At 37.2% G+C, this 72,089-nt stretch overlaps 1 protein-coding gene and 1 non-coding gene across 2 annotated transcripts; both read left to right on the forward strand.

Annotated features, from left to right (window-relative positions):
• Positions 1–25,973: 25,973 nt before the first annotated feature.
• On the forward strand, positions 25,974–26,080 carry LOC136225172 (small nucleolar RNA R71). The gene has a single exon (XR_010686902.1). It is a non-coding gene; the product is annotated as a small nucleolar RNA R71 (small nucleolar RNA).
• A 7,203-nt stretch (positions 26,081–33,283) lies between these two features.
• Positions 33,284–38,087, forward strand: LOC136223306 (centromere protein C). The gene is made up of 11 exons (XM_066011240.1): positions 33,284–33,467; positions 34,100–34,305; positions 34,401–34,483; positions 34,581–34,683; positions 34,813–35,045; positions 35,143–35,927; positions 36,012–36,111; positions 36,325–36,449; positions 37,321–37,429; positions 37,521–37,628; positions 37,703–38,087. The coding sequence occupies exons 1-11, from the start codon at positions 33,330–33,332 to the stop codon at positions 37,828–37,830; spliced, it is 2,118 nt and encodes a 705-aa protein (XP_065867312.1). The 5' UTR covers positions 33,284–33,329; the 3' UTR covers positions 37,831–38,087.
• Positions 38,088–72,089: the final 34,002 nt, after the last annotated feature.

Consider the following 72,089-nt stretch of genomic DNA (forward strand, 5'->3'; position numbering starts at 1 on the left):
TCCAATTGTGCATTGTTATTTTCCTGTGCTACTATTTACTTTGGGGGGCTGAAATTGTTGAGAGTTTGGAGAGTTAGTGTCTATAGTGCACATCTAAGGTCTGTTTGGCAAGGGTAGTTTGCTTAGGATGGAGAAAGATTTTTTTAATCTGTAAGTTACTGAGGAAGAAGATGATGGGATAATGATCATGAGTATTCTTATAGGAACACTGAGTGGGGAAAAGGGACTAAGGATGGTGGGCACATTCATAGCTGATAGGCTGGTTAATTTCATGACAATAAAGTTGAAAATGGACGGGTTGTGGATTCTAGAGAGAGGAGTCACAATAATGGATATAGAATCTAATCTCTACTCCTTTGAGTTTTATCACAAGGTGGACAAAATTAGAATTATAGTGGGGGTGTGGTCTTTTGACAACTACATACTTATTATGAAGGAGTGGCCGAAGTTTGAAAAACTGGAGATGATATATTTAAATGCAATGGAGATATGGGTCCAGGTTTATGACATCCTGTTTGGGACAATGAATGTGGGGGTAGAGAAACAATTGGGTGATTTTATTGGGGAATTTTTGGAGTATGACTTGAAGAGTACGCTAGGTGGCTCAAACTATGTGATGAGGATTAGGGTAAAAGTGGATGTCTGAAAGCCTTTGAAGGGGTTTAAGAAGATATGCAGATCGATCACTACCACGATCTATGTGAAGTTTAAGTACGAGCGACTAGGTATTTTTTATTACCTTTGTGGGGTACTGGGGCATGCTGAACGAACTATGAGAGACAATTTGAAGAGGACAATACAGAGTTGTCGAGAGAATGGGGAGTGTGGTTGTAGGCCCCTATGAGAAGGGGGGAGATAGTAGTGGAGCTAGGTGGTTGAGTGTAACATAGCTTTAGAATGGTGGAGATCTATAAAAAGGACAAGAATTAGAACTGAAATGACATGGGATATTTTCAAGAAGGAGTTCACTAATAAATACATGCCAAGGATATATAAAGATAGGAAACAAACAGAGTTTTTGACCCTTATGCAGGAGGATATGTCTGTGGCTGAATACGAGCTTAGGTTTAACACCTTAGCCAAATATGCACCTGCAAATGTGGCTACAGAAGAAGCAAAATGTCGTAGGTTCGAACATGGTCTACACCCAGATGTTAGAATGGGGATTCATGCACATGAAACTAGCTTTAGGTTGTTACTAGAATCTGCACTCAGAGCTGAGGAAATTGTGAAAGATAGAAAACAACTTTTTGTAACCAAAAGGGCTAGATTTGAGACAGAGGGCCAGTCTAGCAGGCCATGAAAGATATGTGGATTCTCAGTTTCTTCTAGAGGCTATTCTCAACAATTTAGAGGTTGTAGTAGTATCCATTGTGGTGGGACTAGATCACGAGGTGGATTTGGAGATGTTTTGAGTAGTGCTCCTTCTGTGGGTAGTAACAGATTTTCAGGTGGTCGATTTAGCACTGGGTATAGAGGAGGAGCGAGGACAACATCTTTTCCAGCTTGTCAGACATGTGACGGGTACATCAAGGTGAGTGTTGGGGACCTTCCCTGGTTTTGGCAGATGTGGCTGATCTCACACAGGAGAGTGTTATGGCTCATTTAAGAAGGGTACATGTTTTGAGTGTGGAGAAACAGGCCATTATCGTAATGATTGTCCCTTATTAGTTGATAGAGGAGATAGAGTTTAACCTCAGTCTAATATAACAGGTGGTGCAGCTGGAGTGGATAGAGGCAGAGGCAGAGGTTGAGGAGGAGGTAGAGGGGGTAGACACGATGCTCCTATGGGTGGACAGATACAAAATTTACCAAGAAATAGAGCCTTCAATATGACGAGGGGTGAAGCTCAAATAGCACCAGAGGTTATATCCGGTACAATTTCTATCCTTGATACCTTAGCTTTTGTTTTGATTGACCCTGGATCCACTCATTCATACATAACACCTGAGTTTATATTGAAAATAAATGGGAAGGTAGAACCATTAGGATATGATGTGGGAGTTATCCTACCAGTTGGGAATAATGTTATTGTAAATCAAGTTCTGAGAGATTGTCCTATAAAAGTGAGGGGAAGTGAGTTCCCTATAGATTTAGTAGTTATGAGGTTTAGAAATTTGATATTATTTTGGGGATGGATTGGCTGTGTAAATATGAAGCTAAAGTTGATTGTTGTTCAAAGGAAGTTGTGTTACATTTTAATTCAGAATCAACTGTATTATTTGTTGGGGAGAGAAAGGTTGTGCCGTCTTGTTTAATATCTGCAATTCAAGCAATCAGATGGACTAGAAATGGGTGTGAGGCATATTTAGCTCATGTTGTGGACACTATGGAGGATGGAGGCAAATTGGAGAATATTCCAGTGGTGAGAGATTTTGCAGATGTATTCGTAGATGAACTACCAGGATTACCACCTCATAGGGAGATTGATTTTCATATTGAGACCATGCCAGGAGTATCTCCTATATCAATTGCTCCATATAGAATGGCTCCAATGGAATTACAAGAATTAAAGAAACAAATAGAAGAACTACTTGAGAAGGGGTTTATACGACCTAATACTTCACCGTGGGGAGCACTTATATTATTTGTGAAGAAGAAAGATGGTAGTATGCGACTGTGTATCGATTACAGACAATTTAGATTCATCGCATTGTCATTAGAAGCTTCATATGCATAATGTGATTACCGTGCGATTAGTAGACGATTAGTGTACCGTTAAGATGTAACGATTGATTAATTGAATTAGAACTTAAATGAATGAACAAACATATCCTTAATTGATTAAATTACATTTTTGGAGGGCTGAATTGGAGGTTTGTGAGCAAGCACGAGGTGGCACCCAAGATTGAGACAAAATACACCTCTTCACTTTAAAAAGATGTATATAACTCACTACTTATCCTTTGCTGCTCAAATTTCGACCATTATCTTCAGCAAACATTCCTTTTTCATACCCTAACACCCTCCAAAGAAAAATCTTCCAATTTCTTCCATTTTCAAGCCAAACAAGTCAAGTTAGGAAGCATACTAGGTGATAGACACAAGTTGAAGGTTAATATGTTGTTTTAGCTTGTTTTCTATGAGTTTGAGATTCTGAAATACCTAGGTATGATCATAGGATTTGTTGTGGATGAGATGTGATTGAGTTTGTTGAGTTTTGGTGTTGTTTAAAGTGGTTATAGGCTGTCCAAATGAAAGATATGTATCAAGTACCCTAAACAGAAATATAGGGTACTGCTTTCAGTCATTTGGAGCATGTTTTGCATCTTGATATTTTTCGAATTTGAAGATACATAAAGAATAAACTATGTTTCTATATATGTTATAAAACCCTCTGTAAAATATGGGACTTTAATTCCATATATAGATGAAGAAAACCTAGATGGAACATGACTGCCTCGAAATTGAATGTCATGTGAGGCAGCCATGTTGATGTAGCATTTTTAGGACCTTAGGGTCAGAATTTGGGAAAGTTTATTTATACAAAAGTGTTTCTAACTACTTGAAGTATATGTATGTAAAAGGATTTGGGAATCCATTGTATTTAGTGTAAGCTAGGTTGAGTGAATTATGGTAGATGCAAATCTGGGTAGTCTGTTTCTTAGCTGGAAATAGGACAGAATCAGTTTGCATGCCATATATTGTGTAGAAGTGATATTAATGTGAATTTAGAATATTTTATACCCATATATGTCTAGTTTCAGTAGGTTTAAGAAACAGGGCATTTGGATTCATATAGAGAAAGGTATGGCAGAATGTGTGCAAGTAGGTCATATGATGATCTAAGACAAAAGGATTAGATTGTATGAACTTTGTGGCGTTAGTGTCTTGTAAATCATATAGCATTCATTAGTTTATATTTTCATTAAGTTTATGTTATGGCTAATTGTATAAATGTTATATGACATTAGGAGGACAAGATGCAATTGAACGCACACCCGGTCGTGTAGAATAGATCGAACTGAGTGTGACGGTAAACATATTGCTTATATATGTGTATGAATGTATTATGACTTGTGACTTGTTGAGTGTGAGATGTGGTTGAATCTGATGTGAATGATGTGAATAATGTTTGAGTGTTTGTGATACGTTTTGATTGATAAGAAAGTGATATGATTGAGTATGAGTAAATACGGCATGTTGAGCCTCGTGCACATACTGGAACTGAATAATGGTTGGATAAGATATGAATATGAGCTTGCTTAGATGGATATGTGAAATGGTCCAAGTTGAGAGTGCTATCCGAATATTGTGAACCGGAAGCACATTTATTGAGATATATGAGTACGTGAGTTGAGTTTAACTCCTCTGTAGCACAGATGATTGTATTCCGAATTTAGTGAGCCGGAATACAAATTGGGCCCAAGGACCATTTTATATATATTGTCTAAGTACAACAAGGCCTTTCTAAAATAAGTATTACTATAGTAAGTGAAACAAGTGAATATCTTTCTATTGAAAATTCTAACTTGGTACTGATGATATATTTTGATCTGTGTTCTTTACATTACTTTTGTATATACATATATGCGTAATATGTTTATTGAGTAGGCAGCCCACCCCTTGCCAACAGATTTTACAGGTTAGGTGGAGTTCTTTTTGCTTAAGGTCGGTAGTGTCGGTCCATTCTCATCTAGGCATTTTGGAGTATTGTGATATACTTTTGTTTTGTAAATCCTCTATGTAGGATAATGACTTAAACGTGTATTGTAAATTGTAAATGCTTTCTCTTATGTATAATATGTAAAGTTTATATGATTGAGAATTGAAAGCATGTTTGTAACTGATGTTGTGTGAGATATCATGTGATCCTAGTGAGGGGGGTTACATTGAGGGAATCAGGTAGTCAAAGCACTGAACGTATGATGTCGAGGGGAGAAGATTTGGATTTGAGAGACATGGCCCTTTGGTAGAAATGAACTTTAATAAGAATACCCGGGCAGGGAGAGGGGCTACGGGGACAACACATCGAGTATAGTGGGAGAAGGGGTGGTGGGAAATTCGGGCAGGGGAAGTGGTGAGGGGAAGGAGAATAGGGGCAAAGGATTAGAAAGAGGCAAAGTCGACATGCATATGATAAGTGAAGAGAAGGTGGAGATGAGATTGATAAAGCATAGAAAGAGGAGAAGGGGGGAAAGGTCAAAGGATGACCAGGCATGGATAGGGTAGGAGACGGGAGGAGGAGCTTTTCTACTGCGAGGGAATCTCAAATTATTAACTGAGGAACTTATTTATGATAAGGATGCGAGTTTCTTAGATGAATTTGTAGCGGAAAGGCCTAAAGGTTAGGCCTGCCAGATGGAATGATTTGTTTAAGTTGGAACTACCGAGGTATGGGGAACTTTTGGACAATTCGGTACTTGGGGATATGGTGAGAGCATGCCATCCTGATATTATTATCCTTATTGAGACTTTGGTGGATAGAAGTAGAATGGTGAGTATTAGCAAAAAAATTAAAGTTTGAAGGGTGTTTTATAGTAGAATGTCGGGGCAGGAGTGGAGGGTTAGCAATGATGTGGAAAGAAGGGGTTCAACCGAGTGTTAATAAATTTTCTGATAATCATGTTGATGCACATATAACTAATATGGTTAATGAGGATTAGAGGTGTGTGGGTTTCTATGGGTATGCTGATAGGAACCTACAACAGGAATCGTGGAATTTGTTACGGACTGTGGCGAGGGAGTCCTCGTTACCATGGATAATTATGGGTAATTTCAACTGCATTTTGGCATAGGGAGAGAAGCAGGGAGGGGTGGAATATCTTGAATACCTTATTAAACGTTTTAACACTGTAGTCCATGATTATGTTTTGTCTGAACTTAGATAGTGGGTAGTCCATTCACATTTGAGAGAAGCAAAGGAATGGAGAGATGGGCGAGGGAGAAGTTGGATAGAGTTTTGGGGGATGTTGTGTGGTTGAGTCGGTTTCCTAGATACATGTTATGAAATATGGTGACAACATATTCTGATCATTACACACTAGTATTAGCACCGTCAGATGTGCCTATAAGGAGGGTGTCGAGAAGGTTTTGGTTCGAGCATGCATGGATAAAGGAACCAAAGTTTGAGGATATGGTTAGACAAAGCTGGGTAGCTAATAAAGCTAGAAATGTATAGAATCATCTAAATGCATGTGTGGAGGACATGCATGCCTAATAAAGAATATAAAGAGCGTTTCAGTGGGAGAATTGAACACTTCAAGAGATTACTTAATCGATACAGAGATAGAGTCGATATAGAGTCGACATCTCAGGTATTACTGATACAAAGGCAACTTGATAGGGTGCTTGAACATGAGGATAGTTACTGGAAGCAAAGAGCTAAGCAATTCTGGTTACAAGGAGGGGATTTAAATACAAAGTTTTTTCATTCTTGTGTAATCGCAAGACGTAAGCAGAACTTGATTTTGGCTCTTGATGATGATACAAGTCAATTACTTGAGGATCAGGTGGATATTGCAAACCATGTGAAAACCTACTTTCAAAGAGCATTCGTAGCACTATAGTTACTAATATTGAGACAATGGATGTACTTTCACCGGGGCTTGATGAACGGGATAACAAAATGTTGGTTGCGTCATTTAGTTTGAAAGAGTTTAGGGTTGCAGTCTTTCAAATGCACCCGGATAAATGCCCGGGTCCTAATGGATTAATGGATTAAGCCTGGGGTTCTATCAGTATTTTTGGAAGGTAATAGGCCGGGAGGTGTTTGAGGCATGTATGGGGTGGCTCGAAAGGAATGAATTTCCTGTAGGGTTGAATGATATAGTGGTGGTGTTGATACCAAAGATTGAAAATCACAGAGCGGTGGCTAATTTTAGGCCTATTTCTTTATGTATTGTGTTGTATAAGGTTACATCAAAAGTCTTGGCTAACAGGGTAAAAGTTATCCTTCTTAATTTTATTAGTGAGAATCAATCTGCTTTTGTCCCTAGAAGGTCAATTATTGATAGTGTGCATGTAGCCTTTGAATTTTTACATTATATAAAAGAAATACTAGAGGGAAGGAGGGAAGAGTTCCCTTAAAATTAACATCAACAAAGCTTATGATAGGATGGATTAAGAGTTCCTTGAGGCGGTCTTGCTGAGATTGGGTTTTGAGGATAAATGGGTACAATGGATAATGCTAAGTGTGACTTCGGTCTCATATTCTATCTCGGTTAATAGAGAGCTGGTGGGACCAATTATACTAGGTAGGGTTCTCAGGTAGAGGGATCCGTTGTCTCTATATTTTTTATTCTTTATACTGAAGTGCTATCACAACTTATTTATCAAGCGAAGAGGTCGGGCTTGATTCAGGGATGTTGGGTATGTAGGGGGACGCTGGTGGCACCTTACCTATTTTTTTGCGAATGATAGTTTCCTATTTTTCAGAGCATCTATGGAGGAATCAAGAGTGTCTTGGAGATACTAAAAGCCTATGAGGTGGCGTCAGGTCAGGGCATCAACGTACAAAAATCATGTATCTTCTTTAGCTCTAACCTTAAGCAAGATATTTGGGATAGAGTGTGTACATTACTAAATGGTTGGTCACATTTGAACATTTGTAGATATTTAGGATTGCCTTCTTTAATTGGGAGATAAAAAAAATTGGAGTTTTTACCTTCTTATTAGATAGGTTGAGGAAGAGATTTAGTTGTTGGGACTAAAAATTCCTATTTGGTGCAGATATTTTGATCAAAACGATTGCTCAAGCATTACCCACATTCTGCATGAGTACTTTCTTATTACCCAAGTCTATATGTGAGGAACTGTGAAAAATGATGAGCTAATTTTGGTGGGGATGGAAAGAGGATGGGAGAAATTATATTCATTAGCAGGTTTGGGGTAAACTATGTAGGCCAAAATCGCATGAGGGACTTAGGTATAGGGAGCTTGTGTTGTTTAATCTGGCATTATTAGGTAAGCAAAGATGGAAACTAATATCAATTCCACAGTCTTTAGCTAGTAGGGTCTTCAATAGGGATGGCAACGGGTAGGGTACCCGCGGGTAGTGCCAATCCCAAACCCTTACCCGTTTATTTTTTAATTACCCGTACCCTTCCCATCACCCTAACGGGTATAGGTTTTGCATCCCATACCCGTCCCATTTAATTCACGGGTACCCGCGGGTACCCTTACCTTTTAAGAATCAATAAATAAAACAAAAAAATTATAAATTTAACAAAGTATATATTTAATAAATCATCCATCTAAAAATTAAACAAATTGAACCTTAATCCATAAAAATAAAGTAGTTTAGTGGTATCACTTAATGGTCGAAAAATAAAAAGTTGGTGTTCAAATCTCACATTTTACATCTAAAATACAATAATATTTTTTAATATACACAAAAGTTATGACGGGTAACGGGTACCGGGTACCCTGGGGGGTCTTCCCATACCCGTCCCATTACCCTAACGGGTAATGGTTTTGATCCCATACCCGTTCCATACCCTTTTATACAGGGTACGGGTAGTCCCATTAGGGTCGGGTAGTACCGAGTACCCGCGGGTAGAGTACCCGTTGCCATCCCTAGTCTTCAAAGCCAAATATTTTCCTACCGGTACATTTTTATTTGGAAGGGATTGTGGAAGTTGATAAGAGTTTTGGATTTGGGGTTAAAGTGGAAAGTGGGAATGGAGAAACAGGTGTGGAGGGATCCTTGGGTTTAGAGCACTTGAAGAGCAACGTCGAGGTAGCCTGCCAATTGTCCCATGGGGTTGTATTTGGGACCTAACGATCCCACCAAGAATTAAGATGTTTATGTGGAAGCTATGTTCGAAGTGCCTCCATATAAGGTCCATATTACGAGAGAGGCATGTCTTAGTGCCAAATAATTGTGTGTATGTGAGGTTGATGTGGAATGTAGTTAGCATCTATTTTGTGCATGCCCATGCCCATGCGCGGTGCAAAGCTGGCAAGAAGTGGGACTGAGGGTCCCAGACGGGATTTTGAGGATGTGGTAGCCTGGTTCTCTGCTCAATGTGCTACAAGTAATCACGAGAGGCTAATCTTAATTATATGTGTTTTGTTTTTTTTGTATGGCAACACATGAATGATGTGCTATGGGAGAATAAATCGAGGGTCGCGGTGGATAGGTTGAGATTGAATCAACTATTTGTTAGTGAATGGCAACAAAGTAGATCCCATTGCGATGGTGAGGGCGAGTGAGGGAGCTCAGTGGTCGACGAGAGTAGGGGTGCGGGTGGGGATGAGGCAGACCGGGACGCTGATGAGGTGAGAGTCGGGGCATCTGATGCATTTGGGGAGGCAGAATGAAGGGGCATGGCGTGTAGGGTGGGAGGCGGAGGGAAGGGAAGGGCAGACAGAGGGGGTGGACGGTAATTAGGAAAAGGGCGAAGGTCAAAGAGCCATAAGTTGGCAGAGGCCGGTGAGTGGGTGGTGGAAGATAAATGTAGATGGAGCAATTTTTCAGAGCCAAAACTGTTGTGGGTGGGGAACAGTGTTGCGAGATGCGGATGATCACTTTCTAGCTGGGGTGAGCGGAGTAAAGATCAGGGTGTTAAATGCAAAGATGTTCGTGGCTTATGCTTTTAGGGAAACTCTTCAGTGGGCACAAGATCAGGAGTTGGAGAGGGTAACTTTTGAGACAGATGCACAAATTGTGGCTAATGAGGTTAATTCTAATCTTATAACTCTAATTTAGTTTGGTGATTTAATTGAGGACTGTAAGATGATTATGTCACATCGTTCGTATAAAGTGACCTTTGTTGCTAGGCTAGCAAATAGAGTGGCTCATTGTGTAGCTAGAAAATCTCTTTCCAATGCTAGTAGTTCGTTGTTTTATGTTTTGCCAGACTGGCTTGAATATGTAATTGATGAAAATATTTATGCCTCTTTATATGAGTTTTCTTTGTTAAAAAAACCCACTAATTTGTGATCGGATTTTTGGTTCAATGATTCAACATACCAAATCAGTGGATTTTTAACAGATTCAACTATAAAAAATTTCATGCATCTTTGATCCGGGGTATCTGCCAGGCCCGATTCAACCAAATTGACCTGGCCAGGCGAGACTAATTTGTATGACCTTAATGAAAATACAATTTTTTCTCATTCGTTTCTTACTGTCATATTAGAGAACATGTCTTACTGCTGAGCGATTTCCGCAAGTGCACGGTATACGCTTGTAGTAATAAAAGATATCGAACCCACAGGAAACGCTTTTTAACTAAAACTTATTTTAATTCAGTTTTATTCACGTCTTTAGGTTTAACTTAAAGAAAATCGTTTAATTAATTGTATTGGTTCGGATCAATTAGGATTAGATGAGAATATTATATTGAACTTAGAGAACAATTCTGTCTTGAGATTTTGATTACAAGACAGACGCTTTCGTATTTGGAATAAATCAAAGGTATAAAACTTATTTTCATTAAGCAAAGAAAGCAACTATAACTTTGGTAAGATTATGAACATGGAATAATACAAGAATTTATGCAAGTAAATGGCTTTGAACCGTAGAAATCTCTCTGGATCGGAGCAGATTTCTACCTTAATCAAATCAGTATTTTATATCCGATAAGCCGCGATCACGATCATATCATCCGTAAAAACCAATTCTTTCAAGTGTTCAATAAAGTTTCTTTGTAAATATGATTGTATAAAACGTTTTAATAAAAACACCAATTTATCATTTTGAAAATCATTTTGTCAGAACAATATCAAAATAACAACATGAAGAATATATTGAATAAAATAAATGTATTATTAGTGAATTGTTAATCTTCACAAGTTAACAGAAAGGAAGAAACATGGATAGCATTTTGACAAAATCTTTGAGATCCGGGTTGTCAATCTTTCCCTCAAACTCCGTAGGTTTGTCAGACCCTTTTGCGCTTCAGCCGTTAGTTCTTCTCGCTGAATCTTCGGAATAGAGACCGCTAGGTCCACTACCAGAATGAAAACTTGTCTCTAATCAACCTTTGAAACTAAACTAATACTATTGTGTTTATAACTAATCTAATAACAACTTGTGTACATCAAGTTTGTTTGTACAGAAATGAAATCTAACTTTCTAACTCTTTCTGAATCAGAGTTTCTTCAACATAATAACAACTCTCTAATTTCTCTAACTTTTTTCCAACATTGATTTCTGAAATGGATCACTTATTTATAGTTGGTGAAGGGTTGTAATTGAAGGGTCGTGTCCGCTGGTGAAGGGTCGCTTTTATCCAAACGAACAGACGCGTTTTTTGGATTTAAACATGTGAAAGTTGTGCAGAATTCTTCGCTGTCTCAACTAAGATTCTGAAAATCTCAGTCACGATAGGGGGCACGGAGGAAGGCTGAAAATTTCGAATTTCCGGTGACTGGCATCAGCGTGTCGCGACTGAGATTCTGAAAATCTCAGTCGCGATAGGGGCATTCTTCCCCGTCTCTCAGCTGCTTCTTGTCTCCTTGAGTTGGTCTTTTGACTAATACATATTTTTGGCACGTAACTTAGGTTTTTCCCTCGTTTTAGCTCCGTTTTGGATTTAACCAAATAATTAAATACCTTGCATCAAAGAAGTATACAAAGACGTAAAAGTACTCTAAATGAATATAATTAGCACGATTTCAATGTAAATTTAACGTATTTATATATGATATTTTAGGTATATTTTGGGCTTAACAAACTCCCACACTTAAGCTTTTGCTAGTCCCGAGCAAAATTTCACTGAATAGAACATTTGGAAATATATCCATATATTCCTTTTTAAATTAGTTAAACCGAAAGAAAAACTTTTCATGGTAAATTTATACGCAAAGTATCAAACTAGCTAGTGTAAAAGAGATATATCATTCGTCTTGTATCTCAATTTTTATATTGAAGCATTCGGGACGGTGTAAGCACGCGTGTTTTCGAATCTTTCGTCTCAAGGCATTTCAAAGCACAAAATTTCCTTTCCCAAACCTAAACTATTACAAATATAGATTTATTAAGGACTTAGGTTTAATATATTTGCTTAGTCACGCCCGTGATAAGGGTGGTCTCGTCCGTGACTTAATATGAATTAATTTGCTTTTGTGTTCGTTTAAGAGGTACCGACCATGTCATGGGTGGACGCAATCGTTACTTAAAACTTTAAACACGTTTAATTTTGCTTTAATTTCTAACGTTCCTTTCATACCTCGACCGTGATAAGGGTGGTCGCGATCGTGGCCAAAAGTAAACGGTACTTAATGTTCTTCCCTTTCATACCTCGATTGTGATAAGGTTGGTCTCAATCGTGGCCAAAAGTTAAGAATACGACTACTTAATTTAATTAACATGAGATATAAAATTAAAATTGTAAATTGGGAAAAGAAAAATAGCACATTCATCCTATATTGACTTGAAATTCAACATGTATTATGGCTAAAGTTTCCTTAAAAACTTCAATTGGTTTTTAATGTAAGACGAAAATCATACCAAGCTAAAAAGCTAAAGTTGTTAGTTCGATTTATGCCTATAAACCTAATTGAAAATTGAAAATAAGATTTATATTTATCATGAATTCATAGCCCCGCGGTAGGTCTGTTACTCGGATTTGGAAACAGAAGCGAGGAGTTCATACGGATACTGGTGAATCATCTAAAGGGGCTCCTACCAATGGGGAATCTGACAAACCTAATAACTGTGATTTGCAGATGGTACTTCACAGTTCGGTCAGGATTAATGAGTCGGTTCTTGATTCTGATTCTGGCACGCCTCCCGCCTCTCCTACTCTCGGCTTTCCATCTTATCAACTTGATAATGAGCTGAGAGTCTTGGGTTGGCAAACTTCTCATTCCAATATTCAGGTTACTGATATTCCTAATTTGCAAATCATTGAACATTCAGGGAACGGTGACTGTTTGCAGGTGGTTAATGTTACAGAGGAAAAGACTTGGTCCAAAGTCCAGAAAAGGAAGAAGCAAAAAGACAACATAATCCCCTTTGAGGTCAGTGGTAAATGGCATAGCAAGCCGCCGGTGCGGTTTCAATGATTGTGCTATATTGGAATTGTAGGGGCATCGGTAATGATCGCACTCAACGAGCCCTGAAGCTTCTGTGCCTACAACATCGTCCGGATTTTTTGTGTCTTGCAGAACCTCTTATTTGTTTTAGTGACACTGATGATAGGTTTTGGAGATCTCTAGGTCTTTCTCTTTTTGCTTGGAATGATAAGGATTTGCCAACTATTTGGCTTCTTACTAAGGATGCTTCTTCTCTTTCTCTTCATTCTTCGCATGCTCAACATGTTACTGTTCATCACCAGCTGGGAGATAAATCTTTTCTGATCTCTTTTGTATATGGTAGTAACCTGGCTTCAGAAAGAAGGGAGTTGTGGTCTTCTCTATATAGTTGTGCCTTCCCAAATAATAATTGGTTGGTGCTTGGGGACTTCAATGCTATTACGGGCTCTCATGAGAAGCTTGGTCCCCCTCCTGCTGTTGGATCCTATAGGGATTTCAGGAATTTTATTGATGATTGTGATCTAATTGATATGAATACTTTGGGTCAGAAGTTTACTTGGTCCAATGGTCGACATGGGACATCTCATGTTGAATGTCGCCTGGATAGAGCTTTGGTGTCTGAGGGCTTTTTAGATTCTTGGGACTCTATCTACTCCACGACTTTAGCAAGGTATAGTTCTGATCATTGACCGTTGCTTCTTCAATGCAGAACTGGAGAACCAAGGATTGCTAGGTTCAGATTCCATGCCATGTGGACCACTAATGATTCTTTAAAAGGGGTAATTGCCAATCACTGGACTGCATCGCACATCTCTCTCCCTCCTGCACAGTTATTATGTCATAAACTTCACACTCTTAGGCCTATTCTCAGGGAGTGGAATAAAAACGTGTTTGGCAGAATTGATTCTAATATCCACCTGGCAGAAGTTCAACTTGCCGATATTCAAAAGCAAATTTCTGAGCAAGGTGATTCTTCGGAGTTGAGTAGTGCTGCTTCTGTCGCCTGCTCCAATCTTGATTTACAACTTCTTCGATAGGAGATGATGTTCAGAGAGCAAAGTCGTGTTAAGTGGCTTAAAGAGGGGGATAGGAACACTAGTTTTTTTCCGAAGATCTGCTAATGTTAGAAAGACTTGGGCCGACATTCATCATTTAAGGATCGGTGATGAGGGTCCCACTTCCGACACGGTTAGATTATCTGATCATGTCATTGAATATTTCTCTAATCTCTTCCGTAGTTCTAGGGATCATATCGATCTTTCTCCAATTAATGAGGTAATTCCAAACTTAGTTACTTCTTCGGAAAATGAGGATTTAATTTCTAAACCTTCCATTGAAGCTATTAAAGACACGGTTTTTTCTATGGATCCTGACAGTGCCCCTGGCCCTGATGGTTTTGGGGGAACTCTTTATCGCTTCTTTTGGGATATTATTGGGACCGATGTTTGTAGTATGGTGCAAGCTTTCTTTGATCATGGTTGCATCCTGCCTAGTTTAAACTCTAGTATTATGGCCCTTATTCCTAAAGTGACTGAAGCTGACAGAATTGAGAATTTTCGTCCAATTGTGATGAGTAATTTTGGTTTCAAAATCATCTCAAAAATTCTTGCGGATCGCCTTGTAGTTATTGCTTCAAGGATTGTCTCTCCCAACCAGTATGGTTTCCTTAAAGGTAGAAGCATTCATCAGTGCATTGCCTTAGCTTCTGAGGGAGTTAATATGCTTGAGAGAAAACGTTTTGGTGGTCACATGGCCTTAAAAATTGATATTCGTAAGGCTTTTGATACTTTAGATTGGAACTTCCTCTTGGCTGTGTTGGATTCCTTTGGTTTTTCTCTCACCTTCAGGGATTGGATACTAAATATTCTGGCATCTGCTCGTATTTCTGTGATGATTAATGGTTCTCAAAAGGGTTACTTTTCTTGCTCTAGAGGGGTTAGGCAAGGGGACCCCCTTTCTCCTCTGCTGTTTGACATTGCTGAGGATTTTTTCTCTCGTTGGCTTACTAAAATGGTAAGGGAGGGTACTTATTCTCCTATGTATTATTCTGGTGGAAATTCCTTTCCCTCTCATCTTCTTTTTGCTGATGACATGCTCATTTTTGGAGTGGCATCTTTGAGCAATGTGCATGCTCTCAAGGACTTTTTCCTGCTCTATGGTCAGATATCCGGTCAGCAGGTTAGTTGGGATAAATCTGCTATCTTTTTTGGTTCTCAGGTGAGTCCTCGGAGGAGGGTTCAGCTTGCTAACTGTCTTGGCATCCGTTTGGAGTCTTTCCCCTTCAGTTATTTAGGAGTCCCACTATTTAAAGGTGCTCCTAGGGCCCGTCATCTCAGCTGCCTTGCAGACAAATTTCTATCTCAATTTAGCAAATGGAAAGGTAGCTCTCTCTCCTTTCCAGGACGTTTAACTCTTATTAAGTCTGCTATTACTGGCTCTTTGGTTCATTCATTTTTTTATCTATAAATGGCCAATGAGTTTGTTGAAAAAGCTCAATAGAAGTGTTAGGAATTTCCTTTGGATGGGTTGTATTGATCAGAGGAAGTTAATCACGGTCCCTTGGCAAACTTGTTGCAAAAGTTTGGAGGATGGTGGATTGGGCGTTAAGGATTTTAGGATCTTTAACCAGGCTCTCTTGGGTAAGATGTGTTGGGAGTTAATTCAAGGCAACAGTCTTGCTATTTCTCTGATGAAGGCTAGATTTATGGCTGTCTCTGGTTTGCCTAAAGCTACCATTGCTCCTTCCTTGATTTGGTCTTCCTGTAAGATTGTTTACTCATCCATTTGGGACCAGACCTTTTAGTGGATTGGTTAGTCTTCATCACTCAATTTCTGGACTGATCGGTGGATCATTCCATCGGTGGCAGACAGATTGGGTCTTGATCAACGGGATAAGCATTCACGGTTTAATTCTGTTGATGATTTTTTAGTCAATTCGGATTGGCTTGGCTTAGGCACTCTGCCTTCGGTTGTTCAAGACAGTATTCGATCTATTCACATGGGTAGAGATGATTTTGATTTATGCATTTGGAAGCCCTCTACGAAGGGTATTTTCTCTGATAAAGAGTACTATTCGATTATCAGTCCTCGTTCCTACTCGGTGGACTGGTATAAATTTGTTTTGAATGCTCACACTCCCCCTTCTCGCTCCTTCACATCCTGGAGAGTTTTGCATGGAAGGGTTCCGACTCATGACCTTCTGCAACGTCTAGGCTTCTCTTTTGCCTCTCGTTGCGTTCTTTGTGGTAGGGATGCTGAGTCTGTTAACCACTTATTCATTAGCTGTTCTTTTGCAGATTCTCTGTGGAGGGCCCTTGAGATTCATTTTGACTGCGCGTTACCTCGTCAGTACCAATTCATTCACTTTTTCAACACTCTTCGTAGCATTCATTTTGGCTCTTAGGTGTCGATGATCTGGCGTGTTGCTGCTATCTCTTGTATCTGGTTAATATGGCACTGCAGGAATGAAGCAACCTTTAAGGAGGTTTCTCCTTCTATTCAACACTCGAAGATCATCCTATTTCGAATGATTCGAGAGTCTTTGGCCTCTTCTAAAGGTTTTTGCTCTTCGAGGAGAGATGCTGATATCTTATCCCATCTTCTGGCTTCTCCAAGGCCGCCCCCGGCTCCCAACATTATTCCAGTTCATTGGCTTAAACCTCCTCCGGGTTGGGTTAAAGTCAATGTGGATGGCTCTGCTTTTGGTACTCCTGGCGAGGCGGGAGCGGGCGGTATCTTTCGTAATTATCGAGGATTTTCCAAAGGTTGCTTTGCTTTTTCTACTCCTCCTTCTTTTGCTTACATGGCTGAGTTGAGAGCTGCTATATTCGCAATTGAACTTGCTTCGGAGAAAAATTGGCATCAGCTTTGGGTTGAGTCTGACTCCATGTACGTAGTTAATCTACTTCGTCTTCGTTCCATGGATGTTCCTTGGAGTATTCGATAAGAATGGTTGCACTGTCTCGGCATTTGTTCTAGGATGAACATTATTTTTGCACACATCTTTAGGGAAGGAAATCGCGTTGCTGATGCTTTGGCAAAATTTGGAGTCTCTTCCTCTGTGATCAATTGGTGGCCTTCAGCTCCTGCTTTTTGTCACAGGTTTATCAATGATGACATCTGTAATTTTTTTCATTTGCGTTTTTCTTGACATTTCCTAAACTTTTCTCCTTCCCCCTTCTTCTTGTTTGTTCTCCTTCCTATTCTCTTGTTGATACACTCGCATTTTCTTTTTTTTTAATATATGCCGGGTTTGACATTTCTTGGGCCATCCGCTCAAGGTCTGTCTCGTTCCAATTTCTATAAAAAAATGATATAAAATAGAGATTTGAAACTAAAGAAATTTTACTTATATACATTTACTCGAGACGTTTTGATAAAAAGCGTTTTGGAGATTTGTAAAAATATTTGTAAAAATATTGCCCGTATAGAAATATTATTTCTAACAATAATGATAACCTTAAAATATGTTAAACATTATTTTGAGAATATAATTGTTTGAAACATAAGAAAAATATTCTTGATTAAAAAATTTACGTTTATGAAAAATTGTCATTATTTTTGAAAAATGTTGCACTTTATATAAAAATGTTGCATTTCTTGTTTTGAAAATGTTGCATTATATACTTTACTTAAACATTAATAACAACATGCATTTATACTTAAATAAATAACATTCATTCTCATTCGTTGCATTCATTCGTACTTAAAATTAAAATGAATATGAAATATCTCCTCCCACACTTAATTTGGACCATGTCCTCATTGGTGTAAAAATTTGATAAAACACAAAAAATAGTACGAAATAAACCATACGAATTTGAATTAAAAATATAGTACGATATCATTCAAACATAATAATAAAGATAATTGTACCAAACATAATTAGAAATATTGTACCAAATTTTAACAAAACATGATAACGAAAATGAGTAAAAGATAGAAAGGATAAAACTTATCAAGGTGAACTCGGTGGTGAAGGCGTAGTCTCAACTCCTTGGCGTCGGAAGAAAGATAGCAACCAACGACGAGTAGATTTGTGCTCACGTCTCAAAGTAGTGATATTGGCATCCACCGTGTTTATCCTCGAACTCATTTCGTTATTGTTGGCAACGACTTCATCTAACCTCAAATTCATGTTTCGGTTATGCTCGTTCATTTGTGTCAAAACACGTTGCCATCCAACTTGTTCTTCAATATTAGGTTCCTCATTTGCTTGCTCTTGGGCATTGGCATCAACATTCTCCTCCTCCTCCTCTTCATATTCCTCATCCGGCTCCTCATCATCATCTTGGGCACCCAATCCTTGTGAACTTGAAGCTTCACCACCCAAAGTAGCAAAAACATGTCTCGTACGATCCTCGTATGAGATAAAAGCGGGTGGTCCCAATTTTTTCAACAAATTGGCTCTTTGAAGTGCCGTGATATCAAAGGAAGGCAAACCAACATGAGGCATATTTTGATAATCCGCTAATTCACCCCGAGCACCCAAAACAATGCCGGTAATTAAATTCCCCATTGGCACTTGCTTATTACGTGAAGCGGAAGCTCGGACCAAATTAGTAAATATCATTCCAATACTATCAATGGTCAAATTCTTAAAAATGCAATCTAGCACAAACAAGTCACGGATTTGCACCTTTGAACTTTCAACCCGACCAAATAAAGAAAAGGATAAAAATTTGTGAAAGAAAAAGATACAATTATCCTTAATTAATTTGCTAGACGTGTTCTTCGGATGAAAAACATCTAGGTCGGTCAAAGATTGCCAAACCGTGTGTGCATCAAACTTCTTTGGTTTAGAATAAAAATCTTGAGTAGGAAAACCAAACCAACGGCCCATTGCCGCATACCCGACTTCAAAACGAACACCATTATTTCGAAAAGAAATAAAACCTCTCTTCTTATCATAAGTTAGAGTGACAAAAAATTCCATTATATGCGATTTATTACTAGGAAAACGCATACTAGCAAATCTTGTCCAACCAAGAACGGATAAAAATTCATCAATACGTTCGGTAAAAGAAAAGACGTTTACCGTGTCAGTATCGAGAAAAGGCATATCGACGAACTCAATTTGGGTATGTGAAAAGTGGCGAAATTTACGTCCTTCGGCCTCCGTCGCAATATCAAACGGTTCTCCATATTGAACCCGTAATCTATTGACTTCAGTGGCTTTTGTTTTGTTAGGAACTCTTTTTTCTCTAGGCATTTTGTTGTTGTGAAGTTTGGTGAAAGAGATGAAGAAATTTGAAAGAGATAAATGGTAGAGGAGAGATAATGGTGGTGATTTAGGGAAGAAGAAGATGAATAGGGTAAAGATATATTGGGAAGGTGAGTGAATCTTGGTATTGGGAAGAGTAAAAGATGATTGATTGGTGTAAATAGAGGTGATTTATATAGGTGTAAGTTATAGGTATTGATTAGGATAGATTAATAGGTATATAATTAGAGTAGGAAGAGGAATAAGTGCAAAAATCAGCCCCATTCCCGTCATAGCAGTCGTGACAGCAAGCATTCCTGGGGGATGGAATTTGCGTTTTCGCTGTCTCAACCGAGATTTCAGAATCTCAACTGAGATTCCAGAATTTCTGGCTAAAAACTGGACATTTTTGACAATATCAACATGATTAATTCAACTCCTTTTGTAATTAAGTGACATTAATGCTAAGTTTAATTCCTGAAACTGAAATAAACAAAACTGAAACATTAAATTGAAGGAAAATCAAAGGTTGTTCCTTAATTAAAAGAAATGAATGAAAGAATTAATGCACTTTATTAATCATAGTGAAGATAAATACATTAAATACCTTATTACATATATACATAAAAACATCTATGCATTAAAACAGCAATCATATTTACACTATTTACAAACAAACAACATAAACTCAAATAGTATCCCTATGAATTGGAATACGACGTGCAGTGGCCCTGTCAATCTTCGCTTGAATGAAGATTTCCCTTTCTTTAGGAGAAAGAAATTTTGGACCAGAACGAAACTCTCTCTTTACAAGTCCCTCATTTTCCAAAAACTCGTAATTAATTATGGGAAATGGTTCCTTATCAGTCCAAGGAACAGAAACTGATCCATTGGCTCCTAGGATTATTCCACATATAATATTCCCAAATCCTATTGTCCGATTCTTTGAACGGGAAGCGGCAACTAATCCCTCCATCAAAATCTTTGAGGAATTAACTGTGTTACCTTGGAAAATATCACCTAGCACATATAAATCTGTGTCCTGGACGACACTGCTTCTGACTCGACCAAATAGGCTATGACAGAGAAATTAGTGAAGAAACGGCATGGAGTTAGAATTTATTGATTTGTTGTAGGCAAGACGTGGATTGAATCTCCAAAATCCCGTCAACATTCTCCAGATATCTGTAGAAGTCATATCTCTACCAGGATGGTGCGGAGTGGTGTCTCGTGGCGGAAAACCAAACCAAGAATGAAGTTCAGGATATCCAAAAGTGAATATCTTACCCTCACATCGAAAACTGAGACGAACACGCCTCTTATTGACGAAACAAACGGTAGATAGAAACTCTAGTACCCAGTTTCCAATAATAGGAAACTGCATGGAAGCAAACTTGGTCCATCCCAAATTTGTCAGATAGCGATTCATGTCATCGCTTATCCCGAGTACTTCGTTCAAGAACTCGTCCAGATACAGCATGCCACAAAATTGTGCATATCTAAACTGCAAATATCGTTTCCCCTCATCATGATTGTAGATGAGAAACCATGGTCTATAGCGTGAAGAGATATCAACTCTCTTGCTTCGAGCAGAAGTGTTCTTCCTAGCATTTTTCAGAGATTTGGTCATGTTTGTGAAATAAAATTGTGTCTGTAGGATTTAGAATTGAAGAAAGAAATTCAGAAATCTGAAAGAGATGAAATGAAATGAAAGAATTCTGAACCTACAGGAATATATAGATTACATAAGTGAAAGGTTGTGTCTGTTAAGAATAAAAGATGTCAAACTGATACCTTTTGGATTTAACTGACTGAATTTTTGAAATGAGATGTCTGTAATCTCTTACAGTTATATCAAAATGTTTAAAATACTGAAAATCTCAACTGAGATTTTCGGAATCTCAACTGAGAATTCCCAAATCCTGAAACATGGAGAATCTCAACTAAGATTTCTGGATAAATATTTTTCTCAAAAACACTTAACATTTTATGAAAATTTTCAAAACATGACTAGATTAGAATTTAATTTTACAAAACCTTATTTGTACACAAATTCAAAAATAAAAATAAAAATAAAAAATAAATTAAACTAAAAAAAATAAAAATAAAAATAGATTAAATTTAAAAAGAAAGAAAAATAAAAACTATGAACAAATAATAAGAAAAACTAAAAATTAAAAATATGAAAACTAAATAAAGTAATTTTCATAGAATTCGTCCACGAATTCAATTGGTTGAATTGGAGCTCCTTCGTAATAAATTTTGCATCGATTACCGTTGACCTTAAATCGATCGCCTTTGGAATTTTCTAGCTCTAAGGCTCCATAATCAAATGTTTTAACAACCAAAAACGGTCCATTCCATCTAGACTTGAGCTTACCTGGAAACAACTTTAATCTGGAATTAAAAAGTAAAACTTTATCCCCAATATTAAAGCTTTTAACTTTAATTCTGGCATCATGCCATTTTTTAACTTTTTCCTTATAAACTCTTACATTTTCGTAGGATAAATAGCGTAATTCATCCAACTCGTTTAAGTCGAACAAACGCTTTTTTCCTGCGCTTTGCAAATCATAATTAAGGGTTTTTATAGCCCAATAGGCTTTATGTTCTAACTCTACTGGTAAATGACAAGCTTTACCATAGACTAGTCTATAAGGCGTCATTCCTATAGGTGTTTTAAATGCAGTACGGTATGCCCATAACGCATCGTTAAGTTTATGTGCCCAGTCTCTTCTAGAAGACGAAACTGTTTTCTCAAGTATCCATTTGAGTACTCTATTTGATATTTCCGCTTGACCATTCGTTTGAGGATGGTATGACGTAGATACACGGTGGTGTACTCTGTATTTTCTCATAAGCGACTCAAAGCTTCTATTTATGAAATGAGTACCTCCATCGCTTACCATAACTCTAGGGACACCAAATCGGCAAAATATTTCATTCAAAAACTTAACAACTACCTTAGAATCATTTGTTGGGGTTGCAATTGCTTCAACCCACTTTGAAACATAATCTACGGCTACTAATATATAATTTTTGCCAAAAGAAGGAGGAAAAGGACCCATGAAATCGATTCCCCACACATCGAAGATTTCAACTTCCAACATGTTTGTGAGAGGCATCTCATCTTTCCTTCCTAAATTCCCGGTTCTTTGACATTTATCACAACGGATAATAAATGAACGGACGTCTTTAAATAGGGTAGGCCAAAAGAATCCACATTCTAATATTCTAGCCACTGTTTTGCTTACGTTGTTATGACCTCCATAAGCGCTTGCATGACATTCCAACATTATAGAGTCATATTCAAACTCACTAACACATCTCCTAAGCATTCCATCGCCGCATGTTTTGAACAAAAATGGATCTTCCCAAAAATATCTCTTAACTTCCGAAAAGAATTTCTTCTGTTGCTGAGAATTTAATCCATCTGGTACAACATAAGCAGCTAAGTAATTGGCTATATCCGCATACCATGGTGCTATGACACTTTTTACTTGCATGAGATATTCATCGGGGAAATAATCTCGAATGCCTAATGTTTCACCGATGGGACCGTTTTCATCTTCAAGTCTTGATAGATGATCGGCGACAAGGTTTTCAATTCCCTTTTTTTTTTATCTTTAATCTCTATGTCAAATTCTTGTAATAATAAGACCCATCTAATAAGACACGGTTTTGCATCTTTCTTAGCAAATAAATATCTTAAAGCTGCATGATCGGTATAAATGATGACTTTAGATCCTAGCAAGTATGACCTAAACTTATCGCATGCAAATACTACCGCTAGCATTTCTTTTTCAGTTGTGGTGTAATTTAACTATGCACCGCATAATGTGTGACTTGCATAATATATAACATGAAGTTTCTTATCCTTCCTTTGACCTAATACACATCCTACAGCTAAGTCACTTGCATCGCACATAATTTCGAAAGGTAAATTCCAATCGGGTTTCGATATTATAGGTGTACTGACTAAAGTTGTTTTCAATGTATTGAAAGCTTGTAAACAATCCTCATTAAAATCAAAAGTTGAATCTTTCATAAGCAAATTAGTAAGTGGTTTGGAAATTACATAAAAGTTCTTTATAAATCTCCTGTAAAAACCTGCATGGCCTAAAAATGACCTTACTCCCTTAACAATAGTTGGTGGGGGTAATTTTTCTATAACTGAAGTCTTTGCTCTATCCACTTCTAAACCTTTTTCAGATATCTTATGACCTAAAAAAATTCCTTTGTCTACCATGAAATGACATTTTTCCCAATTTAATACTAAATTCGTTTCTTCACATCTAGACAATACTTTATCTAAGTTCTGTAAACATGCATCGAAAGAATCTCCATAAACTGAAAAATCATCCATGAAAACTTCCATTATATCTTCAATGAAATCATTAAATATTGCTGTCATACAACGTTGAAATGTTGCTGGTGCATTACATAGACCAAAGGGCATTCTCCTATATGCAAATGTTCCATAAGGACATGTGAATGTTGTTTTGTCTTGGTCATCCGAGTAAATGTAAATTTGAAAGAATCCGGAATAACCGTCTAGGAAACAATAAAATGCATGACCTGCTATCCTTTCGATCATTTGATCAATGAAAGGTAGGGGAAAATGATATTTCCTAGTTGCTTTGTTGAGGTTCCGATAGTCTATACAAACCCTCCAACCGGTGGTGGTTCGCGTAGGTATTAACTCACATTCGTCATTCCTTACAACAGTTATGCCTCCCTTTTTAGGTACACAATGGATTGGACTAACCCATTCACTATCCGAGATCAGATAAATGATTCCATTGTCTAAAAGTTTAGTAATCTCATTTTTGACTACTTCTTTCATGTTCGGATTTAAGCGTCTTTGCCTATCCACTTTAGGTGGCTTATCTTCTTCTAAGTGAATTCTGTGCATTACGATATTAGGATTAATTCCTTTTAATTCTGAAAAATTTGCCATCCCATACTTCCTATCCTATTTCTAACAAATTTTTTCAATTTTTCTTCTTGATCATTTGTTAATTTGTTAGAGATAATTATAGGTAGAGAATCGCCTTCGCCTAAGAAAGCGTACCTCAAATGACTGGGTAATTCTTTAAGTTCTAATTTAGGGGGTATTACAATCGAAGGCGGAACCGGTCCATCTTCTCGAATCAAAGGCTCTGGGTCCTTATCTTCTAATTCTTCACCCATTATAGGTTCTATTATTTCGTCATTTTGAATAACGTCATTGACACATTCTTCAACTAAGTCAAGTTTCATACAAGCGAATTCCTCCATAGGATATTTCATCGCTTTGTTCATATTAAACTCAATCTTATCTTCTCCTATCCTTAAAACTACTTTCCATTCCGACACATCAACTAGAGCACGTCCTATGTTCATAAACGGTCTACCAAAAATTAGTGGACAATTAACGTCATATGCAAAATCTAATATAACAAAATCGGTAGGAAAAATAAATTTGTCGACTTTAACTAAAACATCCTCAATTATACCATATGGTCTCTTAGTGGTTTGATCCGCTAATTGCAAAACCATATTGGTACGTTTGATATCTTCTTCTAAACCTAACTTGTTAAAAATAGACAACGGCATTAAGTTTATACTTGCTCCTAAATCACAAAGACAACTTGGGAATTCAATATCTCCCAACTTACATGGAATAGTAAAACATCCGGGATCTTTGAGTTTAGTGGGCAGAGTACTTGACACTATTGAATTACAGTCCTCAGTTAGCGAAATAGATGAAATTCCTTCCCAACTAATTTTCTTCGAAATTAAATCCTTTAAGAACTTACCATAGTTAGGAATTTGCGTAATTGCATCCATAAATGTCAAGTTAATGTGCAAATTTTTAAGTTTATCCAAAAATGTTAAAAGTTGTTTGTCATAGTCCTTATTTCGGACTTTGTGCGGAAAAGGTGGTTTGGGTACAAAAGTTTTTGTACTTGAGTCAATTGGTGAACTTTTTGTGTTTGATATATCTTCTTTGGACTTTGGTAAATCAGTTCCTGGTAATGTTGCATCTTCGGGCATTTCCGGACCTAGATAATTTTTCCCTGAACGAAGAGTGATAGCCTTTACCTGCTCTTTCGGATTTTCTTCCGTATGGCTGGGAAGACTTCCCTCTTTTCGGGATGGAATTGATTTAGCAAGTTGACCAATTTGAACCTCCAAATTATGGATGCTAGATGAGTGATTTTTAATAAGCTGATCGAATTTATTTTCGATCCGTTTAAAACCATCGTCGTGATTACTTATTTTTCCACTGATAGCATCTATGAATTTGTCGATTTTAGAAGATAAAGTGCTAATCGTATCTCTTGGCTGATTTTGATAATTACTGGTACGATTTTGATTAGCACTTGCATTATTATTGTCTTTCCAGTTAAAGTTAGGATGATTCCTCCATCCAGAATTATAAGTAGTAGAATAAGGATTATTAGTTTAGTTTTTCCCTTGGACAAAATTTACTTGTTCGATCTCACTCATATTTTCATAATCCACATCTGTTTGGATTGGATTACCATTGGTATCGCACGGTGCCATAAACCTATCAATTTTGTGCGATAAAGCAGAAAATTGGGCTTGTAACATCGCGACTGGATCAAGGTTCGCTATACCTTTAACCGATGATGTGGTTGAGGTTGATGGTTTTGCCACCGGTATATGTCCACGTTCTGCGGGCCATATACTGCTGTTGATTGCTATTTCCTCCAAAAGTTCTCTTGCTTGGGCCGATGGTTTCTTCATAAATAGCCCTCCCGACATAGCATCTAATGAACCTCTAGTTGTAGGATTTAGTCCATTATAAAATGTTTGCATTAGAAGTTCAGCGGGCAATTGGTGGTGTGGGCATAAACGTTGAAGTTCTTTAAAACGTTCCCAAGTCTCATAAAGAGTCTCATTATCATTTTGAGAAAAAGATGTTAACTCTTTTATGACTCTTGCAGTTTTTGCTAAAGGAAAATATTTTGATAAAAAAGCTTGGGCTAATTGTTCCCAAGTTGCAAACGTTGCGCCTGGCATCGAAGTTAACCACTCTTTGGCTCTATCCTTCAAAGTGAAAGGAAAAGGCGAAGTTTGATTGTTTCGGCAGTCACATCTGGGATTTTAAAAGTGTCACAAATTTCAAGGAAATTTGTCAAATGGGTGTTAGGATTTTCATTAGGTAACCCGTAAAATGTTACATTATTTTGCAACATATTAAGCAATGCTGGCTTAATTTCAAATTGGTTTGCGGTGATTCTGGGTCTAACGATACTATTGGTTACACCGGCCACCCCTGGCCTAGCGTAATCCATAAGTGTTGGTGGGTCTGCCATAATATCTGGCTCGGTATTTGTCTTTGATGGAGTTTTGTTTTTGTTTTTCTTGTTTTTCTTGTTCTTTCTAATGGTTTTTTCAATTTCTGGGTCTAATGGGTTTGGTGTAATGCCTGAACTTCGAGAACTGCGCATGAACCTGAAATCGTACACGAACCGAAACTACCTTCAAAACAGAATTTGAAAAATAAATATGTTAGTAACTTAAAATTAATAAATTACAAAAATTAAAATAAGTATGTATAAACCTAGATTCGAAATAAAACACGAAAAATTTAAATTTTTGTTAAAAATTTTGGCGTTCCCCGGCAACGGCGCCAAAAACTTGTTGAGCGATTTCCGCAAGTGCACGGTATACGCTTGTAGTAATAAAAGATATCGAACCCACAGGGAACGCTTTTTAACTAAAACTTATTTTAATTCAGTTTTATTCACGTCTTTAGGTTTAACTTAAAGAAAATCGTTTAATTAATTGTATTGGTTCGGATCAATTGGGATTAGATGAGAATATTATATTGAACTTAGAGAACAATTCTGTCTTGAGATTTTGATTACAAGACAAACGCTTTCGTATTTGGAATAAATCAAAGGTATAAAACTTATTTTCATTAAGCAAAGAAAGCAACTATAACTTTGGTAAGATTATGAACATGGAATAATACAAGAATTTATGCAAGTAAATGACTTTGAACCGTAGAAATCTCTCTGGATCGGAGCAGATTTCTACCTTAATCAAATCAGTATTTTATATCCGATAAGCCGCGATCACGATCATATCATCCGTAAAAACCAATTCTTTCAAGTGTTCAACAAAGTTTCTTTGTAAATATGATTGTATAAAACGTTTTAATAAAAACACCAATTTATCATTTTGAAAATCATTTTGTCAGAACAATATCAAAATAACAACAGGAAGAATATATTGAATAAAATAAATGTATTATTAGTGAATTGTTAATCTTCACAAGTTAACAGAGAGGAAGAAACATGGATAGCATTTTGACGAAATCTTTGAGATCCGGGTTGTCAATCTTTCCTTCAAACTCCGTAGGTTTGTCAGACCCTTTTGAGCTTCAGCCGTTAGTTCTTCTCGCTGAATCTTCGGAATAGAGACCGCTAGGTCCACTACCAGAATGAAACTTGTCTCTGATCAACCTTTGAAACTAAACTAATACTACTGTGTTTATAACTAATCTAATAACAACTTGTGTACATCAAGTTTGTTTGTACAAAAATGAAATCTAACTTTCTAACTCTTTCTGAATCAGAGTTTCTTCAACATAATAACAACTCTCTAATTTCTCTAACTTTTTTCCAACATTGATTTCTGAAATGGATCACTTATTTATAGTTGGTGAAGGGTTGTAATTGAAGGGTCGTGTCCGCTGGTGAAGGGTCGCTTTTATCCAAACGAACAGACGCGTTTTTTGGATTTAAACATGTGAAAGTTGTGCAGAATTCTTCGCTGTCTCAACTGAGATTCTGAAAATCTCAGTCGCGACAGGGGGCACGGAGGAAGGCTGAAGATTTCGAATTTCCGGTGACTGGCATCAGCGTGTCGCGACTGAGATTCTGAAAATCTCAGTCGCGACAGGGGCATTCTTCCCCGTCTCTCGACTGCTTCTTGTCTCCTTGAGTCGGTCTTCTGACTAATACGTATTTTTGGCACGTAACTTAGGTTTTCCCTCGTTTTAGCTCCGTTTTAGCTCCTATTTGGATTTAACCAAATAATTAAGTACCTTGCATCAAAGAAGTATACAATGACGTAAAAGTACTCTAAATGAATATAATTAGCACGATTTCAATGTAAATTTAACGTATTTATATATGATATTTTAGGTATATTTTGGACTTAACACTTACTTTTCAAGTCAAGAATAGTAAAAGATCGAGATTCTTAATAAACTTCAATCCAACAAAAATGAGAGAGAAAATTTCAACACACCAACACTTTAAACTAAACAAAAAGTTATTAGAAATCCCTTCCTAAACTTCTATTTTCTTCTAATTATTTATTTTACCTTTTCATTTTTCTCAAAATTTTCTAACTTATTTTCAAAATTCTCAAGTTTGTATTTTTTTTTTTTAATTTTCAGGTTTCTTAAGTTTCTTTTTTAACTTTCAAAGTATTATTACTTCAAAAAAAAAAAAAGTTTCAAAGTATTAGGCTTATTTTGGCAATCAAAGTATTAGGCTTATTTATAGTGAAATTTTCATATACAATTATCAAGATTTCTTATAATTTTCAATTTTTACAATCAACGAAATAAAAAATTTCAAATTTTATGAGTTTATATTCTATTAGTAGTCATTAAAGAATTCTCATGAGTAAATTATAAAAGTTCATTAAAAAATTTAAATAAGTGCAAAAGAACAAAATATAAATTTTACCAACCTTTTAAATTTGAGACCATTTACGTGTTTTTTTATGAAAGAAAAAATTATTATTTAGAGAGAGAAAACTCAAAAATGATGATTTTGAAAAATTAAAAATGAATATCACACTAAACAACTATAATTCTTGAAAATTTTCGTTTTGATATCGTTATCAGCCAAATTTGGCAAAGTCAATAAAAAATAAAAATTTTGCAAACCTCAAAGTTTGGTTTGTAACAAAAAAACCACAGATACCGATCCGAAAAAACGTAAAATCACAAATCATTTATTTGAAATTAACCCTAAAAAAACTAGACGTCGCGGTGGCCATCTAGGTCGGACCGTGGTTAACAAAAACGGGTTGGGCAATCTCAAGAAGGCACACAACACTCTTCATAAGCCTAAAAATTGTTTTTTTTTGTGACAAACCTCAAAGTTCGGTTTGTAACAAAAAAAAACCCACAGGATTTGACCATAACGTTTTTGGTGAAGTATAAATTTAACTTTAACATACGAAATAGTATAAATTTAGCCTTAATATTTTCAAGTAAAGTCAATTTTAGACCGTGTGTACCGAAAATTTGGAAAGAGTGCTTTGACTGTTTCACATCGAACATTCCAAACATCAATTACGACTAAAATATTTAATCTATTATTAATATTATAAAAACCCTATTAAAATGTTAAAAACTAAGTCTGTCACATACAAGTTAATCATAATTTTTTTTGTCGATGTGTCTAACATGTTTATTGTGTTACTAATATAGTTACAAATAGCTAAAAAATATACGAAACTATTTCAATTTTTTGATAAACTTGTTTGAAATGTGTGGTATAACATATAAACAGTCAAACTATTTTTTTTTAATTTTTGGTAATGTAAGGCTAAAATTATGGTTGTCAAAACCGGACCGGTCAAAGAACTGGAAAAGGCAAAGAGTCAAGGGTTTGGGGTTTAACCGGGATCCAACCGGTATTCAAAAATCATGTACATATTATATTTCTATTCATATTTAATCTTATAACATAGTATAATATCAACTATATTCATAAAAGTTATACTTAGGGCTGGGCACGGATCTTAGAAAAACTGGATTGGACCGAATATCCGAGTAATAAGATCCAGAAATGGACCGAACTGTTGACTTTTTTCAAAGAACTGGACCGAACTAGACTGCTGATTTTTTTTATCAAAGAACTGGACCGAAATTATCCAGAACTTGACCAATAACCAAATTAGATTGGACTGGACCAAACTGGATTGCAAGAACTGAAGATTTTTCATGTTAAATTTATATTTTATTTGAAGTTTTATTTTTTCCTCTTTAGTGAAGTGTTGTATTTCCTATTTTTATTTAAGGTAGGTTGTATTTCATATTCTTATTTAAGGTAGGTTAGAATTATTGGGGTGATTTAAGGTAGGTTATATTTTCTATTCTTATTTAAGATATGTTAGAATTATTAGAGCGATGATTTGTTAGACCAACTGTACTTTCATTGTCATGTTTCCTATTTAAAAGAATCAGCTGGTACTAATTGATTATACAATTGGTTAATGAAATATTTCTTTTTACTTCTTCTATATTTTTCTCTCTATTCTCATTCTTTTTTCTTCCTATTTTAAAATCCTAATTCACCAGAATCCTAGTTTTGACATCATCTCCTCAATTTCCTTTCTAAAGTGAAATCTAATTATTTGCAATTTCAATTTCAGGTATTGTTTCTCCTACTATTTCTTTTGATTGTTGGTTAAATCCTAAAATTTGCATACATATGACAATCAAAATAGATCAATTAATTTGATAGTGTTTGACTTTAGTTAAATTTTGATTTCTGTTATTGAATTTTAACTCGTTAGAATCTGGTCAAGTTTTTTCTACTATTGTACTTTAATTTGTTGTTGTTTAACTTAGATATTAAAATTGTTAATCTTGAAACTAAATTACCCATTTGTTCTTTAGCAATTCGGTTCATCATTACTTTATTTAGGTTGAAATTAATATTAGGTACTGTGAACACATGTTATTTATTTTTTATTAAGAATTTTATATATTTATTATCTCGTAAATTATGTTTTTAATTTATTTTTGGTAAAAGCATATGTATTTTATTATTTAACTCGTCAAATAACTGTACTGGATCGGAACCCAATCCCCGAATCTCCGCATTGGACCGGACCAGAATTTTCAATCTAATCCTGGAGATTCATTTTTAGGAATCTCTGAAGTTCAATCCAATCCTAGAGATTCTTGAATCTCTGAACTGGACCGAACTGTGCCTATCCCTAATATAATAATATTTATTTAATATCAAACATGATATCAAATTAATAAATTTAATATAACAAATAAATATAAAAATTAAGAAAATATTTACTTTTAAAATTAATAGTGATTATTTTTATTAATAACTAACATATAAATATGTTAATAGGATATGTATTTTATAATTCAGCTTAAATTTAAATTTATTAGATTTTTAAAATTTATTTTTATATATTTAAAATTTAAATGCTAATTAAAATTTATTAATATTGAAAACATATAATAATTTTTTTAATGATATTTATCTAAATAGAAAAAATAATACTAAATCATATTTTAATTATTTAACTTATAACATTATTATTTATTCTTAAATAGTTAATAAGAGACATAAGTGAATAATTCGAAAAAAAAACAGACATAAGTGAAATGATGATGCTGTGAATCTCCACCTTAGGATTCTAATAAGCTTAAATCTAACGGTGAATGAGCAAATTCTACATGCTCATTAAGGTGCATGTGGTCAAGACTGGTAGAGTCTATAAGCCAAATGTACAAGGTTTGAACCTTACATTTGTCAAAATTTATATATATATATTTTTTTAAGTAAACATGTCTAAAAGAAAACCGGACGGTTCTGGTTGGACCGGCCGCACTGATCCAGGTTTGATGACCTTGGATAAAATTGATTTTGCTTTAAAATATTAGAATTAAATTCGCATCATTTTATACGTTATGACTAAATTTCTACTTCTTTAAAAATATTAGGGTAAAATTTGATTCTTATCCCTTATTAGAGATGTCAACGAGTAGGGTACGTGCGGGTAATGTCAATCCCAAACCCTAACATGTTTATTTTTTAATTATCCGTACCCTTCTCATTACCCTAACATGTATATTTCTTATAGCCCATACCTGTCCTATTTAATTTGCGGATACCCACGGGTACCCTTACCCGTTAAGAATCAATAAATACAACAAAAAATATTACAATTTAACAAAGTATAAATTTAATAAATAATCCATTTAATAAAAATTGAAGAGATTAGACTTTAATAATTAAGAATAAAGTAGTTTAGTCAACGGTTGGAGAACAAAAAGTTGAGATTCAAATCTCACATTTTATATTTAAAAAAACAATAATATTTTTATTTTTTTTAATTATCCGTACCCCTCTCATTACCTTAACATATATACTTTTTGCATTTCATACCCGTCCCATTTAATTTGCGGATACCCACGGGTACCCTTACCCGTTGAGAATCAATAAATACAACAAAAAATATTACAATTTAACAAAGTATAAATTTAATAAATCACCCATTTAAAAATTGAAGAAATTAGACTTTAATAATTAAGAATAAAGTAATTTAGTGGTATGTTCAACGGTTGGAGAATAAAAGGTTGAGATTCAAATCTCACATCTTATATCTAAGAAAACAATAATATTCTCTAAGGTATTTCTATATCGTCCCATTACCTTAACAGAAAATGGTTTTGATTCTATATCCACCCCATATATACAGATACGAATAGTCTTATTAAGGTGGATAGTGTCGGGTATCCACGAGTACAATAGCGGTTGGCATCCCTATCCCTTATTATTGTTCTTCTTTATATATATATGGGTTAAGGTGCAAAAATACCCCTAACGTTTTGGGTCAGGAGTAATTTTACCCTTAACATCTAAAATGATGCAATTTTACCCCTAACGTTGGAAGCTAAGAGCAATTTTACCCCTAACGTTGATAAATTGGGTCAATTTGAGACACTATTATAAAACACAGATATTTTTGTTCATTATTCTGCACCAATTGCATAATAATTCGTTCTAAAAAAAGGATTTCATGTTTTTTATAATTTAATAATAGAATTTGAGATTAATATTAATAAATTCGGTGGATTTTTTGAATTTTTTTGTCTAATCCGTACAAAAAGACAGTATATTTTTTTATTTTTTTCATATCCCAACGAATGTTTATGATTTGTTAGTGATAAAATGACATATGTATGAAGTGTAGATAACAAGATTCATGACCGAGAAGACAGTTTGATGAATTATTTCTCAAATTGCCCCAGTTTATTAATGTTAGGGGTAAAATTGCTCCTGGGATTTTTTTACACCTTAACCCTATATATATATATATATATATATATATATATATATATATAATTAAAAGAAAAAATCCACACTCATTTGCGTGCTTGCCCTTTTTTGAATTTGGAAATACAATGACCGATCTGCAGGATCCTCTTGAAGGCTATAGTGGATTGTCTCTCTTCCCTCGAACATTCGCCTCTCTTCCTAATTCTTCTCATGCTCAAGTTTCCGACGATCCTCATTCTATCCACAATTTCCTCATGTCTCTGGTAATGCTCCCCTTTTGCTTTTTTTTTTTTTTTTTGCTTTCAGGGGCGGTGGAAGATATGCTGTGTTTTTTGTGTTGATTCTTTTCGAATTCTTGTAGTTTTTTTTAAGCTATGCTGAATTTTAGGTCAGTTTGATTACAGCCTGACTGAACATTGGGAGTTAGATCTTTGTTGATTAGTCAAACTGTACTTTTTGTTTCATTGCTGTATTAGGTTTTCTTTTTCTTGTTCATTTCTTGAGGGCCGATTTCAGTACCGAAGGAGTATAGTTTCATTTGATTCCAGCTAAAAATTAAGTAAAATACTGTAAGTTCATTAGTTCGAACTCTAACTTTATCTGCCGCTTGCTATTGCTCGATTGTCATTTGAGAATTCGCAATACATGTCTGTGGTGAGGTTTCTCCAACAACGTACTCTCAGTCAGAACTTAATTTGAGCTCATAGTTTTTGCTTGGCTTGATTGCTGAGCAAAAGTGCTGAATTAAGATTATCAGACTATTCATTTTCACTCCATTTGCAACATAATGCACTTGGCCAGTTCTCCATTTTGCGTAGTTCAATTATTTCTCCTTTTCAAATTACTTTTCCCCATACTTTATTCAGTTATTAACTTCATGCTTCTTTAATTTCAGCCCGTACAAAATCCTGATAAGCTTATAGAGCAGGCAAAAACCATTTTGGACGGCACTACAGAAGTTCCAAATGTTAGAATGATCAGTGATGCTACCTCAGAAGAAAAGAATGAAGTTATTGGTGATATGGCTGTGCAATATCCTCGAGGACAAAGGCCTGGGTTACAGCGTAAGCGTGCTCGATTTTCTTTACTTCCTAGTATAAGGTAAGAAGCCTGTTTGCTTGTTAAAATATCAAATAGAAAATCAATGCCATGGTGTTACCTGTTAATTAGCTAAACATGTTATCTTCACTTGACAGTCAACCGACTGTGAACTTGGATGCAACTTTGGATTTTGATAAGGACCCAGAGGAATTCTTCTTGGCTTTTGAAAGGCTTCAAAGTGAGTTACAGACTTACACTTTTGTTATCTTTAAGAATCTTCCTGCAACCATTTTCTGTCTCTTACGGAAGGCCTAATCTGTTGTGATTTTGTTTAGATGCTAAGAAAGAAATAGCCAAACAGACAGGTGGCACTTTTACAGGTTTTGACCATTACAATGTATTCAAGGTTCCTCAGTCTCAACGACCAGGAATTCCAGGGTATGCAAATTGTTTGTTATGGTGTATTTCCTGGTCTTATATCATACTGAAGTAGCAATATTTCTTTCAAGTTTATTGTATTTTCTATTTTTTTTTATCTTCCTAATAGCATATTTTTTCACTTGACAGGAGATCAAAGAAGGCAAAATATAAACATCTTTATTCAGACATTCCCTCCCAAAAAACTTGCGAAGGGGACATTCCCTTTAGCTGTGGCTTACAACAAGAAACAGCACAATCAGATGTTGCATCCTTACAAATAGAACCAGACAGTGTGGAATCACAACAATTGGAATCAACAAATGTTGTGTCACAACAAACAGAATCAACAACTGTTGCAACAGAGGAACAGGACATGACTGGTAAGTGGATGCTGATTCAGGAACATTGATAAGCAACTGATTCCCTCCCTTACTTTTTGGATCTGAATTACTGGGACACGTGATTTTTTTCATATAGGTTCTTCAACAGTCAAGGCTGAGAAGACGGTTAATCAACTTATTGATGAATTGCTGGCTGATGGATATGGAGAACTAGAGGGCGATAGAGCTATCAATCTGTTAGAGGAGCGTTTGCAGATCAAACCTCTCCACATGGAGAAGTTAAATCTTCCTGAAATGCCGGATGTTCTGAAGATTGATTTTAAGGTTTCTGGAGTAAACCCGCCAAAGTCTAGGCATATATTATCGGACATAAACAATTTGTTGGAAGGGACAAGGAATAGCACACCAGTGAAGCTGAAGAATGTGGAGACCTCGGTTCCTAATTTTGGCTCACCAACTCCACCCAAAAGTCCTCTGGCTTCATTAACTTTATTGAAGAAACATATATTTCAGTCAAATCCTTCAAGAGATCCATTTGCTGATATAGGTATCGATCAATCTCCAGCAAGAAATCTTTCTCCTGTTGAGAACATTAACAAATGTTCTGATCCAGTTGGTTCACAAAAGGCTCTGTGCATTCCTGACAAGTTGAAGTCTAAAACCAATGAAGATGATGTTCCAGTTGATGATAGGAGTTCAACTGAGGTGGCGATTGAAGGTTCTACCAGTTCTTTTGAGAAACATGCGAATGCAAATTTGACCAGTCTTGGTTCTGGAAGTGATATCGATATTAGGGAATCTGGTTCTGAGTTGGAGGGTAATAATGTTGGTATAGGTAATGAGTCCTTAAATGAGAACTCAAGTCAGGCTGATGCTCATGTAGATCATCACAAAAATGAAGTTGATGATTTGGAGGACATAGTGAGTCTTTTTTTACTTTAAATTTTATGTTATTTAAGATCTTTCTTATAGCATGTTACACTGTGAGGTTCTGCAACAATATAGGTAGAAGATGTGATGCAGGGGGCTGAGGGTTCTGCAGAGCCCAACCAAAATACAGATTACTCTCGAATGGAAACATCAAAGAGCAACCAAAATAGACTCGGTACGACAATCATTTCTATGTTTTACTTATTAATAAATACTTATTGAATATGATTTGTAGAAAATGAAATAGAGGTATGAGTTTCTATCTCATGTGTGCATGTAGTACTGGATGAAGTGATTTTACACTGAGAGATCAACATCCTCTCTGTCCCTTTTTCTACTTGTCATTTGACCTTATTTTATGCTGTTTCCATTGCTTTGTTTCAAACAGATCCTGCAACAGTCGAGGACCTACCGGTGGATGAATCTGCTGAATGCATGAACAGTGCTTCATTTCAAACCCAAGACACTTCTCTAGAACAAACACAAGCTACCTCTTCGACACTGCAGACTGAGGTCTAAATATTTTTCTTCTTGTTCTGTTAGATTTAGTATCGTCGATCTGTTCATTTAACAATCATCGTTACATATTAATTTGCTGGCATCTAATAAATATAGGAATCATGCTTATTACCATTACTATAAGGTAATTGCTGTCAATTCTTCAAATATCTTTTCCTCAACTATTTCTACTTCTTAGTACCATTTTGTTTAAATTTTCATTGCAATGGCGCATTGTGGTAAAAACTCCATTGTCTTTCTCTGTGGAATGTCCTTATGTAATGAAATAGTGATCCGTGATGATTTCTAGGTTAAACACTAAAAGAACTTCATAATGCAAGCTTGTGGAACAGTTATACTAGATGATTGTATTGCCAGTTTATTAACAGCTACAAAACAGGAGGTTTATAATTGCATTATCTTATGATGCTCCTCTATGGGTTGTGCTACTCCTAATTTAATGGCCAAGCAGCTGATCGTCATTAACTCATATTGATTGTTTCATAACTAGCATGCATCAATGATAACGTGATTAAAGTCTCCACCATCTTATTTGTTGCATTACATGTTCAAACCTGAGTGAATTGTAATGTTTAATGAATTTAAAATATGTTATTGGATCATAATACTTTCTGGCTTTCCAGCTAAATGAAATGAAAGGATAGTAATTTGTCGTTTTAAATGACTGAACTACCATGCATATAAATGTTGTGTCACTTGTGGAAAGATTAAACGGAAGAGTCATCTTTTGGTGGTGATTCATTGCCATAAGCATCCTTTGTCCTGTGACTATTAAATTTTGGAAATCTTTTGTGTTCTCTTTTATTTTTATGGTGGTATATGGTTATATGTGAACTTTGTTTGCCATTGTCTTGTATGCAAACAGCAAATGAAGGAAACTTGTGTGCAATCAACGAATGAGCTTACAAAAGGAGAATCACGTCCTCGCAAAGAACGCAAGAACAAAAATCTCTCTAGGAGGCAAAGCCTTGCAGGTTAGCTGTTTCTGTAATCCATTCTTAATTTTCTCCCACCATTTCTGAAGCAAGTGGTATTTTGCTCAATACTTCACTCCTGTTTAAATAGGCTTTGGTATATCATGGGAAGCTGGTGTAAGACGAAGCACCAGGATTAGATCTAGACCCTTGGAGTTTTGGAGAGGAGAGAGATTTCTGTATGGGCGAATTCATGAGAGTAAGTTATTTCTTCTATTTAGCTTTGTTTTGGTATTAATTTTGGGAATCAGATGAAACTTGTACCTGTTGCAGGTTTGGCCACTGTTATTGGGATAAAGTACGAGTCCCCTGGAAAAGAAAATGGGGGACGGACAATGAAGGTGAAATCCTTTGTTTCTAAGGCACACAAGCATCTGGTTGATCAAGCTGCTCTTTGTTGAGATGGTTAAACTAACTAGACTTTACATTGATTAGTCCGCATATGCATATTCAGTGTGTGTAAATCTGCTTTGATGCGAATGTTAGAGATGTGGGGGTGTTAAAAGATAGTTTCTTTCATACCCATTGTTTATTTGGCTATTAGTATTAAGGTTCACAAACGAGTTTGGTTTTCATGTTTCCACCTCGAAGCAGAAAGCCTGAACAAGATTTTCCGTATTTTAAATCTAATTTCATCAAATATGGAATTTCTACACCATCCTCCTGCCTTTTCCAGATTTGCACCTGATTTATTGTAGAGTTACTCATTGCATTGAAGGTCACTTGAATTTACTCCATAAGTTGTCGTAGTGATTGGATCAGCATCCTTTTGGGCTTCGGTAGGAGCTTCAAATTTTGGAAGAAAATTTGCTGTTCCAATTTTTACATGTTTTCCATTCAATTTCTAACAGGTGCCATTATTATTTTACTTTAATCCATTCAATATAATTATTTTTTTTGTGATATGTTCAATGGTATTTCCAGGGGCGGAACCAAGGGGGGTTAGGGGGCTCGAGCTCCGGCAGGCGGCCGGAGAATTGAGAAATTTCTTTTTTTAGTAATGGTGTCTGGTAATATTTTGAAGAGAATTATATTGGCTCTATTTAGTATTATTTCAATGTTTAAAGGTAGATGAGATGGTTAAGGATGCTTACTTCTATTTAATAGGTCCTATGTTTGACTCCCTTCAACCTCATTTTCTTTTAAAAAATTTTTATTTTATTTTTCAATAATTATAAAAACATGTTACCGTTATTTTTTTTTTGGTAGGAAAGGAAAGAAAAAAAACAAACAAACAAAACAACTCAACCCGGGATCAGCCTAGGAAAACTGACCCCCACCACATCCTCCAAGATCAAAGAAGAAATGAAGCCCGGTGGAGAAGAAAAGGTAGAAAGACCCAACAAACCAGAGTGCCCTTCCATTGCAAGACGATCCGCGACGCGGTTCTGCTCCCTATAAATATGAACAAACTTAATAGACTCAAAGGAGGACCCAATCCTTTTAATGCCTTTAATAATATTCAAGCTATTTCGGCAAACAGACTTGCCCTCAGAAATCATTTTAACCGCTTCTTGGTTATTTGACTCAACCAGAAGCTTCTTCACCCCTAGATCCTTAGCCAGCTTCAGGCCAGAGAGAATCCCCCAAAGCTCTGCAGAAAAGGAAGAACCAATACCCAAATTCTGAGAGAAGCCAGAAACCCACCTGCCTCCATCGTCTCTAAGGACCCCTCCTGCAGCAATTCTCCCATCTTTCAGACAAGAACCATCAGTGTTGAGCTTAACCACACCTTCACTCGGCCTACACCAGCCTAAAAGATTGACCTCCTTCCTCTGAACCACCCTAGCTAAGGGGTCCTCACCAAAACTCTCAACCCAGGTACTAATCTTCTTAGAAAAGAAATCAAGGACATTTGGCATAGAAACCACTCCTCCTCCAAAGATCTCCTCGTTCCGCCACCTCCAAATATGATGGCACACCGCTACAAAAAGAAGAACACCTTGATTCCCAGGCAGAAGAATCCCATTAATACCATCAACAAACCAATTATTTTCAGAATGGGCTAAAAAGGAAGGAAGCACATCCCTAGGGAGAATTCTTCTCCAAACCTCTAAACTTTTCTCACAATCACTGAGAGCATGGCACAACGTCTCCTCAAACCCTCTGCATCTGCCACAGGCTCCAGAATCCACCAGGTGCCTCTTTTTTCTATCCGAGTTAGTAAGCAACCTATTCCTAGCCCCAAGCCACAGGAAGCTCCTAATGCGGTATGGTACTTTCAAGCCCCAAATCGTCTTCCACACCCCTGGGGAAGAAGAATCCAAACCCTGATAGAATGCCTGAAAAATAGATTTACACGAATAGGCCCCATTGTTTGTCAGCGCCCAACAGTAACTATCCCGATCCTCAATTTGATTACTAATGTGAACCCCTCTAATAGAAAGGAGCGATTCCAGACTGAGGTATGAATAAAAATTTATCCCAAATCTACTCACCCTCAGAATCCACAACATCAGCAATCCTCTAGTCCTGAACGTCCAACGGAGGCAAGGAAGTACAAACCTCCAATAAAGGCTTCTTACCTACCCAAATATCCTTCCAGAAACTGATGGACCTGCCATTACCCACATTCCACCCAATCCCAGAACAAAATTCAGCAAACACAACACTAATGCCTTTCCAAAGAAAGGAACAATTAACCACTCTCTCCTTAGGCCCCCCCAACACCTTATCCTTCCGGTACTTCCCGCATAAGAGCTGACCCAAAGAGCTGTAGGACACTGCCACATTCGCCACAGGAGTTTCATTAATAAGACTTTATTATTATCTTTAGCTTTCCTAATGCCCAGACCTCCTGAATCTTTAGGCTGACAAACCTCACTCCAAGGCACAAGATGGATCTTTCTCCCCTCCTCAGCTTCCCCCCACAGGAACCTACAGTTAATTTTATCAAGATCTTTAAGCACAGGATCCAGAAGATGACAAGCCTGCATAATGTGATTGGGAGTCGCACAATTAACAGATTGAATTAATGTAAGACGGCCAGCGAGAGAGAGAGTCTTGGCTTTCCACGTGGCACACTTTATATTAGCTTTATCTAAAGTATCTTTAAAAGACACCTTAGACACTCTCTCACTGTGGAGGGGAATACCCAGATACTTCCCTAGGGAGCCAGTCAAAGGAATACCCGACAGATCACTTAACCTTTTACAGACTCTCTGGTTCATATTTTTAGAGCACATCATCCTAGACTTCTGGACATTAAGCTTCTGCCCAGAGGCCGAACAGAAACAATCAAGAATATCCATAATAACACTCAACTGCTCCTCATTACCTTCCAAGAAGATTAGGACATCATCTGCAAAGAATAAGTGAGTAACCTGGGGACAGAAACTATTGATAGCCACTGGGTGGAAATTCCCATTATCAATAGCATCTTGAATCAGATGAGACAACCTCTCCATAGCAATAACGAAAAGGAAGGGACTCATTGGGTCATCCTGACGGATACCCCGGCCCGGAGAGAATTCCTCCGACATATCACCATTAATCATAAGTTGAAAAACAGGAGAAGAGATACAAACCTTAATTAACCTTCTCCAACTGTCAGGGATCCTTGCTCTTTCCAGACTCTCCATCAGGAAACTCCTGTTGATGCGATCATAGGCTTTCTCCAAATCCAACTTAAGAGCCACAATGCCTTTCTTCCCCTTCCTAATCTTCATCGTGTGGACCATCTCTTAGGCAATCACCACATTATCCATCATTTGTCTACCAGGCACAAAACTTCCCTGATTCTGGCAGATGATCTTAGGAAGAATGCAACGGATTCTATTAGCCACAATCTTTGTAACAGTCTTATAAAGAACATTACAAAGACTGATAGGTCTCATATGCAAAAAGGAAGAAGGCTTCTCAATTTTAGGAATCAGAACCAGAAGGGTTCTATTCACCAGCTCTATATCCTGAGAACCATTAAAAACACATATGATAAAATTATAGATACCTTCCTTCACAACCTCCCAGTGCTTATGGTAAAAACCAGCAGGCAGACCATCAATCCCAGGAGCTTTAGTAGCCCCAATACTAAAAATGGCTTGGTCTATTTCCTCCAGGGAGATAGGGTGAAAGGCATCCTGAATGCTATCCTCTCCAATCATAGGAAAGGTAGCAACAGAGTGAGCCCTCTCCAGATAAACAGGCTCCTCTTTAAACAGATCCTTATAGAATTCCAGGGCCAATCTCCGAATCTCCTCATCTTCATACACCCAATCACCATTAGAGTCCTTAATGGCATCAATTCTATTCCTCCGCCTTCTAATAATGGTAGAAAGATGGAAATACCTGGTATTACGATCCCCATCTCTTATCCAGGACTTCCTAGACTTTTGAAACCAAAGAAGCTCCTCTTGCCTGAGCACAGCCTCCAGCTCCTTCTGAAGGGTTCTGAGGAGGCCATCCAAACCGTGATCAAACCTCACCTCCAACCTACACTGAATACCCTCCATCCTATTCAATAACTTATTCTTCCTTCTAATAATGTGCCCAAAGACATTTCTATTCCACCCCAGCACATTATTCCTGAATCCTTCAGCAGCTTGAAGGACATTCGAGTGAGGTTTCCAATTATCATGAACGAAATCCTTAAACTTAGGATGAGACTCCCAAGCCAATTGATAACGGAACGATCTCTCACCCCTAGGACGATTGCCTCTCAACAGCCTAAATAAAATAGGACAGTGGTCCGAATGGCGGAACGGGAGATTTAATATAGAACTCTCAGGGAAAGAAGTCTGAGCTAAAACATTAGCGTAAACTTTATCCAACCGAACAAAGGTACTGTTGCGCTTCCAAGTGAACTTATGACCGGAGGCCCCAAGATCAGAAAGCCCACATAAATCCATACTATTCTTATGGTGAAGGCAGCGATTAATATAATGATGCGAACCCCCTCTCTGATCACTCATAAAAGCAATATCATTAAAGTCACCCGCCACAAACCAGGGCTCAGATATGCTGACACTCATAGAGTAAAGAACCTCCCAAAGCCGTTTCCGATTGGCTAAAATAGGGTCAGCATACACCAGGGTAATTAAAAAAGAATTATTACCGGAGACACTCACTTTACAGTGAATAAACTGCTTGTCCATGCTAATAATATCGAAATGAACCCGATCTGGCTTCCAGAAAAGCCAAATCCCCCCAGCTCGACCAGTAGCCTCCGATCTAACACAGTTCCAGCTCCTAAACTTTTTAACCACCTCATCTGCTTTATCTCCACTAATCTTAGTTTCCATTAGAGCAAAACAAGAAGGGTTAAAATGTTTAATTAGATCATTAACATGGATACGGGTAGCCTTGCTAGCCGCACCCCTAACATTCCAACACAACAAAACCATAGAAAGGAGGATAACTGACCGCACCAACACACCTAAGCCAGGTATTTATTAGGGGCTCCTGAGAGCCTCGCCGAGGTACCCGCAGGCCCCATCTTCTCTGGTAAAGCCAAAGTATTCTGGATACTTTTTTGTTTACCCTTTAGCTTTTTCAAACTAGTTTTATTAACTCCCATCGACTTTCCAATCCCAGGATCACCACAAAGAATAGGAATACTAACCTCATTTATCTTCTTCATCCTTCGAGCAGCCAGGGTCAGGGTCCCCCCTAGGCTTCGTCCTTGGAAACAAAGAGGGGATTAACAGATTCAACCACCTTCTCAGATGGTTCAACAGACTCCAAACTTGGCATGCTTTGAACAATATGCTCATCCCCCTGGTCAGGATCATGAACTTCCTCAATCGTCAGGGCCCCAAATCTAGATCCTGACGTGAAAGCTGAAACGGCTCCAGACTCCTCCCTTGCTTTGGGGATAGGCTTCTCCTTGACACTAGGAAAGGCAATAGGCTTAGATAGGGAAGACTTCTAATTGATGCTAATATCAAGAGGACGATTCTGCACCACTGAAGGTTGTGTTCTACGTCTAGCAGTCCTTTTTGCCACCATCCAGGGTCCAAAATTCCCTCCATTCCCCTGGTTCACTTCAGTTCTCTCCACACCATCCTCAACAATCTCTTCTACAACCTTCTCCCTTTTAGGGCACCCCTCCTGAGAATGACCATACATGCCACAATCATAACAAATGTTATGTAAACCTTCATACTCAATAAAAAAACACCTTGTTTTGAACACAGAATTTTGACAACAAAGGTTTTGCAAGATCAACATCAACACAAACCCTTGCAAACTTGCCCCTAATAGCACCAATTGTAGTTTTGTCCACGTGGTGGACCTTCCCAACCAGACCTCCTATTTTTCTAAGAAACTTTTCACTATAATACTCAATGGGAAGGCCCGGGAACCTAACCCAAGTCAAAATCCTGTTAACAGAACAATCATGAGGATTAAAATTAGGAACCCAAGGCCTTAAGGCCAAAACATGGTTGGAAATAATATACGGGTCCCCTTTGATCACCGCATTATAATCCTCAACCCGGGTAAATTTAATGACATAGTAGTCATTTTCCAGGTCAGTAATACTGACTTTCCCTTTCCTTGCCCACTGAGCTTGGATCCTTTGGGCAAAATAGTTAAAGCTAATTCTCTTTCCAAGCACTGTAACTATTAGAGACACCTTCGATTTCTCTCTGAGCTCCCACTTCTCAGCTGAGGAGAGTCTAATCACCGGACAAAGAGGATCGTCTTGGACACCCTCCTCTTCATCAGAATCAGAGTACATATCATCAGACTCCCCCACCATCAACACTTCCTCCATACAAGGCTCCTCCTTGACCACCCCCATAACCGTATCTTTCCAAGAACTTTTCCCTACTTCGTTTATACTAACCCTAGATCTGGGGGAAACCGCGTTTCCCTGGACCTAAGCACCACACTCAACACCAAAAGTACCCGCTCTATTAATATGGACCTGACCCGAGGCAGCCTGCCCCCCTGCCGCCGCCCCAGCCTGCCCGGCACTACCCGGGGACCTGCTTCCAGTGCCTGTCCCAACGCCGGCACCCGGACACCACCGCCCAACATTACTGCCGGCGCTTCCAGCGCACTGCCCGGCGCTGCCTGCGCCTTGCCCAGCTTCATCGGCGCTCCACCCGGCGCCAGGCACCATCGGCGCTCCACCCGGCGCCAGGCACACCCGGCGCCCAGCCTCGCCCCCTGCGATCGGAGGCGCCTTGCCCCCTGCGTCCGAAGTAGGCACCGATCCAGCCGCCCTAGCCGCCCAGTCCTCCCGAGCACTCTTTATTAATTAATTTAAATGGACTCTTTATTTTTATTTTGATAACACTTTTGTATTCATTTTTAATATGTCTTTACCATTAAAAAAAGTAGATATATTTAATATTCATTTTTATTATGTCTTTACCATTAAAAAAAGTAAACATGTTTAATTTTCTATTAGTTCAATGGTAGTTTCTAAAAAAAATGATAATATTTTTACAGTTTTAATGCGTTGGAGGCTAAAAAATTTTTGCCCAGCCATAACGGGCTGAATTTTGAAAATTTACCGTCAACTGCACAGTTAATTTCAAATTTTTTTTTACGTTTTGAATTTTTTTTACTGATATGTTTGAGCCCCGAGTCATCCAAGGTCCTGGTTCCGCCACTGTTCCAACATAAGGAACTCAAATCATTTTACCAATTTCTATAATATATCATAAGATACAAAGGGTTAATGCACACATGTATTGGTGACAATGAGTAGAGTTTTGTAAGTACCCGATATTACTCGACCCTAATAGGACTATCAAAATCTTATATAAAAGTGTTTGAGACGAGAATGATATTTAGAAAATTACTCGTGACATGTACGGTTAGAGTACGAGAATACCTCTAGATACTCACTATTCCCTACCATACTCAGTGTATCTCACAAAATTAAAGTATTTAATGTGGTGGCATTTGATCCCACCACCAAACATACGAAGATTGAAGCCAATTAACTTTAAGTATTGAACCGACTCCCTTTATTAATTATACAGTTAAACCTCGATAAATGAATATTCGATAAAGTAATAACCTCGATTATATAATAAATTCTTCCGGTCCCGACTTGGGCCAATGGACTAAAGTAATAATCTCGCTAAATGCATTAAGTAATAAAAAATATTTAAATCCTTAAGGGTCCAATAAAAATATAAAGTAATAATTATTAAATTACATACAATATATATATATATATATATCAAAACTTTTTAATCAATCAACTAGAAGTCATTTCTTCTGAAAAAATGCATATATAGATGATTGTTTTTTCTTTCCACCTAAACCAAAATGAACATCATTCTTAACTTTTTGTAGTGCAAACACAACTTCTGGTATTTTGCTTATATTATAGCAAGTAGTTGTTTATGGTGACCATTACTTGAAATGCCTCTTTTGACGATACATTTGCGACAACACAACTATCATCTGGCTCTAGATCATTTCCATCATCATTGTTCATTATTGACTGGATAATTTCTTCGTCTGTAAGCGATTCCATAACTGCATCATTCTCGCTAGGATAGTTCAAAAGATGTTCGACATCCATCACATTTCTATAGCATAAATTAGAAATGACATCACTTAATCCTTGGATATCTTCATCTAATTGACCAAGTTCTGGTTCAGGAATATTAGCATCTTCTGAACGAATCTGGCAATTATTTGATTGATTTGTAATTATGCTAATGTGATAATTACAAATCAATCAAATAATATATTTCCTAAACAAGATAATTACATATCTAATGAATATCTATCGATAAATGAATAATTTATTAATTTATCGATAAATGAATAATTTATTCATTTATCGATAAATAAATAATCTCGCTTAATTAATATTTTTTTCCGGTTCCAAGGATGTGCATTTATAGAGGTTTTACTGTATTTGGTTTATATATACATTAATCAATTATTGTTAATACGAAATTAGTAATATACTATTTAATTTAGTTTGAATATTATAATTATTTATTTAATTTCAACGAGGAAAGTATCCACGAGTACATGCAAGTTACGTGGGACAAAGATAGGAAGAATGTGTACTCGTTGGGGTAATGGACGAGAAGTGTAGTTCAAATTATAAACAAATAAGGGTAATGATATGTCACTGCCTGAGAGTATCCTACCCATTGCTATCACTACATTATATATACATGTATAATTCTCATTTAAGATCAAACTAAAAAAATACTCAAAATATTTGAAGAATGAGATAAATGTAAAATATAATAAACACTTCTATTGATTACAGTGATATTACAATGTATTTATACTAATAATTACAATATCTGATACTATTATACTCTTGATATTTATATACATTAATAATATTTCTGTAATTTTTCTAAAATTTTGGATCTTCTTAGTTAAAAATAAATTTTATTTTTTAAATTTTGAATAATCTTTAAATACCAAAAAATTAGGAAGAATATTTTGATCACTCAAATGTAATAAAAAGTTACCAATGGGTTAGATTTTTTTTCTTCATGTGATCGATATTCTCCATGTGATAAACGCTTATTAGTCCACCTGTCGGACTCTTTACTACATGTATGCTATATCATTGGTCATTTCTGCCACTATGTGAAACTTGTCAACCATTTATTGCCAGGAGCCACATGTAACATAATAGACCTATCGTATCGTGACACATGTCCTAGAATCAAAGAAAAACATGTTCTACTCATTATACACGATTTTCAAATCAATTTCATATTTTTTCTATGTAGAATTTATTAAAACATAATCATACACTTTTAAACTGAAATTTACCACATGTTTCAGTTATTGACATGTAAAAACTACCTTTTCTTTATGGAGTTTGATCACAGAGTACAAGATCCTGTTGGGAGGAAAATTTAATTTTTCATTTTATGTAAATAAAATGTATAGATTATATTTTACCTAAAATGTATAGGTTATATTTTAGTGTATAGTTGAAAAATGAGATAAAATAAAAGTTACAAAAAAAAGGAAAAATAAATAAAAGAATAAAAAGAAAAGAAATAACATGTGAGAATAAAGTTGCTATTTTTTTTTTAGCAATCCCAATTAGTTATCTTTAACGATTTATTTGGAACTCAAGATGATAGAATGTTTGAACATCGGCAATGTATTTCGGAAGTTCATATTGTAAGTTTTCTAGAGACTATTATGAGCATCAAATAGACTTCTTTAGTTATGAATTTTTAAAAATTGGTGCAAAAATATAAAAATGGAAAACGAACCCAAAATTATGGCTCTTAGTTTTTAGGCATGTTTCAGTGATGATCTTCAAGCTCTGTCCACGTTTTTTATTTTTCAAAACTGCAATGAAAAAATGAGTAAAAGGTTGAGTATTTTCAAGAGATAACTTGAGTAATGGATGTACAAATTTGCTATAAAAATTAGCTTCCCCAACAAAAAATCAACAAACAAACAATAAAAAAAACAATCAATCCATTAAATTCAGCAAAATCATTACTAATCCCATCATTCAACAAAATCTCCAATCCTACTCGATACAATTGATATCTGATCATTCACACTCTTTAGTTTAATCCTACTATAGAATTCCTAACCATCGCTTTCAATTAATTTTTCTTATCCAATAATCTGCTATTGTCATCTTCAACATTAGTTTTAAGCTTCAAGCTTCAACTCAAAAACTGAAACACACAAACCTCATTTTCGCGAGGTATTCTATTTGCAAGCCTTTTCTAAATCATATTTACAATCTATTCATTAATTCTAATTAATCAAATCACCCAAAACCAAACTTTTGGTAGTTATTGATTCCGAAATCAACATAATTTCTATCAAACAACTGTTCTGTTCATCTATCTTTCAAAAATTATTCTGACCGCTACGAGCCACCATTCACTGCAAAATCGGTCTTAATCTCTTCATTGATATCCAAGCTATAGATCTTAGCTTTTATTTCGTTCGAAACAGTCCTTTATAGCCATCATTTTATTATATAAAATTTTCATGTTACTCAATTTTTTCATACTCAAGAGCTACTAAAACTAATTTGATTTTTTTTAAAATACTACTTTTGTCCTTCAACTTTTAAAACTACAACAACAAAGTCCAATTTCTACTTTAACTTCGACAAATTCTAGTCCAATTTGCAAGCATTCTAGCGACATCAACGTTTATTTCAAGGCCTCAACAACAATTTTGATTCTTTATTTAGTTAATGTACACATTTATTTCAATTATTACGAACAAGTTATTTTAATTTTGCAACTTATATCATGCGCAATCAATTTGTTTATTTCAAATTCCGCCTTCGATTTGTAATTTCCTATTTATTTCCCACCTCTGTAATCAAAACTAACAACAGAAAAATTATAAAATCAATAAAACAAAGAAAAAAAAAAATTAAAAAACATATTTGTATTTGGTTTTATTTATTTTTAGTAAAAAATTAACCGGTTGACATGTCAAGCGAAACTGTGAACTTTATTTTTAGTGCTTGCATTCTCCGCTCAATTATTTCGTTTTTAGAATTCAAATTTAGAGGCATTCACCGTATTTATTGCAGTTATTTCATTAATTGCTAAAAGTATTATTATTCTTGAGAAGAAATTTCTCTAGCACGCTCGCATTTACACATTTTTTTCCCACACACGTATTAAGATTAAAAATTAGCATATATTATTTCATCAAAAAAAAGAAAATTAGTATATATTATAAAAATATCGCCAACACTATGATTTTGATACCAATAATGGATTTGTTCTTGCATACACATGCATAGATCCGAATCGAATACAAAATATTGATAAATTGAGTTACTTCTTGTAACGTAGATTTCTATAATAATGTTTGTAATATAAATCAACGAATCATGATCTTGTATTATGATAACTTGCTGGATCCGCTTTGATATTCTTTGCCGGAGTTACCTGCAAAACAAAACCGGAGACAGGATCTCCGGGAAAACTCTCCGACGATCAAGTCAGTTTTTGTAAAAATGAGTCTATAATTTAGCAATAGCTTTTTGGGAAAAAATGTGAACCTACCTCCCCCCTTATTCTTAAGGCCTTTTATAGGTGTTTTTTGGGTAACCGTCGAGGGCGGTTACTCCTTAGTGGGCCACGTTCTGAGGGCGGTTACCCCTTTTTAGGCCATGTCCCTTTTGTGGCTTTCATGGCAACGAACGTGGTTCTGAGTGGGAGTCTTGACGCTCCGTTTAGGAATTCGGGGCGGTTTACTCGCTGCGCCCGCTTCCTTCATTCGGGTCCCGTCCAATCTTAGCCCATGGGGCTTTAATATGGGCTGGGCTTGCGAAATGAATATAACCCATTTTGGGCTTCGCGGGTTATCACATGCCTCCCCCTTGGTCTAGCAAGAGCCCTTTTAGGGTCTTTTTATAGGGGACGCTTCGTCTTTGTCGAGAAGCGTTCTGTAGAGGTATATTATTGCTGTCCTTCGCTTTCAAATATCTTGTGTTCATTATAACCGCATATTTCTATTCGCCCATTTTTATTTGTGAGACGTGTTATATGCAGATTATCAATTTCGCTGAGGGCATTCTCCGAAGGGATGCAGAGCGAGCCAAGGAGTTGGAAAGTCTTGGTACGGAATTGGCGACTCAGAAGTCGCTTTATGATGATGTCCAAGGGAAGGTGAAGGTCCTAGAGGGCACCTGTCAGAAGGCCGTGGGCGAGAAGGAGGAGGCCCTTAAATCCCTTCAGGCCAAGTCCGATGAACTGCAAAAATCCCTCGACGACCTAGCTACTTTCAAGGAGGCCCAAAAGAAGAGGGTTGAGGAGATTTTGGCTGAAGATGGCGCCCGCATCTACTGGTATGGGGAGCGGATTCATGCCGCTTATGAGCATGGGCATCAGGGTCTAGTACTTAACCGCCCCAAAGTTCCCATTTGGCTGAAGATGGCGCCCGCATCTACTGGTATGGGGAGCGGATTCATGCCGCTTATGAGCATGGGCATCAGGGTCTAGTACTTAACCGCCCCAAAGTTCCCATCCCTGAAAAGGATTTAACTGGGGAGTGGGATAAGCTGGAAGCCGAGGATGCTGATATGGATGAGGTACTCTTCTTGATTGGAAGAGTCTTCAGGATCCTCCGATTAGCTGCGAGATCCCTATTCAGCCCGCGAAAGGAGAGGCACCCCAAGCCGTTTCTCAACCTGTGCAAGAGGTACCTCTCGCCAAAGAGGTTACTGAAGCGGTTACCGATTCAAGGGTTGAGGATTCGCTTGAAGTAGATCCTCCTACCGGAGGAGATGAGGGAGTCGCCGCAGTCCAGGAGGGCATTAGGGGCGAAGGAGAGGAAGCTGTAGCATAGCTTAACTTATATTTGGACTTTTGTATGTAAAAACCATGTAACAAACCGCTCTGATATATATATTTTCTTTCGGTTGTTGCTTTTCATATGTGTGTGATTGTCACTTTTTTGCCCTTTATATGTGCCCTTTGTCCTTTTGCCGACTCCATATTTGTGTTTCTTCATAGCTAGGGTGGCCAGACCCTTTTTGCAATTTTGAGTACTCGTTTATTCGCTTAATTTTATGCCTTAACTTATAATTCTTCTTTCGAAAATAATCATAAGTTTTGATCATAAGGTTTTGCGAGTGATGCGTAATCATGCATCCGCCTTTCTTTAACAGGCAACACATTTATGTGTTTTTGATTTTAACCCTAAGATTTTTTGCGAGTGATGCGTAATCAAGCATCCGCCTTTCTTTAACAGGAAACACATTTATGTGTTTTTGATTTTAACCCTAAGGTTTTTTGCGAGTGATGCGTAATCATGCATCCGCCTTTCTTTAAGAGGCAACACATTTATGTGTTTTTGCATTTTGGCCTCGTGGAACATGCACCATCTCCCAAACGACTCCCTTGTGCGTTAACTCTTGTGTCAATCGGCTGACCACCTGATGGTATTTTACTAGCTCCTCCTGTTTCACCAGATAATTTTTTGTGATCTGGTTTATCATGAGTTTGGAATCGCTGTAGATTACCACTCTTTCTGGGGTGAGTTCATTGAGCAACCTCAATCCACATATCATAGCCTCGTATTCTGCGGCATTATTGGTAGTTTTGAAAGTTAATTTTGCTGCATAGTACAGGCGGATAACCTCCGGACCTTTGATGACGATTCCTAGCCCAGCTCCGTCTGCAGATAAGGCCCCATCTGTGTACATGCTCCACTCTTCTTTTTGTGCCTTTGGACATTCATCATCATCCCAGGTGAATTCGTTCACGAAGTCGGCGAGCACTTGGCTCTTTAGCGATGGTCTTCCTTCATAGCGGATATCGAATTCGCCCAGGCGAATTGACCATTCCATCAACCGACCGGATGCGTCAGGTTTCTGTAGTACCTTTCGCATTGGGATGCCAGTTCTCACAATGACAGTATGCGCCTTAAAATATGGTTTCAATCTAGTCACCGTGGTTATCACCGCGAGGGCCATTTTGTCCAACTTCGAATACCGGAGTTCTGCGTCCTTCAAGACTTTGCTCACGTAGTATACTGGATATTGTTGCCCTTCTTCTTCTCGCACCATCATAGTGCATATCGCCATGCTGGTGATGGATACATAAAGAAACAGATCTTCTCCGTCTTCCGGCCTGCTCATTAAGGGCGGATAACATAGTAATCGCTTTATCCCCTCAAATGCTTCTTGACAATCCGGCGTCCATTCAAAGGACTTGGATTTTTTGATGGCATTGTAGAAAGGTAGACATCGCCTAGCTGAGCATGATATGAATCGCCCTAATGCCACCAACCGCCCGTTCAGTCTCTGTACTTCCCTTATGTTCCTTGGCGTCTTCATCTCCATTACTGCTTTAACCTTCTCAGGATTCGCCTCAACCCCTTTGCCGCTAACAATGAAACCCAGGAACTTTCCCGCTCTTGCTCCGAATTTGCATTTCTCTGGGTTCAATTTGAGGAAATATTTGATCAACACTTCTAGGATTTCTTTGATATCCCGCGGGTGGTCTTGCATTTTCTTGCTTTTGATGATCATGTCATCAACATAGATCGAGAAGTTCTCACCGGATTTGTCTGAAAATATCTTGTTCATCATCCTCTGGTATGTTGCTCCCGCGTTTTTCAATCCAAAGGGCATCACCTTGAAGCAATAAGTCGCCTGGTGAGTTATGAATGATGTTTTGATTTCATCCGCCTTCTCCATGGGTATCTGATGGTAACTGGATTTCACGTCGGTGAATGATAAAGCTTTATATCCTGCAGTTCCATCTACCAATATATCAATGTTAGGAAGTGGATACATATCTTTCGGACATGCCTTGTTCAAGTCGTTGAAGTCGACGCACATTCTGTACGTTCCATTCGGCTTTTTGACTAGCACCATATTGGCTAGCCATTCCGGATAGGTGACTTCTCGAATCGCATCCGACCTTAGCAAGTCCGCCACTGCTTTTTCAATCGCCTTTTGCCGCTCAGGAGCATGTCCCCTCTTCTTTTGCCGCACTGGGGTTGCCCCTTTGTCTACATTTAACCGATGGGTTGCTACGTCTGGGCTTATTCCTTTTAACACTTCATTTGGGGCGGCAAATGCCGACTCACATTGGATCAATACCTCGGTAATGGCCTTCTTTGTTTCTTCTGAGAGTCCAGCCGCTATTCGCACGTTCTTGTCATTCGAGATGGCGAATAGTTCCATTTCTCCCAATGCTTCCGCCGGCAGCTTCTCTTCGACTTTATCCTCCTCTTCCGGTTTTGGTTCAAGTGATAATGTATAGGCTTGTTGAGATACAAGTTGATCACCTTCAACTATGACTCGCCCTTGGTGTGTTGGAAAATGTAACGTTAAATGCTTCATTGAGATGAGCGACTCCGTCTCCGACAGGAATGGCCGTCCCAGAATTATGTTGTAGGCCAGTGGGAGATCAACAATTGCGAATTCTAAATCACCTCGCCATTTTAGATTCTTATCGCCCATTTCTGCCTCCAACACCACCTGCCCACTTGTTTGGGAGGATTGACCCCCAAAACCAGTTACATCCATGAAGGTGTGTTCCACCCGCTCGTCGTTGATTCCCAACTTGTTGAATGCTGTCCGGGTAATGACGTTGCAAGAACTGCCTGTGTCGATAAGGACCCGCTTGACGTCCCATCCTTCAATGGCCATCGTGATCACCAGGGCATCCGCATGTGGCTCCGTGATTCTTGCAAATGAGTAATTGAGGGCATCCCCCCTATGTGTGTTGCTCTTTCGCCGTTCACGGCGAGTTCTTTTTGTTGGAGGCTCGTAGATTCCGCCTGCTATCACGTTTATCACCCCTTTCTTCTGCTTCTTTTCTGGCCGTGTTTCTCCCTCATGCGGGAGCGTTGTTTTCTCATCAGCTGTTTCTTTTCTTACAAATTGACTCAGCTTGCCTCTCTCGATCAGTTTTTCTATTTCCTTCTTCAGTTCGTAGTAATCATCTATGTCATGGCCATTCAACCTGTGGAACCTGCAATACTTACTGGGATAGCGCCCCAAACTGGTTCGGCCTTTCACCTCGGGGAACCGCACATCCTTCTTCAAGGGGCTCTTTTTGATCCAAAGTAACACCTCTTGGCGAGTCGTGTTTAGTGGTGTGTGATATCCTCCACCTTGAAAGGGACGATCGCCTCTTCGAACAAAATTACTTTTGGACTGGGTCTGACGCCGACTGTTCGAAGTGGTTCTAGCGGCATCTCTTTCTCGCCGAGTTTGGGCCCTATGTTCCCTGTTGACATCATCCACTTCCATGAATTCCTTTGCTATCTTCATGAGCTCGGCTACAGTGCGTGGTTTGTTACGGATGATTTCTTCCCGCATGCTCCAATCTGTGGTTCCATCCGCCATGATGTTGCGAATACTCACGATATCTGGGTTCTGCAATCGCACTAGGATATCGTTAAAGGCGACAACAAATTCCCTTAGGAAATTATAGTTTCTCTGTTTGATCTCCTTCAGCTGCCTATCTGTCACATCTGCCGCTTTACAGCCCACGAACTTTGTACAGAAATCCCGACTATATTGTTGCCAATTGTGAATAGATTCTGCCGGTAAAGATCGAAACCAATCAGATGCCGCACCGCCCAAAGTTGTCGAGAATAACCTGCAAATTATGCTTTCGCTTGCCCCTGCAACATCCATTAACTCTCTGTAGTTCCTGACATGAGCCTCAGGGTCAGAATTTGGATCCCCATAGTATTTTGGTATGGCAGGTGCTTTGATTCTGTGATCTGGAATGAATTCCCGCAACGAAGGGGCAAAAGGTGAATCGCTCTGGACCTCTGCTCTCGGCCGAGGTGAGTACCCCATTCGCTCCATCATGCTCCGTAATTGATCTTCTAAGTCAATATCGGGTACTCACCGGACCTCTTCCATCCGCTGCTAGTGAATTCTGGATGGCATCCACTCGCCCATCGGTGTTGAGACGGGTGCCTATTGGTGGACCAATCACCGTCCCGTTATAGGATCAAAGTTCCATGTGTGCTCACGCCCAGACATAGTTGTGTTAGGCGTCATCAATTCCGAACGTATGTGAGGAAAAGGGTCCAGTTGTTGTAGCGGAAGAGTGCCTTGCATTCCTGGCAACGGTTGGGATGGTTGCCAGGTTGGATGTGTCGTCGTAATGAGATCTGGGTGCGAGTAGTTGCTCGGGTGACTGTGTGGATTCGTGCGACTACTCTGGCCCACTTGATTTGGCACTTGAGATGGCTGCGGAAGGACAGGTATGACAGGAATAGTCGGTGATTGTGTTGAGATAACCACAGGTTCCTGAGGGGCAGGCGCCATGGCGGTATCGCGTTCGGCGAGGGCGGTTAATAAATTAATCATTCGATCGCCAGCCGCCTGGCTCATATTCGAAGCCAAGACCTGTCCTGCCATCTGCACGAAATCGCTATTGGACATCTCCATTTCATTTTGCACCTGCACTTCCAATAAGGGACCCAATTGTCCCGAGGGGCCTGACGAGCTAGGCACCACAGGCTGAGTACCTGCAGGCTGCGAATTTGCAATCCGTGAACCTCGTGAGTTCATGCTAGTGGATCTGGTCGTAACACCGGTCGTTCGTGATGGTTCTGACATGTTCTTCGTGTACCTTTAACCAAGTGTTGGTAAAAAAGGTCCACGTTCACCGCACCAATGATAACTTACTGGATCCGCTTTGATATTCTTTGCCGGAGTTACCTGCAAAACAAAACCGGAGACATGATCTCCGGGAAAACTCTCCGACGATCAAGTCAGTTTTTGTAAAAATGAGTCTATAATTTAGCAATAGCTTTTTGGGAAAAAATGTGAACCTACCTCCCCCCTTATTCTTAAGACCTTTTATAGGTGTTTTTTGGGTAACCGCCGAGGGCGGTTACTCCTTAATGGGCCACGTTCTGAGGGCGGTTACCCCTTTTTAGGCAATGTCCCTTTCGTGGCTTTCATGGCAACGAACGTGGTTCTGAGTGAGAGTCTTGACGCTCCGTTTAGGAATTCGGGGCGGTTTACTCGCTGCGCCCGCTTCCTTCATTCGGGTCCCGTCCAATCTTAGCCCATGGGGCTTTAATATGGGCTGGGCTTGCGAAATGAATATAACCCGTTTTGGGCTTCGCGGGTTATCATATTATTAATCACGCAATCATATAACAATTGCATACGAAGGGATGTAATTATTCCACGAATAAGAGCATAGTTGCAAGAAATTTAATAATAGGAGAAAAACAAGATCTTTAAAATTTAGGGGGGGGGGGGGGGGGGGGGGGTTGTGGCTGGGGGCCCGAGTCCCTCTGGCTGCCGGAACCATCTTGATTCCGGGTAGTTTCGGCCCTCCTGTAAAAAAAAAAAATCCGGGTATTGAATTAGCCCTCCAAAATGGCTCATTACGTATTAGACTTGTCCAAAATTCAATTTTTTTAATATTTTGGGCTTATTAGGTACTCTCTACATTCAATTTTCTAATTTTTTGGGTCTGTTAGGCCTCTCTAAATCCAAATTTCTATTTTTTTTGTTCTGTTAGGCCTCCTTAAATCCAAATTTCTAATTTTCATGGCCTGTTAGGCCTTTTTAAATCTAAATTATTAATTTTTTTTGGTCTGGTAGGCCCTCTGAAATCAAATTTTTTTAATTTTTTTTTACATATTCAACTCCCTAAATCCAATTTTATTTACATGTTAGGACTATTAAACGAAATCTAGCTTAATTTTGAGAAATAATACATTAATACTTAAAAATTGGTTCTTGCTCAATTCAAATTATAACATGCATATATACAAAAAAAAACAAAAATTGAGCAAGTTTTTTTTTTTTTTTTTTTTTTTGCAAACGCACGTGTAAAATCGGCCCTCCAACCGAGTAATCCTGTATTCGCCACTGTACATAAGTCATTACTTAAATAGTAGAAAAATAAGATTTTATCTTATTCAAATTATTATAGAGATATATCTACCAATATAGAAATATCATTTTATCATATCTCAATCTGTGAAGGGATGCTTATTCTTATCCTATTGTTTTGGATTTACAATTAGTGATGGATAAATATAAATTCCAACAAAGTGATTAATTATAATATTATTTTTTAATTGAGATGTGATAGATGAGAGAGAATTGAAGTATATTAGAGAATTTAAGAGGCATGAGATTAGAGATTTTAACTAATATTGTGATGTTTGAGTAAACAATTCTCTTATGCCTGCGTCTAAAATATAAATATAAATGAATGATTTGATTGGTAATAAAATAGAGGTAATTGAAATGGGTGTGCTATCTTCCTTCCAATTTTGAGAAAATTAAATGTTGAAATACATTAATTGAAGAGTTTCATTTCATATATCTCTCACTTTTATATGAAAAGTTGTGACATAAAGTTTAAAAATTGTGCTTAAAGTGGATTAGATATTGGGTCCAAACTCTCCTACTTTTACTTTATTTTCTTTTTCTATTTTTCAATTTCATATTATTTCAATTATATATACATATATATTTGTGGTGAAGCTCTTAGCCTGTTGTTTAAGAGCTTAACTATGACTGTAGAGGTAATGAGTTCGAATCACATCGAGTGTGATGGTTTTAAGGATTTTCCTTGTCTTTAATATAATTTTTCTTTATTTAAAGTAATTGCATTGCGCACAATTTTAATATATATGTATATATATATTTTGAAATGAAATGTTCTCATCATATATGCAATGTTTTTTCTTTATTTTATTTTATTTTGTTATAAATTTGAGCATATTTTTGAATGGAGAGATCTAAATCTGTTCTGAAACCTAAATTCTGTTTTCATAATTCATTACGGGTTTTGCTATTCCTCGCCCCTATTTTACTTACTGTCGCCTCCTGTTTGACATTTTTGTCCTTTTCATTTTTCATTCAAAAAAGTGAAATTCTCTCAACCGTGAAGAACAAAACGAAGAAAAATCATGCCTCCAAAACAAGGAAAAATACTTGAACATCTAAGTTTCGTATTTACCAATAATCTGAAATTTAACGAATTTAACTTGAAACGGAATTTTTTTTTCATTGAATTTGCTCTAAACGGGTAGCCCATACGGTCCGGTAGTATGAACTATCCGTTTCACCTAGGTAAAAACGGGTCATGAACCCGTTTTCCTTTAGGGAAAACGGGTTTATTTATTTATTTATTTTAATTATAATAAATATTAAAAATTGATTGGACGCTTCAATACGTATTTTTTATTTCCAATTTATCTATACGTTTTTTCTATCCAATCAATACATAATTTATCAATAATTAAATTTACGTTCTAAAAGATAAATAAATATAAATTAAGAAATAAAAATTAATTGCACTCGTTAATACGCATTTTTTTTTATTTCCAATCAATAATTTATATATACGTTTTTTCTATCCAGTCAATACATAATTTACATATAATTAAATTTACGTTCTAAAAGGTAAATAAATATAATTTACCAAATAAAAATTAATTGGACACTTCAATACGTATTTTTTATTTCCAATCAATAATTTATCTATACGTTTTTTCTATCCAATCAATACATAATTTATCTATAATTAATATTTATTATAATTAAAAAAAAGAAATAAATAAACCCGTTTTCCCTAAAGGAAAACGGGTTCAGGACCCGTTTTACCTAGGTAAAAACGGGTAGCCTACCCGTTTCTACCTAGGCAAAACGGGTAGGCTACCCATTTTGCCTAGGTAGAAACGGGTAGTTCATACTACCGGTCCATGGACCGGACCGTATGGGCTACCCGTTTAGAGCAAATTCAACGAAAAAAAAATCGTTTCAAGTTAAATTCGTTAAATTTCAGATTATTGGTAAATACGAAACTTAGATGTTCAAGTATTTTTCCTTGTTTTGGAGGCATGATTTTTCTTTGTTTTGTTCTTCGCGGTTGAGAGAATTTCACTTTTTTGAATAAAAAATGAAAATGGTAAAAATGTCAAACAGAAAGCGACGGTAAGTAAAATAGGAACGACCTATAACAATCCACTTCATTAAAGAACAATCTAGTACTACCAGTGTAAAAGTTAATTAATGCCCTTTGAATTATTAATTGCATTAAAAAAATCAATAAATGTCCTTTGAATTATTAATTTGGCACACCTCATATTTGATTGGAGGAAATAACCTCACCGCTGACAACAACATCTTTTTGGCTTCTGTACACGCATCAAATTAACGCCATATACTATATAAATTCGGATTTTGCTTTTTATTTTTTCTTATAAACAACCAATTTCCATATATAAAATAAACTAAAAATAGGCTTTAAATTTACAAATTAAAATAATTGATATATTAACCTTTTGAAATGGTTAAAATAATTTATTAATCTTTTAACTTATTTAAAGTGAACATGTCTCAATCTCTTTTTATTGTGTCATGATGAAATTAAAACCGCTAATAAAACATTTTAAGACTAATAAAATATATTTAGAATTTGGAAGGTCAATCCATTTTTTAATTTTATTTTACCAAAGGGCAAATGTATTAAGTTAAAAATAAAAGAAGTCTTAGAATGTAGCGTGTGAAATTAATTAATTATTGAGGCATTTCCATGTGCTACACTAGTTTTAATTTAATGTGTAACTTAGGAGTACAAGGTTTCCATCTTTTTATTTTAGTAATTTTTTAATTTTGATATATCCGGCTTTCATTGTCTGAGGTCACATGCATATGCATTTCCTATTATAAGGCTCTTTCTTATTCTTATGGTGGACTTTAATATTTAAAATACCATATGCAAACATCATTTATGAGGCAAAGATATATGCAATTATAAAATCTTAATTAAGAATTACGTACGAGTATGATGACTAGTCGGCTTCTGAATATTATGCTCTAATTTTATTAATTTGGACTGACTTGCTTTCTTCTTAATTTACTATAATTTGTGTTCCAATTTTGTTAATTAGTTGATTGTATCATAGTTTGATCGGATCTCAATATTGAAAAAAGGATAAACCATTTGGGAGCCAAATGCCAACATATGACCACATAACATAAATATTATAAGTTTTTAGATAATAATATTTAGTATTATGTATCTTTTATACGTTTCCACTATATTTGAAGGCAGTATAATACATATTCTTTTTAGAAGAAAAATAATTATTTTATTTATAATAAAAATAATACATCTCAATAAAAATAATTTAAAAAGTTATAAATTTAAAAATATATTAGAAAAGTTTAAATCTGTATCATGTAATAATAAACATTGTTTGACGTTAATTTTATAGATTTTTTTATTAATAAATGAGATTGATATGATTTAAATCCTTCACATTTTAATTAAAAGGACTTCAATATTATTTCAATAAATCATTTAATTGAAAAGTTTAAGTTAAAAGTAAGGTTTAAGAACAATATGTATTATTGCTTAAAAAAAGAATAAAATATATTATCTCTAAGATGTATTGAATTTTTTGCTATATGGTTATTTGGTTCTTTTATTGAAATAAAATGTTTTGAATTTTAGAATAATAATATAGTACTCTAGAAAGGTATCTTAAAAGAGAGTCTTTGTTTCAAATACACTTACATACAATGGTAGGATTGAACATCTAGGTATGGTGTAACATTTAATTCAACACTTTGGTAGAAACACTTTTTAAAATTGTCTCACAAGCTTACCGTTTAAAACGGGATGAGGTCCAAATTTAATCCTAACGTTTCAAGTGAAGTGCAGATTTAACCTCAACGTATGAATTGTACAAATTTAGGAAGGTGTTTGGTTACCTACTTTTCATATTATGTTTGTCTTTTAACTTTAAAATGTCAGTTTAACCGTTTGGTTAGACACCTCATGTTTGCATTTTATAGGTGAAAATTAGCTTTTTACAAAAGTAGAAAATTCATACTTATTGAAAAAACAGACTTTTTCAACAGCAAAACAGGTAACCCTTAACTCGAATTTTTCAAAGCACGATCAATTTTAGCCATCCATTATCGAAAATTTGACTGGACTGACTGTTAATTAACTGTCATTCCAAACAAATTTGTCGATAAATTGAAGCAGTTTCATGCATTTTTTATTGGTTTTTTGTAACTATATTAATAGCACAATAAGTATTTTAGACAATTGACAATTTTTTTTGGGATTAACTATTACATAGCAGATTTAGTTTTTACTATTTTAACATAATTTTTGTAATTTTGTTAATAATACACTAAATATTTTAGATATAATTGATATTTGGAAGGTATAAAGTGACAAATAAATACCAGTCAAACCGGGTTTTTTTCTAATTTTTGATAGCATAGGGTTAAAATTGATCTTGCTTGGAAACGTTAGAATTAAATTTACACAATTTCATACGTTAAGGTTAAATTTGTAGTTCTTTTAAACGTTAGAATTAAATTTTGTCTTTATCTCATTTAAGAAACTCATATATAATTGAACTCTAACATCTGCTTTATCATAGATAGACTTTTGGAAAAAAAATAGTCCAATTGCAAACATGATGGAATGAAACTGATTTACATTTTATTTATTTAGAAAGATATCTGTCCGTCTATTTCTTAGCTTTGGAAAAGACTTAAGGAGTGTTTAGTTGCAATTTTTTAACCTCATGTTTGTCTTTTCACTTTGAAAATGAAGGTTTTAGATATTTGGTTAGACATCTCATATTTACCTTTTGTAACTGAAAAGTAGGAAATTTCTGCTTTTTGGAAAAGCAGCATTTTCAAACAGCACACCGCAATAGAAAACAACAAATAGTAGGTAAAACAAACGGGTCATAATTCTCAGCTTCGACTTTAGATTCTTAAATCAGTTCCGGATTTTATCTTCAATCCAAATAATTTCAAATTAGCTCTAATCTAGCTCATTTTCAGCGGAATGACAACTTATAATAAACAAAATTACAAAACAAGTAAAAAGCACTCGATCTGATCTGATTATAAAACCAAATTAAAAGTGTACTAAAATTAAGTAAAAAACATGCAATTTTTACCACCTATCATGGATGCACATCAAGTTTTGAGCAGAATTCATTTTGTCCCAATTGAGAATTGAACATTTAAACAACTTCAAATGTTCAATTACTGCGTTTTAAACCAATTCAAGAGATAACTAGTTCCTTGTCGAAGTTTATAACCAAATTGAGGGATTCATATGTATAGTTTACACATTCCGGACCCGTTTAGTTCAACTATTGATGTTGAATGTTTACTGTTGTATTTTTCTATTAAAAACACATGTTTCCAATTCTTATTAAATATCCACTACATTCTGAAATATATGTCGTTTAAGATAAAATCTCGTAAATTAAGGGGTCATTAAATAGGCATAAAAAGACAATACTATCCTATAATCTCATTTTTAATGAAAAATTCTTGCACAATATTCATTCTCATCTCATTGATTACAATTCAATTAAAATCGATAAATTTATAAAAGTAACAATATTCTCTCTATTTTCTCCTAATATTCTCTCATAAACTTTTTCATATACTTGAAAAGATGCGTTATCAGGAAGAATTTTTAATAAGGGTAAAATTGAAAACATAAGTGAAATTGAGTAAAAACGATTTATAATTGACATTTTCTTAAACGATATAGAGTACTTTTTATTTTCTATTTAAAATTGAAAAACCAAAGGTAGATTCAAAAAATAAGGCAGTTGTGAGCCTTCTCGTCTTGAGACCAATGTTCACCCAACTTCTCATGTTGAGACCAATGTTCACTAGGTGAGACCTCTTATGGAGTGGCTCAAACTTAATATACTGATGGCTTGAGGATGAGTGACGGATCCATTTCGGCTGACGAAGTCATTCGTGACTGGCATGTGGATTTGGCGTCTGGGTTCAGTCAGAAGATTGGTAAAGGGTAATCCTATGATGTGGAGCTTTGTGGGCTCTTCTCTGGTATCTCTCTTGCTTCGAATAGGGCTACTGTTTGATTGAGATTGAATCGGATAATTCTGATATTGTGGATGCTCTTAATGGAGATGGAGTTGCTGGTTGTATTGGTCGGAATCTCTTTAATGGAAGTGTCGGCAGAAATGGGACCCTTGGTGGTTTGTTCCTCAGCTTGAGAAACAAAGGCTTGTTTTTCCTTTGCTTGGACTGGAGTAGGCTCAGTGATGGTGGTGAAGAATTGAAACTAGAGCCCAGTTAGGTCTGTGATGGGGTCCCTCAAGGGTGATTCATCCAGCAGATCTATCACGCTGGGCTTTAGGGCCTTTTTCTTAAACCTTTTGTCGGCACTGCCCTTAGGAGTTTTGGTTGGAGGAGAAGGGTCAGTAGTATGAGAGTCAAGTGACTCAGAGGAGAAGTTGAGTCCTAAGTCAGTGTAGAGGTTCTCCTCGACCTTATCCTTTGCTGGAGACTTAACTCCTTGCTCATCAGTCTGCTCAGCAGTAGCTGTGTTACTCGGCTCAGCAGAGCCCATCTTGTCAGCTTGGGCCTGTTGCTCAGGGCACCCTTGGTCTTCTTCCTGATCGCAGGGTGTCTTTTCCAGGTCAATTTCTTGACTTCGTACAAAGTGTGAGTCCGCGGAAATCACAAAGTCAAGCGGGTTAGCATCTACTGGCTTCAACCTAGAGGTTTTCTTCCTCTTGAGAGGCTGATCTGGTGTTTCCTCACTTTCTTCCTCAGGCTCAGCTCTCTTCTTAGTGCCTTCGACTGACTTAGGTTCCTCTTGAGCTGACTCAGTATGAGCAGCTTTCTTCGCACTAGACACTATCCTGATCTTCTTTGGAGCTATGTTGATGTCTTTGGTTTTTGAGGATCGGTCAGCTTTCCTCTTTCTTTCCTGCCTAGTGCGATCAGCCGGAGCTTCTTCAACCATAACTTTCTTGCCTTTCTTGGTTACCTTAGCATCAGCTTCTTCAACCTCAGCACCATCTTCTCCAGTCGTAACTCCCTTCCCTTTCTTAGGCTTGATAGGCTGACTGTGGGCCAGCGCGAATAAGATTCCTGAGGTGATCTCAGTGCTTTCTATGTCAATTCCCTCTTTTAGGCTTACCTCGTGATCCTGGAGGATCTTGGTGATAAGGGAACCCATCCTGAGGACCCCGGTACTGCGTTGAAAAGCCCCGATGAGGAAGACGGGCATATTGATTGGCTTATAGTTCAGCATATGATAGATAAAGCACTGCTCAAAGTTTGAGGCTGAAGAGGAGGCGTTGACCTTAGGAAACAAGAAATTGGTCAGGATATAGTGAGCTTGCTTTTGATGCTGACCCATACACGTATTGGCGATTTCTCCTTTGTGATTTTTCGGTTTACAAAACTCAATAACGTACTTAACGTGCAGGTAGTCGTTCGTGCACCTGAGTTCTAATCCTTATTCCTTCAGCTTTAGTAGCTTAGCGAGATAAGGAGTGATGATGATCTTCTTGTTTTTGACTGTAGTGACCATATAACCACAGTCATCGTTGTCCACTTGGAGGTTAGTGTAGAATTCTTTTACCAACTGTGGGTAGGTTGTTCCAGGGAGAGAGAAGAGAGTAGTCCATCCGTTCTTTGAGATCCACTCGCAGAAAGGTTTCTCAGCTTCCACAAAGCTCTTAGAGAACCAGCGGCAGTGGAATACTTTGAGATTTTTTACGTTCTTTAGGACATAGGAGAACATCCTTTCCTTAGGTTTTTCGTTCTTTTTCTCCTTCTTATTCTTTGACGAGGTTGGTTGGTTGGTCAGCTTGAGGGTTTTTGCGAGGCATACTGACCTTGGGAACAGATTGGTCATGCTGACCCTGAGTTTGTTCTTGAGACTCTGTGGAAGTCTCCTGATATTCCTGCTCAGCAGGAGATGGAGGATTTACATTGGAGCGATTGTCATCGTATTGCTCGTCGGAGTGGTTCTGGGAATCGCTAGACATGGCGTTCTTAAGGATTTGAGAAATGCAGAAGATTAGGGATTTCAGAGAGAGAGATCGAATGCGATAAGTTTCAAGCGTAAAGGGAAGTTAGTGGGAATTCATCCACTATTTATAGTCGGAATGCGTCGATCTGATAGGTCAGAATGGCGGTTTGATTTCGAAACATTCAACGGCTTTAAATTCTGACATTTATGACACGTTCGGCGCATGGGTTCCTAATCATTATGCTTACATCATCTTAGGTGGCTACTTAAATTCGCGTGCAAACATTAAGTTTTACAAGTTGTTTTACTCAGCATCTAGAATACTAAACGTTTGGAGTTCAGAGTATGTTATTTCATATAGAGCGAATGTTTAGCATGCTTAGTAACTCAGCACATAGTAATTACTCAATATGTATGTCTACTCAGCATATAGTAATTTCATGACTTTCATGTTAGCTCGGCATATGATAGTTACTGATCATGCAATAATCACTCGGCATATTATAATCACTCAACATTCATTTAAGCGCAGAAAACTTATTGAAGAGGATTAGACATACCGATAGCTTCCCTTAGTATGCTAAACTGCTCACGAGCCAAGGGCTTCGTGAAGATATCCGCAAGCTGTTCATCTATTGGAACATAGGTCAGTTTGATCTCACCCTTGAGTACATGATCTTTGATGAAGTGATGCCTAATGCTGACGTGCTTCATCCTGCTGTGTTGGATTGGATTTTTGGATAAGTCAATGGCACTTTTGTTGTCGCAATTGACTTCGATTGTTTTTGTTTGTCCACCATAATCCTCCAGCTGTTGTTTAATCCATAGGACTTGTGCCACACAGCTTCTAGCAGCAATGTACTCAGCTTCAGTGGTTGACAGGGCAACTGACGACTGCTTCTTGCTGAACCAAGACACTAGACAGCTTCCAAGGAAGTGACATCCTCCTGAAGTACTTTTATGCTCCAGCTTGTCTCGTCCATAGTCAGCGTCAGTGTATCCAATGAGTGTGAAGTCATTTGTGTTTGGATACCATAAACCTGCATTTACTGAGCTCTACAAATATCTAAAAATTCTTTTCACAGCTATATAGTGAGATTCCTTGTGGTTAGCTTGATATCTAGCGCAGTAACATATTGTGTACTGAATGTCTGGCCTACTTGAAGTTAGATAAAGTAGAGAGCCAATCATACCTCGATATAACTTGCTGTCTACTGACTTACCTTTCTCATCAGCACAGAGCACAATGTCAGTACCCACTGGTTAAGATATGGGCTTACATTCTTCCATATCAAATTTCTTCAATATTTCCTTAGCATACTTGGTCTGACTAATGAAAATGCCATTTTTACCTTGTTTAATTTGAAGTCCAAGGAAGAAGTAGAGTTCTCCCATCATTGACATCTCAAACTCAGTTTGCATCTGTTTGCTAAATTCCTTGCACATAGATTCGTTAGTAGCACCAAAGATAATATCATCTACATATATTTGTGCCAACAGGGTATCTTTACCCTTTTTCTTAATGAATAAGGTTGTGTCAGCTTTTCCCCTGACATAATTCCTGGTCAGCAGGAAACTGGTCAGCCTTTCGTACCAAGCACGTGGTGCTTGCTTTAGGTCGTACAGAGCCTTTTTGAGTTTATAAACGTGGTTTGGGAATTTTGGATCCTCAAACCCTGGAGGCTGACTAACATACACCTCTTCATTTATAACTCCATTAACAAATGCACTCTTAACATCCATTTGGAATAGTTTAAATTTCATAAAGCTAGCATATGCACATAATATTCTTATTGCCTCTAATCTAGCTACGGGTGCAAAGGTTTCACCATAGTCAATACCTTCCTACTGACTGTAACCTTGAGCTACAAGTCTGGCTTTGTTCCTGACTACGTTACCTTGTTCATCTAGCTTATTGCGAAATACCCACTTTGTTCCAATGGTCTTTTGATTCTTCGGTTTAGGCACTAAATCCCACAGTTTGTTTCTCTTGAATTGATCAAGTTCTTCTTGCATCGCATTAATCCAGAATTCATCGTGCTCAGCTTCGGAAAAGTTCTTCGGTTCATGAACTGAGACGAAGGCAACATTACTGAGATATCTGCTGAGTTGATTTCTTGTCATCAGGGTGTTCTCAGCAGCATTAAGAATGGACTTCTCTGAGTGTCCTCTTGGAATCTTGATCTCTTTTGGCAGTGTTGAGTTTTCAGGAATCGGTGTTTCAACAATCTCTGCAGGATTATATTGGTCAGTAAAGTTCATATGAGGTTCGCTTTTACCTTCGGTCAGTCCTTGAGGTAATGACTCAGCGACTCCATTTTGGTCAGCGGAAGCTGACCATGGGTCATCTTCAATAGGCTGACTTACCTTCCCTGCAGGGTCAGTTTCATCGAACTCAATATGTACAGACTCTTCTACGACCTGAGTTCGTTTATTAAACACTCTATATGCTTTGCTGTTTGTTGAGTACCCTAAGAAGATAGCTTCATCAGCTTTTGAATCAAACTTAGCAAGGTTGTCTTTCGTATTAAGAATAAAAAATTTGCAACCAAAAGCACGAAAATATCCAATGTTGGGTTTTCGTCCTTTCCAAAGTTCATAGGGGGTTTTCTTAAGTATAGGTCTAACTAAAGCCCTATTGAGTATATAGCAAGCTGTGTTGACAGCTTCACCCCAGAAATACTTTGGAAGCCTATTCTCACTTAGCATTGTCCTAGCTATTTCAACTAAGGTTATGTTCTTCCTCTCAACTACCCCATTTTGTTGAGGAGTTCTAGGAGCAGAAAAATTATGGTCAATGCCGCCGACTTCACAGAATTCATCGAACTGTTGGTTTTTGAATTCTCCGCTATTATCACTTCGGATGTGAGCTAATTTTAGGTCTTTGTCATTTTCAAGTTTTCTAATCAGTGTTGAAAACATCTCAAAAGCTTCATCCTTGCTACTCAGCAAGATGACCCAAGTATACCGAGAGAAATCATCTACAATGACCAAGGAAAATCTCTTACCACCCAAGCTCAGCGGCTGGACTGGTCCGAAAAGATCCAAGTGTAGTAATTCCAATGGACGCTTGGTTGAGACTATATTTTTGCTTTGAAAAGACTTTTTGGTTTGTTTACCTTGCTGACAAGTATTGCATAATTGATCCTTCTCAAATCTAAGTTTGGGTAATCCCTCAACTAATTGCTTTCTTGCTAGTTTGGCAAGGAGGTCCATGCTTACATGACCAAGTCTCCTATGCCATAGCCAGGAATTATCTTCCTTTGACACTAAGCATATATTTTTCGAAAACTTCTTTTCTAAACTCAGCATGAAGACGTTGTCAACACGAGGGACAGTTAAAATTAAATCATTTGTTTTACCCTCGAGTATCCGACACTCAGTGGCATCAAATACAACCTTTCTACCGCTGTCACACAGCTGAGCTACGCTCAATAGGTTATATTTGAGACCCCTGACTAGGGAGACTGACTCAATAGTAGGATTTCCTCTAATAGTACCTGATCCCACTATCTTACCCTTTTTGTTGTCTCCGAAACTTACATTTCCACCTCGTTTATGCACAAGTGTGATGAACTGAGTTTCATCACCAGTCATATAGGTACCCAATTCTTTTTGGGTCCTCGTTTGTTAGAATGAACAGGTGAAGCATCATATTTTATTTTGTGACGGCATACATTTATGGTGTGGCCATCTTTCCCACAAAAGTCACAATAAACTACCCTTTGAGGGTGTTTCCATTTTTGGTCAGCACGATGGTGCTAAGCATACCAACACACACTTACAGTGTGTCCTCTTTTTCCACAACAGTCACACTGACTGTTCTGCTGAGTGTACCATTTCTGCTGACTAGTACCTGAGTACTCAGCATTTGGATAGAACCTTTTCTTAGCCGATGAGCTCAGCTGGTCTGTATTAAAGTGATGTCATTTCTCAGTTTCTTAGAATCTGATTGGACTTCCGAGACAAACCGATGCATGATTTTTAGGTTTTCATCTTGCCTGGTATTGTCCTGGAGTAGATGTCGGAGGTTACTGAGTTTGACCTCTTCAATCTCATCACACCGCCTGCTGAGTGCTCTTATTTTCTTGTTACACTTTTTGATCAGTGTATAAAGATCAACCAGGGCATTAATCATTTCATTCCTGAGCAAGGGTATAGACGTTACCTTATTAGAGTGTTCCTCATGATCAGACTCATCGGAGAGGTCAGCTTGCTCAGATCGGCAGTTGTCAGCAGCTTCATCAGCCATGAAATAGATGTTTGCTGACTCAGTGGCATCAGCTTCTGATGAGATTGACTCATCACTGTCACTCCATGTGGCCACCATTGCCTTTCTACTACCCTTCTTTTCTTTCTTCAGAGTAGGACAACTTGACTTGATATGCCCAGTTTGATGGCATTCGAAACAAGTAACAGGCTTGGAGCTGTCCTTCTTATGTCTGCAATCGCTAGACTCAGCTCTGTATTGATCACTTCTTTTGAATGGCCTTTTGATGTTCTTGTCGCTTTTCCTGAACAGCTTCTTCATCTTCCTGGTAAACATTGCCATCTCCTCATCATTTGATGAGTCAACTTCGGTTGAGTCGGCTTTCATGACAAGAGATTTTTGCTTCTTGTCCTCAGTTTTCTCTTTAGCCTTAAAATTTTTCATGGAGATCTCATGGGTCAGCAGGGATCCTATAAGCTCATCATATTTGTACGTGGTCAGGTCCTGAGCTTCTTCCACAGCTATCTTCTTAGCTTGCCAGCTCTTGGGGAGATTTCTCAAGATTTTCTTCACCTGTTCTTTTTCTGTGAAGTTCTTGCCGAGTCTCTTCAGCTCATTTATAATGTTGGTGAATCTTGCGTTCATTTCTGAGATGTCTTCATTATCATTCATCTCGAACAGCTCGTATAGTCTCATTTGTTGATTCACCTTGGACTCCTTGACCTTGCTGGTTCCTTCATAGGTCACCTCCAGCTTCTTCCAAATTTCCTGTGCTGACTCACAACCTGAAATTTTGTTGTACTCTGCAGCATCTAATGCACAGTGAAGCATATTGATAGCCGAAGCATTATTTTATAATTTTTTAAGGTCATCCTCTGACCACTTGGACTCACTCTTGACAGATTTTACTCCGTCAATAATTTCATAGGGAACAAACGGGCCTTGGACTATAGCCAGCCATGCACTCATGTTTGTTGCCTGAATGAAGTTTTTCATTCTGTTCTTCCAAAATGTATAATTTGACCCGAAGAACAGAGGAGGCCGACTAATAGATAATCCCTCGGGGAGTATCTGTGTTGTTTGATTTCCTGGAAGGAAACGAGTGCTGTTCTCAGCCATTACAGGGATCAGCTCAAGATAGTTTTATCTTGAATAGTGAGCTACTGGGCTCTGATACCACTTGTTGGTCCCGTGTAACTTAATATGATTAGTTCCAAGGGGGGGGGGGGTTAGGAACTAATATAACTTTTTCGCTTAATAATGCTGACTTAATTAAATGTTTGATAATTTAACTCAGCTTTAGGGCAGCAAGGCCGAGTGAAGTATGAGACAACTTTAATCAGACACTGACTAGAGCTGTTTCAATTGTGAGTTGGGAAATAACACTTTAGGTCAGCTTCCAACTCAGCACTCTGATTACTCAGCGTCGGCTTATACAAATTATCTACTGAGTAATTTAAGCAAGCAACACATACATATATATCAAGAGAAAGGGTTAGAGATTACTCAGCAGTCTTATCCTGGTTCGGCCTCACTGCCTACGTCCAGTCCCTAGAATCCCTCCGGGCTTTTTCAATCCACTACTGAGCTCTTTAAAGGTAGAGCACAAACCGTTTACAATAGCAACTGAGTATGCAAGAGTACCATCCTCTATTCGTCTACTCAATCCTATCAACCACTGAGCGCTATAACCGAACACTCAGGTTTTCTCTACCACTGAGTACTAAACCGAGTACTCAGCTTCACTCTTCTAACCTTTACAATTGATATAAGATTGTCCTTACTAAATGTAGAACACTTTAGATGAATACAAATTCACTCTAGACTTTTACACAATGATTGGAAATTTGGTGTAAGAACTTGCTTTCTTTTCAGACAGCTTCTATTTTGGATTTTCACTCTTGTGAAGATTTTCTTTTCTATCTGTTTTTGCTTGTATGTATCGTGAGGATCCAAGTGATGAACTTGTCCTTTTATAGTGTATTCTGAAGCTTCAAATCATTTGAATTTTGACATATCCGTTGGGAGTAACGGTCTTGAATCGTCATTGAATGGTCAGCTTACAAAACCGCAGGCCAATCCTGTCTTCTGATTTGCGCAGGAGGCAGGCTTGCCAGTTTCGTCTTCTTGCGCCAGGTTTCGTCTTTTAGCGCCAGGTTTGTCTTCTAGCCAAGTGCCAGTTGATCTATGCGTCTCGAAAAGGTCTCTAGACGGATTTCCGAGGCTTATGAATCGTGGCAGACCTGTGTCGGACTTTGTCTTCTAGTCAACGGATCATTGGCGCTGTCCTGACGAATACACAGCTTGAATGTTTGACTTTGCCTTTAAGATTTCCTTTGTCGGGACTGAGTTATATTTTACTCAGCTTCTTTGGTCGCCTTCGCCTTCAAGCGTTATTCTGAAGAAGACTTTTCTTTTAACGAGGATGAGTCACACTCAACTCAGCTTCTGCTGTGTGTCTTTGCTTATGCTAACTTCGTTTTGTCTTTCTTTTTATGAACACTTAGTTCCTGTTCTCATTAGTTAATATACTCAACATTGAACAAACACATTAGTACAATTAAATCAAAGCACTTAAATTTAATTGTCTTAATCATATGATTAACTTAAATAATTTTGTCAAATCAAAATCATGTGGAAAGGTGTTTCAACAAACTCCCCCATTTTGATGTTGGCAAAAGTATTTAATTAAGGAACTCTGTGTTGAGCATCCCTCATGATTGATGACCTTTTTATTCTTCTGAGATTACTCCCCCGTAAGGGTTGCATCTGTTGACTTAGTACGACTCTAAACCTTCTAAGATCTAATTGAGTGAATCTAAGACTTAAGTCACTGACTTAGTTCAATTCTAAACCTTCTAAGATTTAATCGAAAAGAGCCTAAGGTCATCTTCCGAAGAAGGTCAATATTTTGGAACATATGGTCATAACTCAGTTTTGATACTTATCTATTTTAGGTATCAGAGATATTATGTTAAGTTCAAGTATCAGAGTCGGATTTATCTTATCAAAGTTGGGGTGTACTGAGTATGATTTATCTTTATGTTCTTCAAGTTTTAATTTGTTGTTCAATGAGTGGTCATGTGTTCAATCAGCATATAAAACACAGCAAGTAAGCATCGCATAAATATAGTCAGTTTTGGATGAGGATGCATATATAGATAGTCAATTTCAACAAAGATATGCTAGATACAAAAATTACAAATCATAAGCTAAGACTATTGCTAATCTATTTCTTCATGTTGACTTGGAT

The sequence above is a fragment of the Euphorbia lathyris genome, chromosome 3 (assembly GCF_963576675.1).
Source record: "Euphorbia lathyris chromosome 3, ddEupLath1.1, whole genome shotgun sequence".
Lineage (NCBI taxonomy): Eukaryota > Viridiplantae > Streptophyta > Magnoliopsida > Malpighiales > Euphorbiaceae > Euphorbia > Euphorbia lathyris.

Excerpts from the sequence above, each read along its gene's own strand:
- LOC136223306 (XM_066011240.1), top strand. The coding sequence starts at position 33,330 with ATGACCGATCTGCAGGATCCTCTTGAAGGCTATAGTGGATTGTCTCTC. Across the intron at positions 35,928-36,011 it reads TTGATGATTTGGAGGACATA|GTAGAAGATGTGATGCAGGG; the intron begins GTGAGTCTTTTT and ends GCAACAATATAG. Across the intron at positions 36,112-36,324 it reads GAGCAACCAAAATAGACTCG|ATCCTGCAACAGTCGAGGAC; the intron begins GTACGACAATCA and ends TGTTTCAAACAG.